This window comes from Dendrobates tinctorius, unplaced genomic scaffold (genome assembly GCF_039654945.1).
Source record: "Dendrobates tinctorius isolate UK_male_01 unplaced genomic scaffold, ASM3965494v1 ptg000104l, whole genome shotgun sequence".
In the NCBI taxonomy this organism is placed as follows: Eukaryota; Metazoa; Chordata; class Amphibia; order Anura; family Dendrobatidae; genus Dendrobates; species Dendrobates tinctorius.
This window is the reverse complement of record NW_027361772.1, coordinates 5,487,450-5,559,538: the sequence shown is the minus strand read 5'-3', so window position 1 is coordinate 5,559,538 and position 72,089 is coordinate 5,487,450. Positions and strand designations below refer to the sequence as shown.

The 72,089-nt window shown below is 46.7% G+C and overlaps 1 protein-coding gene across 1 annotated transcript; it reads right to left on the bottom strand.

Moving 5' to 3' along the window:
- Positions 1–11,787: 11,787 nt before the first annotated feature.
- On the bottom strand, positions 11,788–48,234 carry YKT6 (YKT6 v-SNARE homolog). Its single transcript, XM_073588634.1, has 8 exons — positions 48,060–48,234; positions 47,870–47,984; positions 42,130–42,212; positions 41,226–41,326; positions 22,419–22,523; positions 16,061–16,126; positions 14,914–15,015; positions 11,788–12,870 (listed from the first exon to the last, which is right to left on the bottom strand). Exons 2-8 carry the CDS (start codon positions 47,971–47,973, stop codon positions 12,835–12,837), a joined length of 597 nt encoding a protein of 198 aa, XP_073444735.1. The 5' UTR covers positions 47,974–47,984; positions 48,060–48,234; the 3' UTR covers positions 11,788–12,834.
- Positions 48,235–72,089: the final 23,855 nt, after the last annotated feature.

Sequence of the window (72,089 nt, the reverse complement as noted above, 5' to 3'; positions counted from 1 at the left end):
CCCAAGGTACTGCACGTCCTCTACACTTTCCTAGCTGTTTCCCCACTGTAATAACTGACACCTGTCTAAACTGTGCAAACCTTCCTTTCTCTATTCTGACAAGTCCGTCCGTCCGTCAGGTCACCTTCCCTACACCTACATCGTGTTGCTGTCAGATTACATAGCAAAAACCTGCTGACAGATTCCCTTTAAGAGATGTGCCTGGTGTGCACAATGCCAGTCTTGGCTAATCTGTTCTCTGATCTCACACTAGAGACAGTCACTTGAATTATCAGTAGGATTTTCTGAATATGGGAGGAAATCAGAGGACTCAGCAGATCCCTAATCAGTAGAACATACAAACGTCCGGCCAATCTTAGGGTACCGTTACACCTAGCGATGCACCAGCGATCCCGACCAGTGATATGACGCGGTCAGGATCGCTGGTGCATCGCTAGGTGGTCGCTAGTGAGCTGCCACACAGGCAGATCTCACAAGCGACATCGCTGGGGACGGGGGTCGCTACTTACCTGTCAGACGAGGCGATCCTGCGTCCTCCCGCCCGCGTCCACGCGTCGCTCGTCGGTGCCGCAGGGAGTGACCGACGAGGAACGGTCCCAGGAGCTTCTCGCGCGGTCAGCAATAACAAGCGGGGGAGCCGGTCGGAGGTAAGTATCACATGCAGCGATATCGCTAGTAATATCGCTGCAACGTCACAAAATCGGTGACTTTACAGCGATATTGCTAGCGACATCGCAGTGTGTAACGGGGGCTTTAGATTTGAACCCAAAAACATATTTTTTCACGTCACCTTACAACAGGGGTGGGGAACCTTTTTTCTGCCGAGGGCCATTTGGAATTTTATAATAGCGTTCGGGGGCCGCACAAATTTATTAATAATGATGAGCGAGTATACTTGTTGCTCGGGTTTTCCCAAGCATGCTCGGGTGTCCTCTGAGTATTTTGGGGTGCTCGGAGATTTAGTTTCTGTCGACGCATTTGCATGATTTACAGCTGCTGGCCAGCCTGAAAACATGTGGGGATTCCTTAACAAACAGGCATTCCTCACATGTATTCAGGCTGTCCAGCAGCCATAAATCATGAAGCTGAGGCGACGAAAACTAAATCTCTGAGGTCCCCAATAGGCAGGTAAATGTTCCCAATAGGCAGGCAAATGTCACTATTAGGCAGCACAGGACCCATTATGCAGCACAGGTCCCCAATTGGCAGCATAGGTCCTCAATAGGCAGCACAGGTCCCCCAATAGGCAGGAAAATGTCCCCAATAGGCAGGTAAATGTCCCCATTAGGCAGCACAGGTCCCCAATAGGCAGGCAAATGTCACCATTAGTCAGCACAGGTCCCCATTAGGCAGCACAGGTCCCCAATAGCCAGTATAGTTCCCCAATAGGCAGCACAGGTCCCCAATAGGCAGGTAACTGTCCCCAATAGGCAGGAAAATGTCCCCATTAGGCAGCACAGGTCCCCAATAAGCAGGAAAATCTCCGCAATAGGCAGGTAAATGTCCCCATTAGGCAGCACAGGTCCCCAATAGGCAGTATAGGTCCCCAATAGGCAGCACAGGTTCACAGGTCCCCAATAGGCAGGTAACTGTCCCCAATAGGCAGGAAAATGTCCCCATTAAAGTAGGTAGCACAGGTCCCCATTAGGCAGCACAGGCTCCCAATAGGCAGGAATATGTCCCCAATAGGCAGGTAAATGACCCCATTAGGCAGCACAGGTCCCCATTAGGCAGCACAGGTCCCCAATAGGCAGGAAAATGTCCCCAATAGGCAGCACAGGTCCCCATTAGGCAGCATAGGTCCCCAATAGGCAGGCAAATGTCACCATTAGGCAGCACAGGTCCCCATTAGACAGCACACGTCCCCAATAGGCAGCACAGGTCCCCAATAGGCAGCACAGGTCCCCAATAGGCAGGTAACTGTCCCCAATAGTCAGGTAAATCTCCATTAGGCAGCACAGGTCCCCATTAGGCAGCATAGGTCCCCAATAGGCAGGCAAATGTCCCCATTAGGCAGGCAAATGTCCCCATTAGGCAGCACATGTTCCCATTAGGCAGCACAGGTCCCCATTAGGCAGCACAGGTCCCCAATAGGCAGGCAAATGTCCCCATTAGGCAGCACAGGTCCCCATTAGGCAGCACATCTCCCCAATAGGCAGCACAGGTCCCCATTAGGCAGCACATACTGACCTGGTGTTGAACACAGTGACTCCTGGATGGCCCCAAGGCCCCGCACCGCACACACAGCAGCACACGGTCACCACCGCACTGGTGACCGGGGTGATGAAGATGGCAGGCTGGGGTGGTGAAGAAGTCAGACCGGGGAGGCAGACCGCAGACCATTCCAGCACAGCTCATACTCTGGCGCGCGGTTACTCATCCTCTTCATTAGTATCAGTGTGCGGGGCCGCTGGGGTCCAGCGGGGTGTGCTCAGTCCCTGTCAGTGCGTGCATGTATCAGTGCGCGGTATCCAGCGGGCGGGGCTAGGAAGCAGAGCAAGAGTCCTCCTCTGGGTCCTGCAACAAGGTACCCGATCGCGGCTCTGGAGCGGCTGCGGGCCTGATCAAATGATATGGCGAGCCGGATGTTTCCCAACCCTGCCTTACAATGTATCAAATGGCAGTTTTCTTTTTTTTTTTTTTTTTTTAAATGTTGTGTATAATACAACCGTATGCTGTGGAATGCTGCCCGTCACACATCACACACAACTGATGTCTGTTGATGTGATTATGAATTAAGAAATCACAAATCTTCATATGCAAACTTGTTTATGGACACATACAAGCTCCATTCTATTGAACGCCCTCTAGTGGAGACACAAAAGATCTACACTACAGTTTAGGTGATTAAAGTGCACTATGTATATATATATATATATATATATATACACACATACACACACACACAGCACAGACCAAAACTTTGGACACACCTCATTCAAAGAGTTTTTTTTATTTTCATTACTATGATAATTGTAGATTCTGAAGGCATCAAAACTATGAATTACCACATGTGGAATTATATAATTAACAAAAAAGTGTGAAACAACTGAAAATATGTCTTATATTCTAGGTTCTTCAAAGTAGCCACCTTTTGCTTTGATTACTGCTTTGCACACTCTTGGCATTCTCTTGATGAGCTTCAAGAGGTAGTCACCGGAAATGGTTTTCACTTCACAGGTGTGCCTTCAGAGTGAATCTACAATTTTCATAGTCATGAAAATAAAGAAAACTCTTTGAATGAGAAGGTGTGTCCAAACTTTGGTCTGTATTGCATATATATATTATACAGTGGGTACGGAAAGTATTTAGACCCCTTTACATTTTTAAGTCTTTGTATCATTGCAGCCATTTTGGTAAATTCAAAAAAGTTGGGCCAAGTGCTATGCAATATTCTCACATACCACTCAGCCGTATTGTACGGTAGTGTGACTTCAACCTAATGCAGAAGAAATCTCCAATATAATTGCACAATCTCATTTATCATGTGAATTTTTGAAAGTCCCACCAATGAAGACACGAGGTCGACATTTGGAGGGAGAATCACGTCATCTATCCAATATTGACCTGCAATCACAGACCTCCCCAGAGATAATAATTCCATGGAAAAATCAGTTAACTTTGGTGCTTGCAAAAAATGATTTCCTATTTCTGGACTCCTTTTACTTACAAATTAAAGGTACAGCCATGGGCTCAAATGTGCCCCCCCATATGCGAATTATTACATGGCCACTTTTGAAGAATTGATGGTCTACCCCAATACTTTGTATTATTACGGAAACGCTATATAGATTACCTCTTTTGCGTATAGGGTGTGGCCTTGCATCTCTCAACACCTTTTTGGAGGTTCTGAATGCCTCTTGTAATGGTCTGAAATTCACTATGTCTTATGACATACATCAAATTCATTTTCTGGACACTATGGTTCTCAAGGACACCTCAGGATATTTAATGACAGATTTATACATCAAACCTACAGACCAGAAAGGTCTTTTGCACTACCAAAGTCTCCATCCTTCAGCAATGATTGAGGCAATCCCCAAATCACAATTCAAACGGGTGAGACACATTGTGAGTAATCCAGAGGTCCGTTAAAGATTACAAAATATTCTGAATTCACTCCATCCAGCCACGTATTTTCTTTCAATACATATGGGGATCTTATAGTATATTTCCTAGTGAGTCCACCTGTTCTTACATATGTTACATGGGGAATATATTCATGATTGATTGTCTCATTTTAACATGCTTTAAAATATATTTCCCCAGCGTCAGATTATGTCTACTTTATTAACTAATATGAGGTCTCTCCTCATTTTTCAGAGCCAGATATAAAACATCCTATTCCTGTTCTGGTTTTGCCACAATCTTACTGGTGTCTTCTTCAACACTAAAAGACTCCAATATAGTTGCTTTTGTTATAAACTTCTATCAGACACTCGTTCCAGCACTTATTTTCATCTAATTCCACATGACATCAAGTGAAAAGCACGCTTCCTGCGGCTGACACGCACGCCACTTTCGTGACCACCTATTCATCACGCCCCTTTCCCAACCTGCACTACTACAGAATAGGAACTTCTTCCATCACAAGCTGCGCCACACCCGGATATACCATGGACTACAGATTGGTCAGTCAGCCATAATTCATCCCGCTCCTTCCCTTTTTATACCCGGGATTGTCAGAGACTTGGTGCACCATAGAACCAGCGGTGGATACCATGTTCACGTCGTCGCCATTAATCTCAACACATTGGAAACTTTGGTATATTTTATTTTCTCTCTTTGGCTACCAGAGGTATTATACCGCTTTAAGTTTCACTCACTTGTCATTTATCTTGGTGTTGACAGATGACACACGCTGCTGGATACTGTGTCCTTTTCTCCATGCTCTTAAAGGGGATCCGTCATCTATTTTTACGTATATAAGATGCGGTCACCGCCATCAGGGGCTTATCTACAGCATTCTGTAATGCTGTAGATAAGCCCCCGATGTAACCTGAAAGAGAAGAAAAACGAGTTATATTATACTCACCCAGGGGCGGTCCGGCGCCTCCCATCTTCTAGCGATGACGTCCTCTTCTTTGCTTCCTGTCACGACTCCGGCGCAGGTGTAGTGCTCTGCCCTGTTGAGGGCAGGGCCCAGTACTGCAGTGCGCAGGACCTCTTTGATCTCTCCCGGCGCCTGCGCACTGCAGTACTCTACCCTGCCCTCAACAGGGCAGAACAGTACGCCAGCGCTGGGGCCGCAACGGGAAGCAAAGAGGATGTCATCACTAGAAGATGGGAGGCGCTGGACCGGACCGTGACACCCATCGCACCCAGACCGCCCCTGGGTGAGTATAATATAACTCGCTTTTCTTCTGTTTCAGGTTACATCAGGGGCTTATCTACAGCATTACAGAATGCTGTAGATAAGCCCCTGAAGGCGGTGGCTGCATCTTATTTACGAAAAAATAGGTGACAGATTGCCTTTAAGCAGTGTGGTAAGTTTTTTTCTTTTATATTTACATATAGATCATTAACCCCTTAGTGACTGAGCCAATTTGGACATTAATGACCGGGCCAATTTTTACAATTCTGACCACTGTCACTTTATGAGGTTATAACTCTGGAACGCTTCAACGGATCCCGCTAATTCTGAGACTCTTTTTTTCACGACATATTGTACTTCATGATAGTGGTAAAATTTCTTCGATAGGACTTGTGTTTATTTATGAAAAAAAAACAAACAGAAATATGGCAAAAAAATTTTCAATGTTCAACCTTTTAATTTTTATGTCCTTAAATCATAGAGATATGTCACAAAAAAGCGTAGTTACTTACCGATAACGGTATTTCTCTGAGCCCATGACGGCACCACGGAGAGGGGATCCTCCCCACGGGGACAGGAAACCTACAGATAAAAAGGCGGTACCTCTCTCCCGCATCAGTTGTTTTACAGAGCATCAAAAGGAACTTCTGCCTAGTACTAACACAATAACTTAAAGAAACAAAATAATTTCTATCATCATTAAACTGCGTAGAGGAGACACCACGTGACTATTTTCTTAGACTCTATTTACAATAAGTGCGCTCCCCACGCTTTTAGGGAGGGAATATACGGGTGCCGTCATGGGCTCAGAGAAATACCGTTAACAGTAAGTAACTACGCTTTTCTCTTTCCCCCATGACGGCACCACAGAGAGAATTGCAGGGAATATCTGTTAGGGGGGGGACCACTGCCTCTAGCACCCTTCTACCAAAGGTTAGATCTGAGGAGGTGGCTAGGTCCAGCTGATAGTGGATAAAGAAAGTCGAAGGAGAGGACCAAGTAGCGGCTCTACATATCTGCTCAATGGAGATGCCTGCTCTCTCTGCCCAGGAAGTTAATACCGCTCTTGTAGAATGGGCTGTTACTCTGTCTGGGATGTCCACGCCCTGCGACGAGATTGACAAGGTGATGGCGTCTCTTATCCATCTTGCCAGCGTGCTCTTTGTTGCCTTCCGCCCCTTTCTTGGCCTCTGGAAGCACACAAAGAAAGACCTATCCTTCCTACACTCCCTCGTGGTCGCTAGGTATTCCATTAGGCATCTCCTGACATCTAATGTGTGTAGAGCTTCTTCTCCCTTGTTTTTGGGATTGGGGCAAAAGGAGGGGAGGGAGATTTCCTGGGTTCTGTGGAATCGGGATGCCACCTTCGGTAGGTAGGCCGGGTCTGTTCTAAGTATCACCCTGTCATCCAGAATCTGTGTAAACGGAGGGAAGGCTGACAGGGCCTGGATGTCACTAATTCTATGGGCCGATGTGAGGGCTATCAAGAGGGAGGTCTTGAGAGATTAATTTTAGCGGTGCTTCTTGCAAAGGCTCAAAGGGAGGTTTGGTCAGGGCTGAGTGCACCAAGTTTAGATCCCAGGGAGGAGTGTTTAGAGAGGGCATGAGCCTGGATCTACCTGCTGCCTTAATGAACCTGGACACCCAACGGTTCCCTGACAAGTCATAATTGTATAGGGCCCCTAGGGCTGCCACCTGAACTTTCAATGTGCTGGTAGCCAGTCCTTGTTCTAGCCCTTTTTGCAGGAACTCGAGAATCTTAGATAGGGGTACATTCCCACCCGAACCTGCCCCTGATACCGAAAGGAACTTCTTCCAGATCCTACTGTACAATCTGGTGGTTACTGGTTTTCTGCTCCGTAGGAGAGTAGATACTAAATTTTGGGAGAAGCCCCTGTTGTTTAACAGAGCCCTTTCAAATTCCAGACCGTCATATGTAGGTTCTCCACCTGCGGGTGAAGTACTGGCCCTTGTGAGAGTAAGTCCGGGACATCCGGGAGGACCCAAGGGTCGGAGATGGACATTCTCTTCAGCCAAGAGAACCAAGTCCTTCTTGGCCAGAAGGGAGCTATTAAGATCACCCTTGCTTTGTCCTCCCGAATCTTCCTCAGAACTGATGGAATTAAGGCTAAATAAAAGTCGACTCTTATTCCCCATTGACTTGCATTGGGGGCGGATTTCGGACGAAACTCCGACTTTTTTTGCCCTAGTCGGACCAGTTTCATATGAAACAAATTTTGTTTCATGAAACCCGATCCGACCAAAGTCGCTCAACTCTAGTGGGAACGCATATGCAAGGGGAAAGTGCCAGGGGATCATAAGGGTGTCCAGGGCTATTGGGTTCCCGGATGGGTCTATGGAGCAGGTTTTCACCTTCCGATTCATCTTGTTGGCAAATAAGTCTATGTTGGGTTTCCCCCACAGGTTCGCGATCTGATTGAAAATTCCCTGGTTCAACTGCCACTCGCCCTGTCTCAGTTGTGTGCGACTTAGGAAGTTCGCCTTCACATTGTCTGACCCTTTTATGTGTAATGATGTCAGTGAGCCTAGGTTCCCCTCTGCAACCTGGAAAATTGACTTTGTCACCTCCATAAGGGTACGGGATGTTGTGCCCCCCTGATGATTCAAGTAGGCGACTACTGTGCTGTTGTCCGAGAACACTCTCACGTGGTGGGACCTGAGGGAGTTTAGAAAATACAGGAGGGTGCGCTTCACTGCTAACAGCTCCTTCATATTCGAGGAGGCTGCCTTTTCATCCTCTGTCCAGACTCCTTGTGCTACCTGGTTGTCCAAGTGAGCCCCCCATCCCCTGGGGCTTGCATCTGTAGTAAGGATCTGAGACCGGTATCACCCAAGGGATCCCCCTGGATAGGTTGGATGGTTCCGTCAACCACTGTAGTGAAAGCGGTTATGGGTGAAATGTCTAACCGCCCTTCTAAATTTTCGTGAAGAGAAATTTCTGCCGCTAGTATCTCCCACTGGAGATCTCTTGTATGAGCTTGGGCCGACTGGTAGGCAGGCTGTCGCTGAGCCAAGCAGGGACATGGCCTTCCTGAGTGTCAATACTGTGTGTGTCATTGCTCCTGCTGCTAGCTGCTGTATGTGTAGCATTTTCCCCTCCGGCAGATCACACTCTTGTCTGAGGGAATCTATAGTTATACCCAAATATTCTTGTATTTGGCTCGGAATCAACCGAGATTTCGGCAGGTTTAGTAACCAACCTAGGTTGGACAATGATTCCATAGTCTGGTTCAACTGGTCTCTGCAATGAGAGGGGGAGTTGCCTATCACTAGGAAGTCGTCCAAGTATGGAACTATCAGGACGTCCCGCTCTCTCAAGTGTGCCATGACCTCTGCTATGATCTTTGTAAATACTCTCAGGGCGACGGCCAGCCCAAATGGGAGAGCTTTGAATTGATAATGCTTTATTTCTCCCCCTATGGTGACTGCTATTCTGAGGAAATGGCGGTAGTCCGTGTGTATGGGGACGTGATAGTACGCGTCTTTTAAGACGAGTACCGTCATGTAACAAGATGGAAACAGCATCTTTACTGCGGATTTTATGGTTTCCATTTTGAATGGAGGAATCACTAGGCATTTGTTCAATCTTTTCAGGTTCACTATTGTCCTGAATGTCCCATCTGGTTTCTTCCGCAGGAAGATAGGGGAATAGAAGCCTTCTCCAGTACCGATTTCTCCACCAGGGTCTGAATCTCCTGTTGTGCTGCCGCTTGCTCTTCTATCGATTGCCTCTGTGGGGTCACTATGAAAGGTTTGGGTGAGGTGTGAAATTTTAATTTGAGGCCTGTTTTTACGATGCTTAGAATCCAGGAACTGCTTGATATCTTTTACAAGGTTGGAAAGAAGAGGCCCAATCTTCGCCCTAGCTGGGAGACACCTTCATTGGGGTTGCTTTTTGTCTGCTGCTTCCCGAACATGATCCCCTTCCCTTTGCCTCTTCTGTCTTCCCACTTATCCTGGGAGTTTTTAGGCAGCTTCCTCTGTATAAATTTCTTGCTCCGAAAGCATTTGAAGGGGTAATTGGATGGGTTAGGGAAAGACTTCTTTTTGTCCCCTGCTTTTTCAAGTATATCGTCCAGTGTGGGCCCGAAAAGGAATTCCCCTTCACAGGGAATGGAGCACAGTTTTGTTTTCATTTGCTGGTCTCCCGTCCAGCACTTGAGCCACAGTGCCCTTCTGGCTGCGTTTGAGAAGGAGGCTGTCCTGGCTGTCAACCTGATCGAATCCGCGGATGTGTCTGCCAGAAACGCCGCCGCCCCTCTCATTAACGAGACGGAGTCTAGGATTGCGCCCCTTGGGGTTTTGTTCTTTAGTTGGTCGTCCCACTGATCCAGCCACACCATCAGGGCTCTAGCTGTGCAGATGGCGGCTATAGCGGATTTTAGTCCTCCTCCTCGCTCTCCCTATCACTATGGTCTGACCCAGGCTCCTTTCTTTTAGGTTTCTTATGCTTTTTGTTTTTTCCCTGAAGGTTTTTGAAGGCGTTAACTACTTGGTGGACAATTAGGGCTCTAAGGTCAGAAGCGAACCCTGGGGATTCCTTGCATATTGTATGTTCAATGCAGGATTGGCAGAGCCTTTTCCCCCACGCTGTGGTGAGCTCCTCCTTGCAAAGTGGGCAAATCTTGTGGTTGGCCTTCTGTGTGCACTTCCTCCACTATAAGAGGACAGGCCCTAATTACAGTATACATTCATGTAGTCCACTTACCCAACAGACCGAAGGATACCGAATCAGAAGTGGGCCCCGACTCTGCTTGTGGTTTGTATTTTGGGACCCCTGTCCCACCGGACTCTTTGCTGCGTCTGGACTCGGAGCGGCTGCTGCTGTGTCGCTGTGCCTGGTCCTTGGCATCCTTCTTGCGGTGCTGCTGCGGTGATTTCCGCGTTTGCTGCTGGTGTCCTGTGTCAGAGGCCACGGCTAGCAGCTGTTGCTCTTCTGGAGGCTCGGCGCTCATGGTGTCAGAAACAGACAGCGCTGTTCCCCCCTGCGCGCTTTTAATCAAGCGGGAGGCCTTTTTTTTCCCCCGGGGTGAGCGACACCTGTGTATCTCCAATGGGCCTCCGAGATGCTTTGCATCGCCCACGTCATCCGGTGGCGCCCGCGTCCCCGAACGCGCGCACTGGCCCGACCTACCCAGAGATGCCGTGTGACGTCGTTCAGGCCAAGCTTCGCCCCACGCACTGTCGCCGCCCCCGGCTCCCAGTGATGCATTGCGCTGAGGCCGGCGGCGTCTCAAGCTGCCGGCACGCATGGGGGAAACCGCGCCCGCTGACGCTCTCCCACCCCGGTACCTGCTCCAGCCGCACATGGAGGACGCTATCCTAGGAGAGGTGGTCTTCTGGAAGCGCTTCTGCCGCCTCTCCCCCCGCACACCCTGGAGGCCCGCTGACCTCAGCGGTGGCGCCTCGGGTAGCCACCCCAGCCGATGGTAAGTCTTTAGGTTCCCTATGGGGACAGGAAACCAACTGATGCGGGAGAGAGGTACCGCCTTTTTATCTGTAGGTTTCCTGTCCCCGTGGAGCGGATCCCCTCTCTCCGTGGTGCCATCATAGGGGAAGAGAAAATACTTAATAAATAACATTTCCCACGTCTGCTTTACATCAGCACAATTTCGGAACCATTTTTTTTTTTGTTAGGAAGTTATAAGGGTATGCAAGTGCTGCCATCTTCTGGGCTCACCCCTTTAAATACCCGGTGGCCCTGCCTCTCGTCTCAGTTTTCGAATCCAGCGCGCTGTATGCAGGGAATTCCCAGGCCCTGTGCACTTGCAGCCCAGATGGCCGCTAACATCACCTAGGTAAGCGTACCACTTCTGTAGGCTTCCACGAGGAGAGGAAACCAAACTGATGCAGAGGAGAGGTACCACCTTTTTATTCAGTAGGTTTCCTGTCCTGCTGGGTGGATACCGACTCTCAGGTGGTGCTGTCATGGGAGAAGGGGAAAAATACCTCTTCATTAGAGTTGAGCGACTTTGGTCGGATCGGGTTTCATGAAACAAAATTTGTTTCAGATGAAACTCGTCCGACTAGGGCAAAAAAAGTCGGAGTTTCGTCCGCTCAGTGCAGACTTTGAGCGGACGAGATGAGCATACGTGCTTGCATAAGGTGTTATCGAGCATGCTCGTTTGCTAACAGTGTCTTCGACAAGCTCTGAAAATATGTTCGAGTCCCCGCGGCTGCATGTCTTGCAGCTTTTAGACAGATGCAACACTTGCAGGGCTTGCCAGTTTGTTAGGCAATCCCTGCATGTGTTGCAGCTGTCGAACAGCAGACATGCAGTCGTGAGGACTTGAACATATTTTTAGAGCCTGCAGAAGATAATTGGTTAGCACCAGAGCATGCTTTGACAACCTAATTTAAGTTGTCTGAAAGTGTATGGACCATTTAAGCTAAACTTGCCTGTATTGCTAAACCAGTACTTCATCCCGGTTGGAATAAAACATGAACAGAGCTGCTTTCAAACATCTACAAATATGTTTTATCATCTTCAATATTTGGTACAGAAAGGTTTGCCAATCTTTATTAAAATACAAGTTTATCGGAAATAAATTTGAAAAAAAAAAAAAAATTCAAATAGCTGGAGATCAGAAAAAAAAAAAAACAACCCAAAATGAAACACTGAAACACGTTAATAACTTATCTATACAGCATGAGAATATAACCATCAACACGATGAGGGTCCTCAGGGAAACTAGATCCATCGGTTGAAGACGTTCTTTTTGGATAAGACAAGGTGGTGAGAGCAGTAAGATCTTCGGCATCGAGGACATGATGAGAGGTCATTTGTGGAGTGCAGGTTTTCGGATGGATGTGCAGAATTAGTCTCCGCACTTCATGATTCTAACTTCGAAATGAGTTCTCCAGGAAAAAAAAAAAAAAAAAAGAGGGGAAAAAAAAAAAAAAAGCAACAAAATCCAACTGGCAAATACTACAAGGTTAACCACAGTTAAGACATGTCCAGGATAATGGAGGAACAGGGGTTAAAATAACCTTACATTAAACAAGTGCTCGAGGTGTTATGGGAAGAAGCGGACTGACAGTTAACCCATTTCCTCCCAGGGAAATAACATCAGTTAGTATAGCATTAGTACATTACAGGTTACCAGGTCACTCACATCACTCTGCAGCTTGGTGACGGGTTATGACACAGAACGCGGCGGTGGCGATACTTGGTATCACGCTAGAGATCACAGGAATGTTTGCAATAGAACAGATAATGGTCAGCACAATCCCCTGGGGGGACTGTCACTTCATACTAGGGGCCACAGAAAACACATGTCTGCGGTAAAAAGTGAATGCAGATTAATGTTAAGAGGAAAAAAAGACCCTGTACCCCCAATAAATGAGGGCAAAGGAAAAATTGACCTGAGGACAGTAACCACCTATACTGCCCCCTGCTGGGGATGGGAAGGGCTGAGTGGTAGCCAATTTGGTGCATCAGCCCTGATATTTAGTGTTTGTTCATTGTCTTTCATCCAGTCTCCATCACTGTCCGCCAATCACATGATTCCGCAGCATGAATTCTGCTTCCGTGCCTTAAAGGGAAAATGCAGGTTAAAAATGGTCATTAAAAAGAGTCAATCACCACATCAATCAAATGCAGGAAAATAATATCCATTCTACATTAACCCCTCAATCAGACGCTTGTGATTCTGTGGTTTAGGGTGCGCCGACATCTGCATATAAAATTGGCAAGTGCAATGAGAGTGCACAAAATGGCCGAGACGCAATGGAAGTCAATGGGTGCAAGGAAAAAAAAAAATTATATATATTATACGGCACAAGGACCCGTGTGTGCTGTGCAACAACCATGGCCCCTTCCCAACCCGTTACTATCAACAGGGTTCTATAGGACTAGACTGCTATCCCGTCTGTCCTGAATGGGACATTAGGATTGATATATCCCTGGACCTGACATATCTTCTAATGGGTGAGTTCGCTCCATTGATTTTCCTTCTTCCAATGTTATTTGGTGTGGGGTTGTCTCGCCCTTATAGTGTTTATCTGCACCTATCTACGATAATTTACTATTGCCCATAATATTGGGCCATGTCCTTGAATAGAATGTTTTCTGTGACCACTATCATTGTCTTTTCTAAAAAGCTGTGAGATATTAGAATTGTAATTCTTTATATGGCAGTTTGGTGCGGTTGATCCAGTCATTAAACAAATGCAGAATGGGATTGTCTTTATGCTTTATGTGATGTTGATGCTTTGATAGCCAAGTTGTGCGGTCACGACAGTGTCCATTATATATTATATACAGTATTATTTGGTTACCACTACAGTCTGAACCCCTATTATCGTATGCCTGACTTTTATATGAACTAGGCTTTGTCTGTAGATTAAGCCTTTTTTCATTTTAAAGGCAGGACTTGTTTCATTGTTAGTATTAAAAATTATGTTTTATACCTCACTCTCTTTGCTGTACATTATATAATTATTAATATCAGCCCGCACCTGTCTGCTTAACCTTTGCAAGTTATTAAAAATAGGGGGGGGACCCAAGTCTTTTTTTTTTTGGGGGGGGGGTCCCCTCCTGTTAATAACCTGTAAAGGCTAAGTAGACAGCTATGAGCTGATATTAATAGTCTGGGCAGCTCCATGTTTATGACCCCCTTCCCGACCATGCTTTTTCTCAGCTGGTTAAAAAGAATAAAGGGGGACCCCACCCCGAGGCATTTTTATCTTTTATTAACTAAATACATGTACAGTATGCTATACACACACTGTACTGATTATACATCTCAATGACATCTATGTATCAATCTATCAATCGCATGTCATATGGATGGTAGGTGAGGAAAAAAATGCCTGACACTCACCTGACACGCTCCAACTTTTCTGGCTGAGAATCTCAGCTACTTTACATACCGTACTCAGATGTGAGCAAACCCTTAACCCTGGCCTTTTAATTTAATTTTGTGCCAGGGTTTTAGGTTTTTACAATTTTTAATAAAACAGAAAAAAAAATTTGGGGCTGTTTTATTAGTATGTACAAGAAAAAAAAAAAGTACACTGGCACAACATATTTCCTCATGATTTTGGTACATATTTAGGCTCCCAAAAGGTCATAAAGACTTCTGGGTTGACAATGACAACTGCTATGCTATTATTTAACTGGCTCAGAGTTAATCTGTTTCTGCTGGGTAAGATTCCCCCGATCACACAGTGATGGTATATCCAAGCGATGAGTCGTTTAACAAGATGTAAATTGACTCCTAATTTTTTTTTATTTACAGTATTTTCCTTGCTAATATTGCGCCATCACTGTATTGTATATACTGCCATCATCGGGGCTCACAATCTAGAATTGTTATCAGTATGTCTTTGGAGTATGGGAGGAACCCATGCAAACATGTAGAGAACATACAAAGTCCTTGCAGACCCAGCGCTGTAAAGCCACAGTGCTAACCACTGAGCCACTGTGCTGCCTAATGGAGGGGGAATAACACTGCCAGGTTTCCGTCCAGGTTTCAGCTCATTGCATTTTATGATCTGATCGGAAAGGGGCCCTTCTAATGAGGAGGAATTGTACTAAGTGGATGAATGTGTGCCTTCTGGTGTGCGACACTCACCGTTTTATAGAAAGCCTTGGACTGTGTTCCTAGCACTTCTGATTTACTGACCAAGTCATCCAGTTTCTCTCCGCGCTGCAGTAAGGACTCCATGGTATTATGCTGATAATTTACAAGACAAATAGATCATATACAAGCAAAGCAAAAACTGATATTGTATCATGGTAATTCCCTGTGATGTGCTGCATTCTCCTGGCTGCCCTTGCTCCATGTAGCAGAGTAATAGGGGGTATCAGGCTCATCTACAGGCAGCCTAAAATGTGTGCGTGAAAGTGCTTACAGTAAGGTGTTACATTAGTAGCCATTAATAGGGTCTCATTTTAGTTAGCATTTTATCCCAATGGTCTTTTCCCATGTGCCCTGGTTGGCTCTATAACAAACGCTAAAGATGAACTCTGCAGTGTTCTCCACTCATTGCATGTGTTCTGCCCTATGCAGCTGAATGAGATGGCGGCACAGCGTAGTGGGAGGAAATCTCCCTTGGTGGTTCTCCCTGCACACTATCCAGGGATCACAGCTGTACTAAAACTCAGACAAGTCACATCCAGAAATTGGCGCATTAGAGCATGCTGGGATAGTTTCCACAGGAATGAGAAAAAAAAAAAAAAAAAAAAAAAAAAAAATCAGTGTTTACTAACTAGTACTCACACATTACTAAGTCAGTTTGCTGCCTGTCGAGCAAACGGACAGGATGCAGAGAAAATACGCACTCACTTTAACGAGACCTTAAAAGGGAACCTGTCATGTTGAATGTGAGATCGGATATGCAGACATCATACTATAGAGCAAAAGCTGATCAGATTCATATATATTTTTGTGGAAATAGTTTCAGTAAAACTTTTATTTCATCCATTGAAATAGCTGCGTTTGTATGAGTCCAGTGGGCGGGTCTACTAGTGACTGACAGCCTCCCCTGTATGACTGCATGCAGAGCTATCTGTCAATCGCTAGTAGACCCGCCCACAGGACTCTTCTACAAACACCAGGGATTTCAATGAATAAAATACAAGTCATCCTGCATCTTTTCCCATAAACCTATATATCATCCGCTCAGCTTATCCTCTATACCATGATGTCCGCAGACTGACCTGCAGGTATAACGTGACAGGTTCTTTTGAAAGTGAATAATAGATTATCATTTACTCACCAGGATGATTTTGGTTTCGTCCAGCTCAGCTTGTACTTTACTCATTGGATCAGCATCTCGAGGGTTCTGTGAATATAAATACAGATAAAACTTTCCAACCACATCCTCTGTCTATTGCTACGGTCCATCCAGTCATTGTCAGATTTGGGAATTTTGTGGATTGCAGCTGAACGAAGATGGCTCGGTACCTAAAAATGCCTTACGGGGAGGGAGTCATCCTTTACATAACACGGGAGACAAGAGCAGCACAGACTGCAATGATGATCAGGGGGGTGCAGAACTGGTAACAAGACTGGCTGCGGGCGTACGTGAGCCAACAATGGGGTACCACAAACAATCTTGGCACCTTAATAAAACGTGATGTGATTTGCTACTGACAGAACATTAAAAAAAAAAAAGTAATATTTTCCGGCACATGTGGAGACTGCTCAGCTGATCGTCGTCCTAATTTAATAAACGCTTTGAACTATGTCCCTATAAGACGAAAACAACACACCCAGCAGAACCAGAAGCGGCTATTGCCGGGCCTCCTCTCACTTAGAAACCGATGTATTTCTGCAGGGTTCACACTATAAGCTGAGGGCTGGCATCATTGCACATTATAGAGGTGAAATATTATGCTTCTATAAAACCATTATCAGTGGATTTATACTTGAATTGGTTTCCCCCACCCAAAAAAAAAAAAAAAAAAGGAATAGACAGAAAAAAATAAAAAAAAATCTATAAATCTGGAGCTTGACTATACCCACCCTTAGCTGCTCCAGAGCCGTCTCCAGCCTTTGACCGCTGCAGCCACTGACTTCTAAGATCAGTGACTGGCTACCAAGGGTATGGAGTCGGTAAGCCAAACCTCCGGTTCCACTGCACGGCCTCACTACTGAGCATGTACATAAAGTGCAGCACAAATTCATCTCAAATAAAAATACAGATCCTTTGCTCAGAAAGAGAACTGATATTTATAGGACATTTCATAACTTTCCCAAATGCTTATGAAAACATTTACAGCACATCCCGCTTTGTACTACTGCACCCAATCTATTACATAATTTGGGTTGGAACAGTTACAGAAAGCAGAACTGAGACCAGGGAAGAACAAAGGCATTGTATTCGATTGCCAGAGGATAGCGATACATTTACAGATACGAGGAACGTTGTGGTACAACTAGGACACAATCAGGTCAACATCGGGCCCCACCTTTGACATAATTAGCTGAACACATATGTTGAGAGACCATTTGCCCGAAGAAAGGCCCTAGCAACTTAGCAAGTCAGGGGCCCAGTTTGTCCACGTCGGGAATGTGTACTGAGGAGATTGGCAGGAAATGTTGTTCGGCCCAAGACAGAATCCGAGTGACTTCTGCCAAGATGGTGTTCCATGTTCTGCCCTAATGGTTGATGTATACCACAGCCATGGCACTGTCAGATTGAATGAGTACTGGGCGACCACCGCTAGCAGGTCCTGCCAGTGAAGGAGAGAGAGATTGCTCTGAGCTCTAGAATGTTGATGGGGAGAGAGATCTCCCAGGAATCTAGGGATCTGAACTGTGTTGGAGGAATACAGCCCCCATCAAAGGAGGCTGGCATCCGTCGTGATAATCTGTCACTGCAGAGGAAGGCATAATCTCCAGTGCCGAATAGGAGGGACTCCACTCGGCCACGGACGGTGTCACTCGAAGAGGGAGCAAGATGGAACAGTCCAGGGAGCAGACCCTCTTGTGCCAAGTTGACAAGAGGGCCAGCAAGAGGGGGCAAGTGTGGAACTGTGCATTGTGGCAACCATCTTGCCTAGTACACTCATGCAGCATCAAAGGGAGCAAGGCAAAGGACGAATGAGTGAGCAAATCCCAAGGAGGAATTCCGAGATTTTTTGGGGGAAGATAGACCCTGGAGCGTGTGCTGTCGAATAGCATGACCATGAAGTCTAGAAGCTCGACATGCATCACAGACGACTTCCATCTGTTGATGAACCAGCCTATGAGAGAGTGATCTGAAGGCTCTTGCAACAATCCGAGGAGGATGGGGCCTTTATCAGGAAGTCATCCAGATAAGGAATAACTACGATCCCTCTGGGGAGTAGAACAGACGCCACAGTCACCACGATCTTCATGAATATGCTGAGCATTGAGGCTAGGCTGCAGGGAAGAGCTGTGAACTAATCGCGAGAATTCTGGACTGCAAAGCGGAGAAACCACTGATGAGCGGCATATATTGGAATGTGGAGGTAGGTATCTTGAATGTCCACCATGCAGAGGAATTCCTTAGGTTACATAGAATCAGTCACCAGAGGGACCCCATTCAGAAGTGACGGAGACGAACCCGCTGGTTTAAGAGCTTGAGGTCCAGGATTGGGTAGACAGTTGTCCACCTTTGGAACCACAAAAAGGTTTGAAGAGAAACCTGAGAAGCACTCCTGAGAAGGGAGGGGTACAATGTCGTCTGCCGGGAGAAAAGATGGCCTGAAAGAACCCGGGAACCTGGGATGGAGACCTTGGGGGGTGGGATCTGAAGAAATGCTGACAGGCAGAAGAGGAAAATTCTATTTTGTAACCAATGAATACGATCTCCGTGACCCAAGTATTGCCCGACTACGAAGAGCTACATGTCCCGAAAGAGAAGACTACTACAACCCACCCAGAGAGGCTGGCATGGGTACACCTTTCTCCCTGCACCGTCGTGGTCCTAGACCACGCAGAAGACGGCAATAGCTCTAGGTGGAGTCATTGGAAAAACATCAGTCTTCACCCAGCACTGTCTCTCTATGGAGGACTAGCAGACTGGGGATGGTAAGGATTAAAACACAACAAGGGAAACTAAGGTAGAAATGGGTCTAAGTGCAGACTCGTGTCAGCCTCCTACTGACACTAAACTAGAAGAGATTAGATTTGTGTCAGTTGGTGGGTGTACTCTGCTGAGTAGGAACCAATTTTTTTTTTTTTTTTTAGTAGTGTCAGCATCCTAATGACAGTTCCATGTACCCATGGTCTCCTGTGTCCCCCAATGACGAGAGAAAGATGAACGTATATAAAGTAAATCCAAAATACACAGAGATGAAACAAATGGTGGGTAAGCCATAGAGACACGGAAGTATGTCTCTCTCGTATGCAAACAAAAATTATATCAATACAGGGCAGAGAAACAAAAAAGGAAATGCAGACACATAATACAATATTAGAGCACAATGAAAGAGTAAAAAGCACAAGTCACTGTGGACGAAAAAAAAAAAAAAAGTGCCAAAAATATTACTACAGCATTGGCTCACCCCAATCCACCTGACACGCATTTCACAACTGCTTCGTCTGGGGTAGTCTGTATACATATTTATCTTTTTAATGGTATCCAATAAATTTCATATATTTTATTGTGATTTTCTATATCCTGTACATTTTACTTCGCTTGTCTTATTTTATTTTTGTGCGTTGGGATTCATTTATTTCAGGCTTTTGAACATTGCTTTTTGGTTTTCAGTTACGTGCAGTAGTGATACAGCCATGTTCACAAAAACGAGCAACAACGGTGTAAAGACAGAGCTGGACCTGGGGAGGATGAGTATAGCGGTATTTGTTATTTTGGACATCTGGAAGTCTATGGTAAAAAAAAAAAACACACCTATTTTTGCAAAACGGTAGAGAGAAACCAGCTCACCTAGAGCAGTATTCGGCGTGTTGAAGGACGGAACTCATGTGGCCACAAGTGTGAGTAATCCAAGGCTAAGAGGGGAAGTGGTTCCAGCTTCATAAAGTCTGTTTTTATTTTAACAAGGTAAAATCAATCCGGTTATAAAGTCGCATCACAATCCATAGCAGCAACGCATTTCAAACGCCAAGAAGAGTCCTTCGTCAAGCTTGCTACTATGGATTGTGATGTGACTTTATAACCGGATTGATTTTACTTTGTTAAAATAAAACCAGATTTTATGAAGCTGGAGCCATTTCCCCTCTTTATTTTTGCAAAACCGTTTTTATAAAGAAACCTGGCATTGGTATAGTTTACTGAAACACACAAATACCCCAATTATATTTAATTAATATACGATATGGGGCACACTCGCCTTCCAAAATGTTCTCTTCCGTAACACAGGTTGGCAAGTAAATACAAGCACGGCAGAAAACCTAGCATACATCCATATGGCTTTTCACATAAATAATATTTATTTTTATTATTTTAGGTTTTGCAATATAATGTTTCCACTTGTAGTGGGTTAAAAAGAACCTGTTAGCAGGATCATAATCTGTGCTTCGGGGTGGGACTGTGGGTAGGGTCTTCGGCTCAGAGGGCTCAGCCACGGGACCTCTGCTGCCTCAGTTGTATTCATCATCTTCGTCGGCGCGGTCACAGATTCAGCTGGTGGCAGCCTACATGAAAATGGGGCAGGCGGATGTGTAGATCGAGCCCCCGTGTTCTTCAGGAAAATGGCGCCAGAGGTTTTGCATGCGCAGAATGAGATCTCAACTCACGAGGCTGATCGGCGCATGCGCCATTTTCATGAAGACCGCCACCAGCTGAATCTGCGAGAGCGTCTACCACAGCTAGGACCGCGACAGCCTAAAACTTAATATGATGAAGAAGATGAATACAGCAGAGGGGCCGTGGCTGAGCCCTCTGCGCCAAACACCTGACCAACAGTCGCGCCCCGAAGAGATGAAGAAACCAAAATTCATCATGATTATTTAACGAAAACTAGATTTTTTAACTGAAGGCATGTATTAAATCAGTATAACAGCGCCATTCTGCCGATACCTTTAGTTTAACATGGAAATTCCTGCTGACTGGTTTTCTTTAAGGACTAAAATGTCAGTCATTAAAGAGTTACACATCAGAAATGTGAAGATAACCACTGCAATGGTACCCCTTGTTAAGGGAGGAGAACCGACTACACTAAACCTTACTCAGCAAGGCCGATTTCACGCATCCAAGTTAGGATTGACTGAACGCCGGGTCTCCAGACCCAGCAGTCAGGTCTTCCGATCTGAGAAAGGGCCAATAAACCCGCCTTAGTGTGAAGATGACATTACATTGTGGAGAACCTATATGCCACAAACAAAATTTGCAAAAAAAACTGATAAGTTCTCTATATGGGCATGTAGGTCATGGAAAGCTGGATATAATGATACCTTGATATCTGAGATCTGATGTTATTCCTAAGATTTCCAAGTCTTTCTTAATATGTAAATGAGCTGTTAAGATCTATAGGCGAGACATAGATCTCCCCGAGAATCTGCCTCCAATGATTATTGTAAATGAAAGGGAGGAGGGTTACCAGTGTGAAACATGTAATGACTGACAGTCTGCTCTCCTGATCTACATGTCTCACAATGGTAATGCCCTTTCATTTATATGAAGCTCTGGAGGCAGATTCTCAGGAAGTTCTATGTCCGGCCTACAGATCTTAACAGCTCATTTATATAATACGAAAAACATGGATTACTCTGTAAAAAGACATCGGATCACAGATATCAAGGTATCATTTTATTCAGATTCCTATGAACTACATTCTCATATAGACGGATAAGAAGGGTTGATCCTATTAACAGATTTACCTCTATTTGAGTGGACCTGTGCGGAGGTCATAGCGCAGAGAGGGGAGTCGGTGAGCTGTGATATCACCTACTCTTAATGATCCAGCGTCATCTACTGTATATTGAGGTGTTACCTGTCGTTGTAATCCTGTCCGTGATAATGGCCCCGATCCATCAAAGTGTTTACACAAGACATAAGACATAACACACTTTGAAAAGTTGCAAAAGTTTTGAGCAACTCCAAGTTTCACAAAAATACTGCGACTTTTGGCGTTTAGAAGCCAGCCTGAGGCACTCCCATGGGAATCCATTCTTTCCCCATGACGTCTGCCATCTAGGGACAGTCGGTGTCATAATACAAGACAATGCAGGTTGGCAGCAGAGTTTAGCCAACTATTACAGTCAGATGGAGAACGTCTACCAGGTTTTATATTTTTCTTCTGTGTCAAGCTGCAACATTCTGAGATTTGGAGGCGTTTTCCCATATAAAGTGTTAATGGTTTGAAATCATATAGGAGGATATCTTGTGCTACTATTTCACCCAGGATATAAAACTGGTGCTGACCCATATGGTCCCAATCCCATACATTAGCTAGTTGTCATTTCACATATTATGTACATTCTATGTATTATAGTTTGCCTCTAATTTCATTTTTTTTGCCATCAACCCCCTTTATGCCTATTGTGAGGACATGCAGCTCAATCACATAAAAAGGTACGTCATGGCTTTCTGCAAGATCAGAACACTCATGTCCTGCTGCCGCCAACGTCGCAATGCCACAACGACAAAAGCACATAATGAAAGGAACCTCGCAGTACATTAGAAGGCCGATCTTACTTACTTGGTACTTGGCAAGGTGAGACTCCAAAGCGTTGTACTGAATAGTGGCGGGGGAGCCAGACGGCCAGTCTATTCTATCCACCTGGGTGGCGAACTCCTCAAGAACCTGAAGGAAAACACACGTGAGAATTGTAAGGGACGAATCAAAAAGGCTCCCACGAGGAAACACAGAAGCAGTGAGCCAAACATGGCTGTCGTGCCGCTACTCTGGACTGGCAGATTACATGTCTATGTACTGTATCAATCGGCTATTTCACATCTATTGTTCTGGGCTTAGAGCAGCCAGAATGGACAAGCGGCATGTAAGGCCTCCAAAAAAAGGGTTAATGATAAAATCACATTTAGAGACCGCATTCAACCACTCCATGACCCGGGATTTTTTTTTTTGTGCTGTCGTTTCACCTCCACTTCTTCCAAAACCCATAACTTTTTCTTTTTGCACCTATATAGCCATATGACTGCTTGATTTTTGGGGACGAGTTGTGCTTTTAAATTAAACCATTTGTTTTCTCACAAAAATTACTGAAAAAGGGAGGTGGGGAGGGCAGAAAAAAAATCTGAGTGCAGTGCGAGGATGAAAGAAATGCAATGTCACCATTGTGTTTTCGATTTTGCTTTTACAGCATTTGTGACAATAACTTGGTGACGGGTTTCTTTAGATCAGTACGATTATGCGGATACCAAACACGCATAGTTTTTCACATTTCAGTAGTTACTAAAATTCAAAGCTTCATATGGAAAAATTGAGACTTTTCTATTGGAGGAGATGTACTATAGGGCTTGTTTTTTGTGGTGAGCTGCTGGTTTTATTAATACCTTACTAGGGTACATATAACATTTTGATCCTTTTTATTGCATTTTTTTAATTAGTTTTTGTTTGAATTGGGAAACGTAAGGTGATTCATATGTTTAGATTTTTTTTTTTTTTTAACTTCTTAAATATTTCTAAAAGCACTTTTTTTTTTTCTTCATTTTACCGTATTTTTAGCCCTGTCTAGGGATCTTGAATCTGAAAACATTTGATCTAAAAACTGCACTACAACAGTATTGTGTTATGTAGAAGAAATATTTTATGGCTTGAATTTATGAGAATAGATGGCGGCAGAGGGAGACTGCGGAATACTGCAATGGCAACCCATCACCCCACGATGAGGAAAAGGAGCGACAGGCACCAGACAATCGTGTTACACTATCGTGTTACCTAATTATTGATGTCAGATGTTGACAGTGACATTTAAGTGGTTAAAAGCAGTGATTGGGGGATAGCTCCGGTTGCTGCTGTCAGTGGCAGCTGCTGGCTGTATAACACAGCCGGCATCCCCATGTTTGAAACAGGCTCAGCTCGTTTTGAAGGGGATAAACACAATGGGTACTAATGTGTAAAATCATTACATAAGCTCAAATCCCCTCAAAAAAAATCAAAATAAAAAAAAGATCTGTCGGCTTTTGGGACTTGTCTGTATAAGCTAAACAGATTTCACAGACTTGACATAAAAGTCTGTAGTCACTAAGTGACTGCAAAAATCTGAATCAAGACAGCATGTGCTGTGCACACTGTCAGGATTCCCTGGCATTTCCAATGTGGATGAGTGATTACTTGACTGCATGTATGTCATGTGCCGATTAGACCTGGTCGGCCCCTCTCAATAGAAGTTCACTGACAGAAGCTGGATACGTCTAGTCTTCAAGAGACCACAGGTATACAAACTGAATTCATGTGCTTATTTGATCACCCAGCAATACAGGGGAATCCTGACAGCGTGCACCATATATGCTGTTACGATTCAGAAGTTTGCATTATCAGAGGTGAAAATAACTCACTCAGTCATACTGATGAAGGCCATGTAGGCCGAAACGTTTGCAGACTGCCTAAATAAAATTTACTTCTATTCTGGATGCTATAAGTTGAGTGCCAAGTTATTTTCACCTTTGTGCTTTGGTTTGGGTAACCTACTTGTGCACCCTACAATAGTGCCACGCTATACTATGCATTATCAGAGGGACTGCAGACTTTTGGGTCAAGCCTAGAAAACCCCTTTAACCCCTTCACGACCTATGACGCCTACGTAGGCGTCATGAAAAGCAGTGCCCAAACGACCTATGACGCCTACGTAAGCGTCATGCTATAAATAGCCCCCCTGCGGGTCGGGTGACCGGGGTCACTGTAAGGTCACCCGACCCGCACACAAAGGACCCTTCAGAGTTAACACCTGGGGGTGTGGCTTAGCCCCCACGTGCCTACGATCGCTCTGATTGGCTGTTAAAGGTGAAACTGCCAAGCAGAGCGATTGTAATATTTCACCAATGAAAAATGGTGAAATATTACAATCCAGCCATGGCCGATGCTGAAATAGCATCGGACATGGCTGGACACCGAGACCCGACCCCCCCACACCGACTGATGGCACTGATCGGCTGCCGCCACCGTCTGACGGCACCGATCGGCAGCCGCCGTCATAATCTGCCCCCCCCCCGCCTTCCCTCCACCCCCCCACCCCTCCAATCACCCCTCCAATCACCCCTCCAATCACCCACTCTCACCCTCCTTTTTGCCTCCGACCTCCCGCTATCCGTCCCGGTGTCCAGCCGTCCAGCGTCATGGGCGCCGCCATCTTGCAAGATGGCGGGCGCATGCGCAGTGCGCCGAATCGAATCTGCAACGCTGCAGATTCATTCATTTATTTTGATCACTATGATAAACTTTCATAGTGATCAAAATAAAAAAAAAGTAAATCACCGCCCCCCTTATCACCCCCAAAGGTAGGGACAAATAATAAAATAATTTTTTTGGGCTGGACTTAGGGTTAGGGCTGGACTTAGGGTTAGGGCTGGACTTAGGGTTAGGGCTGGACTTAGGGTTAGGGCTGGACTTAGGGTTAGGGCTGGACTTAGGGTTAGGGCTGGACTTAGGGTTAGGGCTGGACTTAGGGTTAGGGCTGGACTTAGGGTTAGGGCTGGACTTAGGGTTAGGGCTGGACTTAGGGTTAGGGCTGGACTTAGGGTTAGGGCTGGACTTAGGGTTAGGGCTGGACTTAGGGTTAGGGCTGGACTTAGGGTTAGGGCTGGACTTAGGGTTAGGGCTGGACTTAGGGTTAGGGCTGGACTTAGGGTTAGGGCTGGACTTAGGGTTAGGGCTGGACTTAGGGTTAGGGCTGGACTTAGGGTTAGGGCTGGACTTAGGGTTAGGGCTGGACTTAGGGTTAGGGCTGGACTTAGGGTTAGGGCTGGACTTAGGGTTAGGGCTGGACTTAGGGTTAGGGCTGGACTTAGGGTTAGGGCTGGACTTGGGATTTCATTAGGGGTGTGTTGGGATTAGGGTTGTGGTTAGGGTTATGATTAGGGTTGGGATTAGGGTTAGGGGTGTGTTGGGGTTAGGGTTGGAGATAGAATTGAGGGGTTTCCACTGTTTAGGCATGTCAGGGGGTCTCCAAACGCGACATGGAGCCACCATTTATTCCAGCCAATTTTGCATTCAAAAAGTCAAACGGTGCTCCCTCCATTTCGAGCCCCGACATGTGCCCAAACAGTGGTGTACCCCCACTTATGGGGTATCAGCGTACTCAGGAAAAATTGCACAACAACTTTGGGGGTCTAATTTATCCTGTTACCCTTGGGAAAATAAAAAAATGGGGGCTAAAATAATTATTTTTGGGAAAAAAAAAGATTTTTTATTTTTACGGTTCTGCGTTATAAACTTCTGTGAAGCACTTGGGGGTTCAATGTGCTCACCACACATCTAGATAAGTTCCTTGGGGGGTCTAGTTTCCAAAATGGGGTCACTTGTGGGGGGTTTCCACTGTTTAGGCACATCAGGGGCTCTGCAAATGTAACATGACGCCCACAGACCATTCCATCAAGTCTTCATTTCAAAGCGTCACTACTTCCCTTCCGAGCCCCAACGTGTGCCCAAACAGTGGTCCCCCCCATTTATAGGGTACCAGCGTACTCAGGACACACTGGACAACAACTTTTGTGGTCCAATTTATCCTGTTACCTTTGTGAAAATAAGAAATAGCAGGCTAAAAATTTATTTTTTGAGGGAAAAAAAATATTTTTATTTTAACGGCTCTGCGTTATAAACTTCTGTGTAGCACTTGGGGGTTCAAAGTGCTCACCACACATCTAGATAAGTTCCTTAGGGGGTCTAGTTTCCAAAATGGGGTCATTTGTGGGGGAGCTCCAAAGTTTACGCACACAGGGGCTCTGCAAACACGACATGGTGTCCGCTAACAATTGGAGATAATTTTCCATTCAAAAAGTCAAATGACGCTCCTTCCCTTCTGAGCCATGCCATGCGCTCAGACAGTGGTTTCCCCCCAAATATGGGGTACCAGTGTACTCAGGACAAACTGGACAACAACTTTTGGGGTCCAATTTATCCTGTTACCCTTGGGAAAATAAAAAATAGCGGGCTAATAATCATTTTTGAGGAAAAAAAAATATTTTTTTATTTTCATGGCTCTGCATTTATAAACTTCTGTGAAGCACTTGGGGATTCAGAGTGCTCACTACACATCTAGATAAGCTCCTTGGGGGTTCTAGTTTCCAAAATGGGGTCACTTGTGGGGGTTTCTACTGTTTAGACACACAGGGGAGCTGCAAACGCAACATGACGCCCGCAGAACATTCCATCAAAGTCTGCATTCCAAAATGGCGCTCCTTGCCTTCTGAGCTCTCCTGTGCTCCTAAACAGTGGTTCCCCCCACATATGGGGTATCAGTGTACTCAGGACAAATTGCACAACAACTTTTGTGGTTCAATTTCTCCTGTTAGCCTTGTGAAAATAAAAAATAGCGGGCTAAAAAAATCATTTTTGAGCAAAAAAAAAATTATTTTTTATTTTCACTTCTCTGCGTTATAAACTTCTGTGAAGCACTTGGGGGTTCAAAGTGCTCACCACACATCTAGATAAGTTCCTTCGGGGGTCTAGTTTCCAAAATGGGGTCACTTTGTGGGGGAGCTCCAATGTTTAGGCACACAGGGGCTCTCCAAACGCGACATGGTGTCCGATAACGATTGGAGCTAATTTTCCATTCAAAAAGTCAAATAGCGCTCCTTCACTTACGGACCCTGTCGTGCGCCCAAACAGTGGTTTATGACGACATATGAGGTATCGATGTATTCAGGAGAAATTGCCCAACAAATTTTAGGATCCATTTTATCCTGTTGCCCATGTGAAAATGAAAAAACTGAGGCTAAATAAAATTTTTGTGAAAAAAAAAGTACTTTTTTTTTTTCACAGATCAATTTGAGAAGCACCTGGGGGTTCAAAGTGCATACTATGCATCTAGATAAGTTCCTTGGGGAGTCTAGTTTCCAAAATGGGGTCACTTGTGGGGGAGCTCCAATGTTTATGCACACAGCGACTCTCCAAACGCGACATGGCAACCGCTAAATATTCCAGCATGTTTTACATTCAAAAAGTAAAATGGCGCTCCTTGCCTTCTGAGCCCTGCCGTGCGCCCAAACAGTGGTTTATGACCACATATGAGGTATCGATGTATTCAGGAGAAATTGCCCAACAAATTTTAGGATCCATTTTATCCTGTTGCCCATGTGAAAATGAAAAAAACTGAGGCTAAATAAAATTTTTGTGAAAAAAAAAGTGCTTTTTTTTTTTTTACAGATCAATTTGATAAGCACCTGGGGGTTCAAAGTGCATACTATGCATCTAGATAAGTTCCTTGGGGAGTCTAGTTTCCAAAATGGGGTCACTTGTGGGGGAGCTCCAATGTTTATGCACACAGCGACTCTCCAAACGCGACATGGCAACAGCTAAATAACAGGATTTTTTGTTGCTTATCGTAAAATCTGTTTCTCTGAGCCTTCATTGGGGGACACAGAAACCATGGGTGTATGCTGCTGCCACTAGGAGGCTGACACTATGCAAATAAAAAAGTTAGCTCCTCCTCCGCAGTGTACACCCCACCGACAGGAAGTAGGATGCTCAGTTAGTGAGAAAGCAGTAGGAGAAGCAATCTGTAACGAGATAAAAACAGAAAACACAAATCCATACTGTAACAATATTATACAGTAAACAGTGCTGTTCAACTTGGGAGGGTGCTGTGTCCCCCAATGAAGGCTCAGAGAAACAGATTTTAAGGTAAGCAACAAAAAATCCTGTTTTCTCTATCGCCTTATTGGGGGACACAGAAACCATGGGACGTCCCAAAGCAGTCCTCAAGGGGAGGGAACAGCAAATAACCCCATCAGGACGAGGGAGTCACCTGCAAGGTCACCTGCGAGGTCTTCTTTACCCCGACCGGCACTTGCCGAAGCAAGGCATGGGTTGTGAGAAACCTTATGGACCTGTGGAGGACCAATGACCGTACTGCAGAGGAGCCAGACGAAGACCAAAAAGTACCGCCAGGAGGACACGCACTGCCCGGGCAGTGTGCGTCGTACTGAAAAGAACGCAGTCCCTCCTGGGCCGGCAACCCTACTAATGTCGACCAGAATCCGCGAGCAGACGCTGACCTGAAGGCCAGAGGACCTCTATACCTCAAGCCCGAGCTTGATAAGTACCGTTGCTGTGGCCAGGTAGCATGATGAGAGCACGCCACGAAGGGAAAATTCGAGGTGGATGAAAGAGAGAGAATTTAGAGAGATGTAGAGTGGACCCTTGACCTACAGGAAGTGTACCACAGCTGCTATAGAGTCTGAGGCGCCCTAGGAGTGGTGGAGAGCCTGAAAGGGAAGGCTACCAACTGAAAAGGAAAATGAACCCGTACGTTGCAAAAGCAGATATCTCCAAAGCCCTGAAGAAATCAGGACCTGGATAAGAGCTTCATGGAAAAATCATGCGATTCGCAGGAGGCAAATGCTGAACGAAGAAAAATTTCCACCTGAGAAAAAGGATGGTCTCCATCCTAGATCCCGGAAAGGCACGCTGAGGAAAAAGCGCTGAAGTACGACGAGGTTCAGCCTGAGGAAGGAAAGCGCTTGTCCTTCCGGTGACCTCCCCAATAATTAAGCGATTGGAGCTACCCGGAAGAAACGGGACTGGTGAGGGACTTGTTTGGAGATAATTTCGCTCGTGAGATCGAAAGCCAAATGAACCCCTAGAAGGGAACGATGAGGCGAAAACCCATGTTTCCATGCAAGTGGAATTTTTTGGACAGTGAGGATGATCAAATCTTCTGACTGGTCCCCAGCAAGAATGCTCTGATGAGCAAGCTAGGCCACGTGTCTATAGAACTTTGCAACACGAGTGGAGACTAAGACAGGACACTATAAAGCGGCGGATGGTTTCAAGGTTGACCTTGCCAACTACTGTGTGAATTAGCCGTGGAATCTCTGAGGGATGCACTTCTGGGACAGGAAGGACCTTAGTAGTGGGAGACTTGGAACCGTAGGGTTCGTAGTCGCAGAAGTAGAGATATACTAAGGCGCCCTCTTGCTTGGAAACGGCTGAAGGCCGTTCTGTGAGAAAATGACGAGGCCTGAGAACAGGCCACTGAGAACCTGCGAAAGAGCCAAACACTGAAAACGTACTGAATAGAACCAGGGGATAATCTGGATCTCATCGCCGCGATGTAGGCTCAGGATGGCTATAAAGAGACAACTGATTGCTCCACTAAGGAGGTAGAACGGAGACTACTGGATGACTGAGATGCAAAGGGAGATAAATCCAGCACCCCGGGATGAGTGTGGATATGGACAAAAATAGTGTAGTTGGACTTAGAAAAGTGATTAGTCGAGTAAGGAAAGTTCAAGCAAAACATGGAGTATGGTAACTGTAAGAAAAGTTGGCTCTAGGTAGATCAAATAGACACCAGAAGACAACTAGGCTGACGAAAGGCAGGTCAATTTGTATGACGATGTAAACGACCGAAACCATCCCGGACCCTCTGGCGCAGGGAGGGGATTACGGTGTGTAGACCTGCTAGCCTAAGTCTAAGACAAAACGCGCCTGAGGATAACAGTGAAAAGATACAATACTAGCCGAAGGAAGAAACGCGTTATCACCAGACTCATTCTTGGATCCAGGACTGGAACAGCTTTTTACCCCGGTCGATGCTTGCGCAGAGTTAGATCCCACTCCTGTGAGGTGGGATACTTTTTCCCGGTCACGGTCAGAAGACCCATGTCTGAGCTGCTGAAGGCTTTACTCGGCGTCTGTAAGAAAGAATAGGTAAGTTTCGACAGATAAGGAGCGTATGGTAGTTTTGTTGCTCGAAGTCCCCTAAAGCAGGCTAGAACTTATAAACTACTATTTGCCAAACATTAAAGATAGGCGGACTACACCGGCAGTAAAGATAGCTTCTGGCAAAAAACTCCTGTGGTGCAACTCACACTTAGGGTACAGAACATGCCGCAGTAAAACCGCGACCATCAGTACCTGACCCGAGAGAGTCTGACCCACCTGAAGGTGGAGTATCCAGATATGTTGCTACCAAGATCCGCACTGTGGGACAGAGATCCGTTCTGTTTGGACATGGTAGTGGTTACGTTCAACTGTTAAACCACAGATGTTATTGACAATGAACTATGTAGCCGAGAGGTGTCTTTGACTCACCTGAAAGCGACTTATGACCGCGGCTGTAGCCTGCTATGAGCAATAAATGCCGGCACCTCACCTCAAGTGGCTTTTAGACGGGAGCTTAGGTAAAGGCTGCAAAAGACCGTGAGGAACGTGAGAGAGGACGCTTCTGACTCACCAGAAAACGGGACAGTATAGCCGGATCGGTATAGTTGATGGCTTCGGGTACGTTTGAGTTACCAGAGAGACGGCGTGTATTGACTAAACATGTCTGATAGAGGACTATTCACGTGCTCAATAAGGGATAGAGTACTGCTGCAATAGAACACGAAGAACCTGAAGGCGAGAGTGTCTGACTCACCTGAATACGGTACAGAACACCAGTACCACTGAAGCAGTCAACCCCAGACGCGTCTCCACAGTAATACAACCGTTTGAACTACTGTACCTGGTAGGTGATGCCGCCGCGGGATCTCGGCTCCTGCTTACTCACGCCCGCCGCGTCTGAAGCCTGGATAGCGGATATAGCCTAGCTGCCGGGGCAGTCTAGGCCTAGATACCTGACGACATTAGGCAGAATAACGGCTTATGTGTTGCGGTCTAGGCCGGAATACCTGATGGCATTAGGCCGAATAACTGCTTCTGGCTGCGGTCTAGGTCTGAAAACCTGGCGGCATTAGGCAGAATAACGGCTTCTGTGATGCGGTCTAGGTCTGGGTACCTGACGGCATTAGGCAGAATAACGGCTTCTGTGATGCGGTCTAGGTCTGGGTACCTGACGGCATTAGGCAGAATAACGGCTTCTGTGATGCGGTCTAGGTCTGGGTACCTGACGGCATTAGGCAGAATAACGGCTTCTGTGATTCAGTCTAGGTCTGGGTACCTGACGGCATTAGGCAGAATAATGGCTTCTGTATTGCGGTATAGGACTGGGTACCTGACGACATTAGGCAGAATAACGGCTTCTGTGTTGCGGTCTAGGTCTGGATACCTGACGACATTAGGCAGAATAATGGCTTCACGCGTAGTAAGCCGTGCCACGAAGTCTGTAGTAAAGTAGATTCTGACCAGTCAATTCTTATGACTGTAGAACAGTAGGCCTGGGATCAGAAAGAGACTAAACACTACTCTCTGTTGTGCGCCACGGTTCCAACTTCTGGAACAGCGAGTTGTGGTCAGCTTCTCTATCCACTGAGCCACAGCAGACAATTGCTGGATAACACGGACTTCTATTCAGCTAGAAGTCCGGCCCAAACACTGGAGACGTGAAGAGAAAGAAGCAGCACCCTGTTCTGCTTATAGCAGTATGAATCCAGCGTCCGGAGGGGGCTGCAGAAAATTGAAGGGAGAGTGCCTGTGAGCCGTAGATATGGAGTTGCTATGACAGGACCCCAACGTCTTTATGTGAAGCAATGGCTGAGACTTGCTCTGCTGAAAATCAGGGCACCAATCCGTAATGACCGAAAAACACAACAACCGTGTGACAAAATCAGATCTCCGACATACTGATGCACTAGAAACTGCGCGGCAGAAGATTACAATTATGCCAGTATTTGAGTACTATTACGTCAGTGACTGTACAGCTCTAGAGTACAGTTACTTCAGAGACCGTACGGCTCCAGAAAAACCTTCAAGTTAGTGACTGTACGGCTCCAGAGACTGTACGACCGGGTCAACTGGGGGCTCCTGGACGGTGGGAGAGGACCACAGTGGAGGAATAGGAGGAGAACGAAGTGGCCTAGAGTTAGACATGAGAACAATCCCACTAAGCGCTGCCAGAAGGTTAGGGGACAGGAGAGCAGAGGGGGGGGGGGGGGGGGGGAAATCAGTCTGCAGTGCAGCTACTTACAGCAGATGTCCTGTATGAGACTTCATGGCTGTAGAGAGAGACAGGCAGGTCCCATAGCTGGATGCGGCTCCACTGTACCACAGCCGGAAAATAGCGTCTGCTAGAATACGCAGGGCAGAACGTGCGCGCTGTGAGGGCGGCCAGAGACCGGGAAGCCCACTCAGCTAAACGCGGGGCCCGGAGGAGCAATATGGCGGCGGCTCCCGTCCACAGTCTGAGGATAGCGGGCGGAGCCTGACGCCACACAGGAAGAGGCGAGAGGAGAAACGGGCGGGAAAAGGCCCGCCCGAAGCCGAGAGGAAGGGGGGGGCGGAGTCAGCGCTTCCACTAGGCCCAAATGAAGCCGGGACCTAGATTACAGCCGGCGGCCGCCGGAGCGGGAGACCGCGGAGGATATACAATAGTGCCAAACGGGTCCCCACAGTGGCGCCAGGATGCTAAAAGTGGCGCAAACAAAGTGCCATGACGCCGCTTAGACAGGCTGTACGGGGCACAAAGAACAGGAAGCCTCTGTGTGCCTAAACCCCCTCTCTTCCCCAAAGGATCTGCAAGGCAGTGCTGAGGCCCCTGAAACCAGTCGGAAGGGTATGAACTACGCCAGCCGCCCAAACTACTATCTCTTTGAATAAAGGGTTGGTTTTTTATTTTCCTTCTTTCTCCTTCTTATCCCGTTTTCTTCACCTCTTCAGTGACTGGGGAGAAAAGAGGGAAAGTACCTCCTCAATCACGAAAATCGGACGTCCAGAATCCATGTTGCGGGACGTCCGTGTCTCCTCGACCGACAGGCTCTGGTGGGCGAGTGGGTGGGAGACGTAGGCAGGACCAGGTATTCTTTCTCTTGTGGGATCACCTAAACACGCGCCTGTGTTAGGGATTTTGGGGTCCTGCCGTCCAGACATATGAGGATACGGGGTGGCAGTACACGCCGTACTCATAGTCTCTGTGTGGGAGTACAGTAGTGACTGTTCACACTGTATCCCTCCGGGAACCTGAAAGAAAACGACGCACATTGAGGTAGATAAGGGTCTAGTAAAAGACCCGTGTCCACCTCCTACTGACACCAAGCTAAACTGAGCATCCTACTTCCTGTCGGTGGGGTGTACACTGCGGAGGAGGAGCTAACTTTTTTATTTGCATAGTGTCAGCCTCCTAGTGGCAGCAGCATACACCCATGGTTTCTGTGTCCCCCAATAAGGCGATAGAGAAATTCCAGCATGTTTTACATTCAAAAAGTAAAATGGCGCTCCTTGCCTTCTGAGCCCTGCCGTGCTCCCAAACAGTGGTTTATGACCACATATGAGGTATCAGTGTACTCAGGAGAAATTGCCCAACACATTTTAGGATACATTTTATCCTGTTGCCCATGTGAAAATGAAAAAACTGATGCTAAAATAAAATTTTGGTTGGAAAAATTAAAATGTCCATTTTTTCATTCCATGTTGCTTTAGTTCCTGTGAAGCACCTGAAGGGTTAATAATCTTCTTGAATGTAGTTTTGAATAGCTTGAGGGGTGCAGTTTTTAGAATGGTGACACTTTTGGGTATTTTCTGCCATATAGACCCCTCAAAGTGACTTCAAATGTGAGGTGGTCCCTAAAAAAAATGGTTTTGTAAATTTTGTTGTAAAAATGAGAAATTGCTGGTCAACTTTTAACCCTTATAACTTCCTAACGAAAAAAAATGTTGTTTCCAAAATTGTGCTGATGTAAAAGTAGACATGTGGGAAATGTTATTTATTAACTATTTTGTGTCACATAACTCTCTGGTTTAACAGAATAAAAATTCAAAACTTGAAAATTGCAAAATCTTCAAAATTTTCGCCAAATTTCCATTTTTTTCACAAATAAACGCAAAAATTATTGACCTAAATTTACCACTATCATGAAGCCCAATATGTCATGAAAAAACAATCTCAGAATCGCTAGGATTCGTTGAAGTGTTCCTGAGTTATTACCTCATAAAGGGACATTGGTCAGAATTGCAAAAAATGGCCAGGTCAAAATAGGCTGGGTCATGAAGGGGTTAATGCTCGGAGAAATAATTCTACATAATATTTTCTAAAAAGGAGATTTGTGTGTACTCACCGTAATATCTCTTTCTCTTAGCCTTTAATTGGGGGACACAGAACCGTGGGTGTTATGCTGCTGTCCACTAGGAGGCGACACTATGCATAATCTGAAAAAGATTAACTTTGGCTCCTCCTCTGCAGTATACACCCCTGGACGGCGTCAGCCTTCTCCAGTTTTGTGCAAAAGCATTAGGAGGAATATACCAGAAACATAACCATGTCTGTAAGAAGGCTACCATAAATGAGCTCAAACAATATGAGAACCCAGCTCAAACAATATGAGAACCCAAACGTAACAACGGCCCGCAAGGGCAACAGGGTGGGAGCTGTGTCCCCCAATTAAAGGCTAAGAGAAAGAGATTTTACGGTGAGTACACAAAAATCTCCTTTACTCTGTCGCCTTATTGGGGGACACAGAACCGTGGGACGTCCCAAAGCAGTCCCTGGGTGGGAAGCAGTGGACGAATATTGTACTGACAGTTCCCTAAATTTGGGGTACTGCCGCCTGCAGGACCCGTCTACCCAGGCTCACATACCCTGAGGACTGGGTATGCACTCTGTAGTGTTTTGTAAATGTGTGCAGGCTAGTCCAAGTGGCTGTCTTACACACTTGATGTGCCGAGGCTTGATGCCGAATGGCCCAAGAGGCCCCTACCGCCCGCGTAGAGTGAGCCGTGATACCGGCCGGAAGAGCAGAATTGTTAAGGCGGTAAGCTTCTTGAATGGTGGACTTGATCCACCTAGCAAGGGTGGCGTTGAAAGCCGGTAGGCCCTTGCGAACGCCTTCTGGAAGAAGGAAAAGTGAATTTGCTCCCTTCCGGAAGTCTGTCCTAGACACGTAAATACGCAATGCCCTGACAAAGTCTAGCGTATGCAGAGCCTTCTCCACTCTATGAACGGGAACCGGGCAAAGCGATGGTAATGAGATTTTCTCATTGAGGTGGAAGGTGGACACAACCTTCGGAAGGAAGGATGGCACTGTATGGAGAACCACCTTGTCCTGATGAAAAACCAGGAAGGGTTGTCTGCAGGAAAGAGCTGAAAGTTCGGACACCCTGCGTAGCGAGGCGATTGCCACCAGGAAAAACCACTTCCTGTGATAGAAAGCGGAGGGAGACCTCCTTTAGGGGTTCAAAAGGAGGTGACTGTAGTGCTGTCAAGACCAGGTTGAGGTCCCACGTCTCCGACGGATGTTTGTAGGGGGGAACCAATCGAGAAACCCCTTGGAGAAAAGTCTTCACTTGCGGATTGTTAGCAAAATGCCTCTGAAAGAGCACTGAAAGCGCTGACACCCGGCTCTTAAGCGAGCCCAGGGATAGCCCGGCGTCCAGGCCTGACTGAAGGAAACCGAGGACCTTTGGAAGAGAATAGGGGAGTGGGATGTGCCCACGAAATCCGCACCATGTGAAGAAAGCCTTCCAGGTACGATAGTAAGTTTTGGCTGAAGTTGGCTTTCGAGCCCTGATCATGGTTTTAACAACGTCCGATGAAAAAACCTGCTTGGGTCAAAAACCAGGTCTCAATGGCCACGCCGTCAGATTGAGAGCCCCTGATTTCTGGTGGAAGAACAGGCCTTGTGACAGAAGTTTGGGACGTGTGGGGAGACGCCAGGGAGCGTCTGCTGTGAGTTGCACTACGTCGGCGTACCATGTACGCCTGGGCCAGTCTGGAGTGAATAGGATGGTGGGGAACACCCTCTTGTTTGATCTTCCTCAGGACTCTGGAAATCAGGGGAAGGGGTGGAAAAATGTACAGAAGCTGGAACTGGGTCCAGTCCTGAACCAGGGCATCTGCTCCGAGCGACTGCGGATCGCGCGTCCTGGCCATGAAATTGGGAACTTTGGCATTGAGATGGGATGCCATCAGAACCACGTCCGGGGTCCCCCAACAATGGCAGATCTGATGGAAAACTTCGGGATGGAGAGACCACTTCTCCGAGTCCATTCCTTGACGGCTGAGATAGTCGGCTTCCCAGTTGTCCACACCCGGAATGTGGACCGCAGAGAGTACCGACCTCGCATCCTCCGCCCAGTGTAGGATACGTGTTACTTCGTTCATCGCCTGGATGCTGCGGGTGCCGCCTTGATGGTTCACGTATGCCACCGCCGTGGCATTGTCCGACTGCACTCTGATATGAGAGTCTGCTAGCAAGTGATGGAAGGCTTTCAATGCCAGGAAGATGGACCGAATTTCCAAGATGTTGATGGGCATGGTCACTTCCATTGGTGACCACTTGCCTTGCGCTCTGTGATGTAGGTGTACCGCGCTCCAACCTGTAAGGCTTGCGCCGGTGGTTAAAACCTTTCAGTGACCGGAGAGAAAAGGATTTTCCCATTGCAAGCGAGGTTGGCTGGAGCCACCAGTGCAGGAACCTCCTGGTTTTCGCTGATAACCGGAACTCTCTCTTGAGGGAGAACAGATTCCTGTCCCAGGACTTGAGGATGGGGTCTGAGGTGAATCTGGGCAAATGGTACCGCCTCCATTGCCGCTGCCATCCTGCCCAGTCCACTCATGGCATACCGGAGAGATCGGGGGAAACCGCGAAGGAGAGTGTGAACTCCCAAACGGAGGGCCAGTGCCTTGTCCCTGGGGAGGATCACCAGACCCCTGGAGATGTCAAATAGCATCCCCAGGAAGGTCAGAGACTGACTTGGGGTAGTCGAGGACTTCTGTAAATTGACTAACCATCCCAGGCGACTCAGAGTGTCGATCGTGATTGAGACTTTGACCTCGCAGTCCTTGAAGGTGGGGGCCTTGATGAGGAGGTCGTCCAGGTATGGAACGACTACTATGCCTCTGGAGTGCAGAACGTCCATGGTAGCTGCCATGTCCTTTGTAAATGTTCTGGGAGCCGTGGCGAGACCAAACGGGAGGGCCACAAACTGGTAATGGTCTTGGTTGATTGCGAGTTTGAGAAATCTCTGATGGGCGAAGCAATCGGTATATGCAGGTATGCGTCCTGTATGTCTATGGAGGCGAGATATTCTCCTTCCTCCATGGACGCAACGATTGACCGGAGGGATTCCATGCGAAGGTGACGAACTCGAACATACTTATTCAGTTGCTTGAGGTCTAGTATGGGTCAGACGCTGCCTCCCTTTTTGGGCACCACGAACAGGTTGGAGTAGAACCCTCGTAAGCGCTCGTCTGCTGGAACCGGTATTATGACTCCTGCTTGCAGGAGGGATGAAACCGCTTGATGGAAGGCTCGAGCTTTGAGTGGAGGTTTTGGAGGAACAGAGAAAAAACCTGTGCGGTGGGCTGGTAGTAAACTCGATTTTGTATCCTGAAGACACTATTTCCTTGACCCACCTGTCTTCTGTAATAGGCAGCCAGACCTGCTGAAAGAGTAGCAGTCGTCCACCTACAAGTGAGGTGTTTTCCGGAGGGGATGAGTAATGATGAATGAAAAGTCTGAGCTTTCCCTCCCTTGGATTTTGCCTGGCTTTCCTTTGACTGCCAGTTTCTGTCCGGCCTCTGTGCCGCCCGTGTGTTGTCCCTGAGAGGGGAACTGTTATGACTAGCCTGAAGAATTCCGAAAGGAACGGAAACGAGATTGATTACGTCTTTTAAACGTGCGTTTTGGTTTCAGCTGAGGGAGGGAAGTACTTTTACCCCCGGTAGCATTGGATATCATTGTATCCAGCTTTCCACCGAAAGGACGGCCCCTGAAGTACGGGAGATTTGTTAGGGACTTTAAGGCCGCATCCGCCTTCCATTGTCTTAGCCAGAGAATATGCCGGATTGTGATGGCATTTGATGCTATTTCCGCTACCCCTCTTGCAGAATCCAATGCTGCATGGACCATGTAATCTGTCACTACTGCAATTTGCACCGCCTGGGTCCGCCAGCTGAGGATTTGAAGCTTGGAGGCCCTGTTGTAATAGATCAGCCCAGGCCATAATGGCCTTGGCTGCCCAAACTGAAGCAAATGCAGGAGCTAAAGAGGCACCTGCCGCCTCGAAGATTGAACGAGCCATGCGTTCTACCTGTCTGTCTGCTGCGTCCTTGAGGGTTGAGCTGTCAGGCAGCGAGAGAAGCGTTTGTGCTGTCAGCCTAGAGACTGGAGGATCCACTTTAGGCGGATCTGTCCAATCCTTAGTGTCCTTCTGTGGGAAGGGGTACTTTGCTTTCAAGTATTTGCGATTGGCGTTTTCTCAGGCTGCGAAAAATGCTTAGAAAGTATTTTTTTTTTTTTTTGAAATTCCGGGTGATCAAGAAAGACCTCAGATGGTTTCTGAACACTTTCAAAGGAAATCTTGTGTTCTGGTACTTCAGGGGTTGGATCAGAAAAGTCTAGCACCCGAAGGATGGAAGAGATTATATCCTCAACTAGCGCAGCATTGTTAGGGGGACAAGGGAGCAGAGCGTTCCTTGTTTCGTTATCTGAGTTGGAGTCACATATGCCCTCTGAGTCTTGTGTGGTCTGGGATCGTTGTGGAGATCCACATTGTCTCTCTGTATCAGGGGACGGTCTCGGTGACCTGTAGCCACTGTCTCTCCCTGGAGGGGGACGACCTAGTGCTATGTGAGGACGCAGATGAACGCGACCTGTGGGTCCGCTTACGTCTCGAACTGTCGTAAGTGGCCTGTTCCTGATACCGGACGTCCCTTTGCTGGGTAACGTTCATAGTCGAGACATGACCCTGCAGAGCCTGCAGTAGTGAGGAGGTCAGGTTATCTATAGACTTTGTTATAGACTGCGACATCTGAGTCGCCCATTCTGGCGCAGTAGCGGCCGCAGAAGCGTTGCTGTTCTTTGGGTACAGTCCCAGCAGTGCGGGTACGTGCTGCCGCTGGGGAGAGTGGCCTTGCAGGCTGTGCAGACTGCGCAAAAGCAGTCTTGCCTGGTCCTTTTTTGAGCCCGACATAGTAACTATTCGCAGAGGCCCTACAGGTGTATCTACGCAGAGGAAAGGAGGGGTAGGGGAGCGTTATAGGTTACAGGAACTCACAGCTGAGTACAAAGGACCCAGCTGTGATCTTACCCCACCGGTGCTCCCCCTAGGTCCAGCGCTGGTAAATCCTCTTGTGCCCCCCAGAGACTGCTGTGCTGCCTTCAGTTTCTTCAGGTGCAGCAAGATGGCCACCGGATTCTGAGGTGGAGGGGGAAGGGGGCGGAAAGCTGAAAAGGGCGCGCGGAGCTATGTAAAAGCGCGCCCTTCCTGTCTCGATCCGCCCCTTCTATGACACTGTAGTGTCATTTTTCGTCATCCGGGGGGGCGGGCCGGGGGGCGGGAATAAGGCGGCGACTTCGGCTAGGCCGAAGCCGCGGCCTAAATTTGATAGCTCATGCCCAGAAGGGCTCCAGGACGGCGCGGTTGTCCGGGGGAGGGTCGGATTCCAACCAGACCCCCCCGGATTGAACGGTAGGCTAGCGGTGGGGACATGAGCGCCACCTGGGCCCTGTGGGGGGTCCCTTTGAGGCGCTATGCAGCTGGTGCTGCCGCAGAGACAGGGGTGCCGGGAGCCCTGTCTCTGATAAGTGCCATGCCTGCCTGCACCTCCCCCGGTCCAAACAGGAGCCCGCAGCTGGGCTGGGGTCCCTGGACATGTAAGTGGCCGAATGGTGCCTGGTACAGGCCCTACCTGCGGTGTCTCGACCTAATGCCCCCAGAGGGGGATTAGGGAGGGTGCTGCTGTCACCGTCAGGGGGCTTCGTCCTACCCTCGACCTCAACCCAGAGCCCAAGGAAACTGGGGAAGGAGGGGGGGTTCTCGACTTCGAACCAGTACCCGAGGGACTGGGGAAGGAGCGACATGGGGAAGAGCCATCTCGACCTCAACCGGGTACCCCTTAATAGGGGACCGAGGAGGGAGCCATGCCGTGGGTCTCACTGGAGACCCGCTTTTCTTCATCTGTAATCCGTTGAAAAAAAATTAAGGAAAAAAACGGAAGAGAGAAAAAAATCTTAGGTGTGCCTCCTTGCGACACTAAGCAAAAACTGGAGAAGGCTGACGCCGTCCAGGGGTGTATACTGCAGAGGAGGAGCCAAAGTTAATCTTTTTCAGATTATGCATAGTGTCGCCTCCTAGTGGACAGCAGCATAACACCCACGGTTCTGTGTCCCCCAATAAGGCGACAGAGTAAAGTAAGTTTAATGCCGCTCCTGAAAATGTATGAATACACTGACAACCGATGTTACTATTTCCTTGGTCATTTGCACATGTCCCTGCAAACAGACACCATTTAATCAGTGCCATGCCAACAATGACACTGCGTGGGGACAAACCTTACTGAAAGTAGGGCATGGTCGTCATCCAATTTTACAGGAGAAATAACAGAGTAACAACCAACACAGTCTTTTAGGAGAAGGTGCCCCAGCACGATTATTTAAGGAGAGAAGAAAAAAACATCCTCAAAAGAAAAATGGGGTAACAAAAAAAAAAAAAAAAATATGAATCTCTTACCTTTTCCAGAAGAGTAAAGCAGACTCTCTGAGGGTATTCTGCATCAGCGATCACTACCCCCGCCAGGGAGTCATTTCGTACATACACATGACAGAGGTACTCTGTATGAAGACACGGGTTACAGGAGATATTAAAGCCATTGCTATTCATAGGATTGCAAAGTATCTTCTATCACACGGAGTCTACCTTGAAAGGGAAGCACAGAATGACCGTTCAAACCAAGCACAAGTGCTTAGTGCACCACGGAGCGGGGCCAAACATTTAAATGCACCTTCCCACCTGCTTGTTTTGCCTCCATCTCCACTCTTCCCTGGCTTTATAAAGCCAGACTCAATCAAAAAGGAGAGGATGGAGATTGAGAAAAAACAAGCAGGTGACAAGGTGCACTTAAAGGTTTGCCCCACCATGATGCTCCAAGCGCCTGTGCTTAGTTTGAACAGTCATTCTGTGCTGACAGAGGGCCTTTAACATGTAAAATGTTATGTAAATTACTGCTGTTAACTGCAGTTGGAGCTTGGATTTTCACATGACCACTAGTGATGAGCAAACATGCAGGTGATAAGGTGTTACATGAGCATGTTCGGGTGCTAACAATGTCTTCGGCGTGCTCGAATAATAAGTTTGAGTGCCCGCAACTGCCCGACAGACAGCACACATGCAGGAATTGGCTAACAAACAGGCAACACGCAGGAGAAGGGACTCGATTATTCAAACACACCAAAGACACTCAGTTAGCACCCGAGCATGGATAACACCTTAGGCCAGCACATTCACTCATCACTTGTGACCACTACTGGGACACTAGCTACAAAGCAGTGACAAATCACAGACAGTATTGCGGTGTGTCACAGTACCACCACGTGAAGACCTCCCCAGCCCTGCAGAATACTTCTCAGACTCTCACCTTGCTCCTTCACTGATGAGCGGCTCCCCTTGTCTGATCGCTCCACAATCAGCTGGCTGGTGAATGTCATAAATTCTTGTACACTGCAAACATTGAGGTGGAGAAATTATTATCACAACGTACCATGGCCCCTGGCAAACAATACAACACACTTATCTTCAGAGGAATGGAAAAACAAGCACACGTGCCACAGGAGGGTGTACAAGGAGATTATTAATTAATGACCTCTGTCTAGTGTACAATAAAAAGGTAAAAATATGCAAGGACTGCCTGACCCTACAGGCAGTGAGATAGTCATACAATATTTCTGGTCTGTGTTCCTTTAGCCGAAACGTCACCTTAAAAACCTTATGTAGAGCCAAAGCACCAAATACACCCAAATATGCATCCTACAGTCCTGCATCGTGGCAATTACATCTGTATAGTGAAGTATATGGAGAAAAAGAAAAATTCCAGCTCCTGGCAAAAAAATCTTTAGACTTTATTCCATATGAAGTTTAAAAACTAAATCCATGGGTGATATGTACAAAGCGACGCGTTTCTAATGTATACAAACGTTTTGTGAAAGCTTTAACAAAGGTTTGGGTTTGTTGTAAACGTGTCGCTTTGTACATATCACCCATGGATTTAGTTTTTAATCATCATATGGAATAAAGCCGAAAGGATTTAACAGGGGCAGGAATTTTTCTTCATGTTTTCTCCACTTGTGACACGAAAGGTGGGATCCTGTTTTCCGCACACACTGGACCATTATTATTGGTGAGCTGGCAATCCTTTTTCATTTTGTCTATAGTGAAAGGTTTGCCAATTTGAAGCTGCAGTAGTGCAGCCTCAGACTACTGGCCTTTAATGTCAAGCAATTATATGTCATTATAAAGTGACAAATCATGGTCTTTCCAGAGGCTGCAGTTACAGACGCCTATAAAAGCTGTGAAAGGAAATCTGTAAAACTTCTAGGCCTCAAAACAATTTATACGTCTGGGTAATTCTTTACAAAAAAAAAAAACAAACAAGTGAATCCCTTTATGAGACCAAAACGATGTTCCAGAGCTCCTCAGCCTCACGATGTACAGTGGGTAGAGAAAGTATTCAGACTAAATTTTTCACTGTTTCATTGCAGCCATTTGGTAAATGCTTTTCTCATTAATGTACAATCTGCACCCCATCTTGACTGAAAAAAAATAAAAATGTAGAAATTTTTGCAAACTTATTAAAAAAGAAAAATTGAAATATCACATGGTCATAAGTGTTCAGACCCTTTGCTCAGTCACTCATATTTAAGTCACATGCTGCCCATTTCCTTGTGATGCTCCTTAATTTGGTTCTACTCCTTCACTGGAGTCCAGTTGTGTCTGACAGGACTTGATTTGTAAAAGCGCACACCTGTCTATATAAGAGCTCACAGTGCATGTCAGACCAAATGAGAATCATGAGGTCAAAGGAACTGGCCAAGGAGCTCAGAGACAATTGAGGCAAGACACAGATCTAGCCAAGGTTACAAAAGAATTTCTGCAGTACTCAAGGTTCCTAAGAGCAGTGGCCTCCATAATCCTTATATGGAAGAAGTTTGGAACCACCAGAAGTCTTCCTAGACCTGGCCGTCCAGCCAAACTGAGCAATGGTGGGAGAAGAGCCTTAGTGAGAGAAGTAAAGAAGAACCCCAAGATCACTGTGGCTGAGCTCCACAGATGCAGTAGGAAGCAGGGCTGTGGAGTCGGAGTCGGAGTCGTGGAGTCGGTGCTCATTTTGGTGGAGTCGGAGTCGGAGTTGGAGTCGGTATAAAATGGACCGACTCCGAAAATATATAATAAATTGGGTACAGTAATTCAATGCAGGATGTGCTGAATATTTTTTCATAGGAGTTTGGGAAAGTTATGAAATGTCCTATAAATGGCTGTTCTATTCCTGATCTAAGGCTACATTCACACACAGCGTTTTTCCTGTGTTTTTTGAGTATACGTTTTTCAGCTGCAAAAGTTGATCATCTTTTTAAAAAACTGCATCACCTGAAAGGTTTTTGAGCTCATAGATAATGTTACTCAATAGCAAAAGCAGATTAGAAATCTGCTCTATCAATATCTGTCTATCCATATCGTATCTGTACCAAAAAGAATGAAAACCGGGTAGTACACCAATATATATTCTGTTCTATCTAAATATCTTGATTATTGGATCATAAAAATGATTAAATGTCTGAGGTTCACATTGTACTACAATAAATTTTTCACTTAAATATAAGCAATATGTGTGGGAGTCGGAGTCGTGGAGTCGGAGTTGGAGTCGGTGTAAGGGAAATTGAGGAGTCGGAGTCGCAGGTTTGGTTTACCGACTCCACAGCCCTGGTAGGAAGATGGGAGAAAGTTTCACAAAGTCAACTATCACTGTAGTCCTGTACCAGTTGGGCCTTTATAGCAGAATGGCCCGACTGAAGCCTCTCCTCAGTGCTATACATATGAAAACAGCATCGAGTTTGCTAAAAAAACACATGAAGGACTCCCAGACTATGAGAAATAAGATTCTTCTGTCTGTTGAGACGAAGATAGAACTTTTTGGTGATAAGTCTAAGCGGTATGTGTGGAGAAAACCAGGCACTGCTCATCACTTGCCCAATACAATCCCAACAGTGAAACATGGTGGTGGCAGCATCATGCTATGGGATGTTTTTCAGCTGCAGGGACAGGACGACTGGTTGCAATTGAAGGAAACATGAATGCGGCCAAGTACAGCGATATCCTGGATGAAAACCTCTTCCAGAGTGCTCTGGGCCTCACACTTGGCCGAAGGTTCACCTTCCAACAAGACAATGACCCTAAGCACACAGCTAAAACAACAAAAGGAGTGGCTTCAGAACAGCTCTGTGACCATTTTTGACTGGCCCAGCCAGAGTCCTGACCTAAACCCAGTTGAGCATCTCTGGAGAGACATGAAAATGGCGGTCCACCAACATTCACCATCCAACCTGACAGAACTGAAGAGGATCTGCAAGGAAGAATGGCAGAGGATCCCCAAATCCAGGTGTGAAAAACTTGTTTTCCAAAAAGACTCATGACTGTACTAGCTCAAAAGGGTGCTTCTACTCAATACAGAGCAAAGGGTCTGAATACTTATGACCATGTGATATTTCAGGTTTTCCTTTTTAAATAAATTTGCCAAAATATCTACATTTCTGTTTTTTTTCAGTCAAGATAGGGTGCAGAGTGTACATTGAGAAAAAAAATGAATTTTTTTTTTAATTTACCAAATGACTGCAATGAAACAAAAAGTGAAAAATGTAAAGGGGTCTGAATACTTTCCGTACCCACTGTATACATAGTGCCTTGGGGCATGATAATGCACTTACATCTCCTCAGACTCACACTGAATATATAGTGCCTTGGGGCGTGACGATGCACTTACAGCTTCTCAGCCTTGAGCTGTATACAACAGCACATGGATGTTATCTGTGTTACTTCCAAGTCCTGTCCGTTTCTTAATGTTTAGTGTATAGGAGAAACTTGGAAAAATTTTTTTTTTTTGTTTGGATATGAGAAAAACAGATGTAGTTATGGCAGAACCAAACACTGACCAAAAAAAAAAAAAAAAAAAAGAAAAAGATGAAAATCGAATAAATCCGCTCATCAAAAATCAATTATATTTTTCGATTGCAAAATTGTCTCAATGAGATAAAAGAAACTACCTGAAATGTTGCAGAAATTTTACAACTGATGTTTTTACACCGGTCCTGGCCAACTCTGCTAATGTTTTGAAAAGAGGGTAAAGCTTAGCTGGGAGGTGGTGCGGCAGAGCGTGCCCAACAAAGAGCTGTACGCCACTTAATGAATTTGGCGTTTCTCACTGCAGCTCTCTCTTCATTAAAACTGTCATACAAATCGCCAATCTTCCTGAATCAGGGGCCCAAGTCTCTGTCTATTAGACAGGATTAATAAACATAGGCCATAAGGGTTTTTTTGCTGTTGTCTGCAAAAAGATATTAAATGTCAAGCAATTTTTGGGTGGCTTTTTCCTATTCATGGGGATATTTTTCCCCCTATATATTTTCCAGTCCTACAAAGAAGCCTATGAAAACCAATGCAACAAATGTCAATCCGTGTGTGAAACCACCCTAAATGAATTGTCTAGGTGGGACTGCAGACAATCTTCTAGAAGTTGCTAGATTGCCTGTGGGTCTGGCTGCTGGAAATAGAAATACAGTGGCCGATTATTCAACCATAATTTCCAGAAAGATGGGTCACACAGCTGTCCTTAAATGAAATTGTCATTATTCTAGATGTTAACTTTGCAATTTACTTTCTTGAGAACGGAGATGATTTTTAATTTTAATGTTTATGTCTGTCACGCTGCAGCCTGGTCTCTTAGGCAAAGAGAGTGTGTGCCACTTGCAGGTTCGTTTCTGCAGAGCTTGAGCTCTCCCCAATAGTGTTACAATCAGACGGCCGTATAAATCGGACCGCAGTGCACAGACTGGCCGGGGGTCTCCTGAACGAGCATAAACGGGACCGAAGTGCACAGACTGGCCGGGGGTCTCCTGAACGAGCATAAACGGGACCGAAGTGCACAGACTGGCCGGGGGTCTCCTGATCGAGCATAAACGGGACCGAAGTGCACAGACTGGCCGGGGGTCTCCTGACAGAGCATAATCGGGACCGCAGTGCACAGACTGGCCGGGGGTCTCCTGACAGAGCATAATCGGGACCGCAGTGCACAAACTGGCCGGGGGTCTCCTGACCGAGCATAATTGGGACCGCAGTGCACAGACTGGCCGGGGGTCTCCTGACAGAGCATAATCGGGACCGCAGTGCACAGACTGGCCGGGGGTCTCCTGACCGAGCATAATCGGGACCGCAGTGCACAGACTGGCCGGGGGTCTCCTGACAGAGCATAATCGGGACCGCAGTGCACAAACTGGCCGGGGGTCTCCTGACCGAGCATAATTGGGACCGCAGTGCACAGACTGGCCGGGGGTCTCCTGACAGAGCATAAACGGGACCGCAGTGCACAGACTGGCCGGGGGTCTCCTGACCGAGCATAATTGGGACCGCAGTGCACAGACTGGCCGGGGGTCTCCTGACCGAGCATAAACGGGACCGCAGTGCACAGACTGGCCGGGGGTCCCCTGACCAAGCGTGACATCTTCATATATTTCTATGCAGCTGTCACACTCGGGCCCGGAGAGCCGCTGTCAGTCCGTGCACTGCACTCTCATCTTGGTCCGATTTATAAGGCCGGCTGACTGCGCCCTGACATACAGACTGACACCAGATGTCGTGTGCAGCAGAAAAGGCCGTCCCCCGGATGTCAGTGGGGTTCGGGGCCAATTTCTCTGCTCTGTGCACAGCAATGCATTATGGGAATTGTAGCTCTGAAAGCATAACTTAGGCTATGTGCACACGCTGCAGTTTTGGCCTCAGCGGATCTGCAGCCGTTCTGCAGACAGTGTACAGTAGCATGTTATCCTATGGGATTTACATTCTGCTGTGCACATGCTGCGGATTTTTAACTGCGGAAAAGCTGCAGTTTTGAATCCGCAGAAAGAAATGACATGTCACTTCTTTTCTTCGGATTCTGCTGCGGTTTACCATCTCCTCCATTGTAGAGGTGATAAACCGCATAACATTTTACCTGCGGTTCCGCAGATAAAAATCCGCAGTGTGTGCACACAGCCTTAGAGTCTGCACAGCACACAGAATCCTGAGGGGCCGCCATGCGCTGAGGGTCTGCTCCCTGGTGTCAGGCTCATTACCTGGACCTCTGGAAGAAGCTGAAGGATGACACATCGTAGGCACTTTTCAGCAGGTGGACCTTGTAGTCTCCCTTATACAGGACACTCAGGCTGTAAAGCTTCATGTTTCCTGCTCCTGTAGGGGGCACAATAACGCGTTACACACAGGCCACTCCAGACAAGTCCCCGGGGCGCTCCGCAGCCTCCTCACCTGGGCTCCGCTCTCCTCCCCGCTCCCTCCGGCTCTCCTGGCCGCCCTCTCTACTACGGTCCTACTTGCAGTTTCACTCTCGGCCACGGAAGCGGCCCTACCCGTTACACGTCACAAAGCGGAAGTGCGTCCGCTGCTAAATTGTTTCCACCCGGAAAGGACGCACTCTAGTAAGCGCCGCTGGAGGCGGGTTCCTAGGTAAGAAGAGACTTCTCTCAGTGGAGGACACAGAAGCACCCGACCACCCTCAGCTGCACCGTCCCCCTAGAACAGGGTTCCCCAACAGATCATGTTTTCAGGATTTCCTTAGTATTGCTCAGGTGATAATGGCATCACCTGTACAATACAAGGGGAATCCTGAAAACATGACCTGTTGCTGGGCCTTAAGGACTGGAGTTGGGGAACCCTGCCCTAGAATGAACCCTCCAAACCTGCATGGCCGTCCTCTCCAGTACCTATACCCACCCACCATTGTGCACTCCGCACAAGGCTGCCAGTTCCAAAAACGTATTTTCATTTATTTTAATTGACCCCACAGCCCTCCACACACAGTATGATGACCCCCAGAGCCCTCCACACACAGTATGATGACCCCCAGAGCCCTCCACACACAGTATGATGGCCCCCAGAGTCCTCCACACACAGTATGATGGCCCCCAGAGCCCTCCACACACAGTATGATGACCCCCAGAGCCCTCCACACACAGTATGATGGCCCCCAGAGTCCTCCACACACAGTATGATGGCCCCCAGAGTCCTCCACACACAGTATGATGGCCCCCAGAGTCCTCCACACACAGTATGATGGCCCCCAGAGTCCTCCACACACAGTATGATGGCCCCCAGAGTCCTCCACACACAGTATGATGGCCCCCAGAGCCCTCCACACACAGTATGATGGCCCCCAGAGCCCTCCACACACAGTATGATGGCCCCCAGAGCCCTCCACACACAGTATGATGGCCCCCAAAGCCCTCCACACACAGTATGATGGCCCCCAGAGCCCTCCACACACAGTATGATGGCCCCCAGAGCCCTCCACACACAGTATGATGGCCCCCAGAGCCCTCCACACACAGTATGATGGCCCCCAGAGCCCTCCACACACAGTATGATGGCCCCCAGAGCCCTCCACACACAGTGTGATGGCCCCCAGAGCCCTCCACACACAGTATGATGGCCCCAGAGCCCTCTACACACAGTATGATGACCCCTCCACACACAGTATGATGGCCCCCAGAGCCCCCCACACAGTATGATGGTCCCCAGAGCCCTCCACACACAGTATGATGACCCCTCCACACGCAGTATGATGGCCCCCAGAACCCTCCACACACAGTATGATTGCCCCCAGAGCCCTCCACACACAGTATGATGGCCCCCAGAGCCCTCCACACACAGTATGATGGCCCCCAGAGCCCTCCACACACAGTATGATGGCCCCCAGAGCCCTCCACACACAGTATGATGGCACCCAGAGCCCTACACACACAGTATGATGGCCCCCAGAGCCCTCCACACACAGTATGATGGCCCCCAGAGTCCTCCACACACAGTAGGATAGCCCCTAGAGCCCCCCAAAACACAGTATGATGGTCCCCAGAGCCCCCCACACAGTATGATGGCCCCCAGAGCCCTCCACACACAGTATGATGGCTCCCAAAACCCTACATGCACAGTATGATGACCCCTCCACTGACAGTATGATGGCCCCCAGAACCCTACATGCACAGTATGATGGCCCCAGAGCCCTCCACACACAGTATGATGACCCCTCCACACACAGTATGATGGCCCAGAGCCCTCCACACACAGAATGATGACCCCTCCACACACAGTATGATGGCCCCCAGAGCCCTCCACACACAGTATGATGACCTCAGAGCCCTCCACACACAGTATGATGGCCCCCAGAGCCCTCCACACACAGTATGATGACCTCAGAGCCCTCCACACACAGTATGATGACCTCAGAGCCCTCCACACATAGTATGATGACCTCCAGGGCCCTTCATACAGTATGATTCCCCCAGAGCTATCTACACACAGTAGATTAATTAAAGCTGCCAAGAAGGAAACAGAGAAGCACAATGCTAAGGAGAGTAAAACTAATCCCAATCTGTTCTTCAACTATATCAATAGTAAAAGAATCAATAGTGAAAATGTAGGCTCCTTAAAAAATTGTGAGGAAAGAATGGTTGTAGATGGCGAGGAAAAAGCTAACATATTAAACACTTTCTTCTCCACGGTATTCACGGTGGAAAATGAAATGCCGAGAGACAAAGAAAACCCTATATTAAGGGTCATCAATCTAACCCAAGAGGAGGTGCGAAACCAGCTAAATAAGATTAAAATAGATAAATCTCCGGGTCCGGATGGCATACACCCACGAGTACTAAGAGAACTAAGTAATGGAATAGACAAACCATTATTTCTTATATTTAGGGACTCTATGGTGACGGGGTCTGTTCCACAGGACTGGCTCATAGCAAATGTGGTTCCAGTATTCAAAAAGGGCTCTAAAAGTGAACCTGGAAATTATAGGCCAGTAAAGTCTAACCTCTATTGTTGGTAAAATATGTGAAGGGTTTCTGAGGGATGTTATTCTGAATTATCTCAATGAGAATAAATGTTTAACTCCAAATCAGCATGGGTTTATGAGGAATCGCTCCTGTCAAACCAATCTAATCAGTTTTTAGGAAGAGGTAAGCTATAGACTGGACCAAGGTGAGTCATTGGATGTAGTAGATCTTGATTTTTCAAAAGCGTTTGATACCGTGCCACACAAGAGGTTGGTACACAAAATGAGAATGCTGGGTCTGGGGGAAAATCTGTGTAAATGGGTAAGTAACTGGCTTAGTGATAGAAAGCAGAGGGTGGTCATAATAATAATCTTTATTTTTATATAGCACTAACATATTCCGCAGCGCTTTACAGTTTGCACACATTATCATCACTGTCCCCAATGGGGCTCACAATCTAAATTCCCTATCAGTATGTGTCTTTGGAATAAATGGTATATTCTCTAACTGGGTCGCTGTGACCAGTGGGGTACCGCAGGGGTCGGTGTTGGGACCTATCTCTTCAACATATTTACTAATGATCTGGTAGAAGGTTTGCACAGTAAAATATAGATATTTGCAGATGATACAAAACTATGTAAAGCAGTCAGTACAAGAGAAGATAGTATTCTGCTACAGATGGATCTGGATAGGTTGGAAACCTAGGCTGAAAGGTGGCAGATGCAGTTTAACAATGATAAATGTAAGGTTATACAAATGGGAGGAAGGAATCAATATCACCATTACACACTGAACGGTAAACCACTGGGTAAATCTGACCTGGAGAAGGACTTGGGGATCCTAGTTAATGATAAACTTACCTGGAGCAGCCAGTGCCAGGCAGCGGCTGCCAAGGCAAACAAGATCATAGGGTGCATTAAAAGAGGTCTGGATACACATGATGAGAGCATAATACTGCCTCTGTACAAATCCCTGGTTAGACCGCACATGGAGTACTGTGTACAGTTTTGGGCACCAGTGCTCAGAACGGATATAATGGAACTAGAGTGAGTACAAAAGAGGGCAACAAAATTAATAAAGGGGATGGGGGAACTACAATACCCAGAGAGATTATGAACCTAAAACAATTGACCCATGTAGCCACTAGCCAGGTATAATTTGATATCCTACAACCTCACTCTTAGGTTATAGGTCTTGCTTCAGAGCATCATTAGATATCACTAGGACTACTTCCCTGACTATTAATTGGGATTAGCTACTATTTGTCCATTTTTTCTCCCTAGTATTTTCTGGGGTCCCTGTTTTACCTTAGAGTTGGCCTATTTTGCATATTAGGCTCATGGTCTTTTTCATTATCTCCCTGGTTATGTGCAGACTTTAGCCATGAGACACTTTCATTCTGTCTGGCACTATATTTACCATCTCTTCATTATGCCATTATTTTTTAGCTGCTATATTCTATCTACCTCACTGTAAATACCTTATATAAGCTTTGTCTATAATATATGTATGTGCAATAAAATTTGTTCTTGTTTATAAATCCTCTCTCTAGTGTGGTATATGTCTATCTTATTTATATGGTATTCAATATGAAATTCACTGCTGACTTATTTAAAGTCATTAGTAGTTCTATATTTATTTGAGATTCAGTTTTTTGGTTTCAATACCCAGAGAGATTAGCAAAATTAGGATTATTTAGTCTAGAAAAAAGACAACTGAGGGGCGATCTAATAATCATTGTGGTGTAGTGACCACTGTGTCTGCTAGGGGGCGCTGTGTGGATGTCCCAGGAGAGAGGATGAGTGGCAGAATACTGAATGACCGTTATGTATCTCAAGGTGGGTGGCCTTGGGATGGAGACTTGTGTGTGTGTGTTGATCAGCAGTGATACTGCTGAGGTGCTGTTTCAATGTGTTTGGGAGTCTCCAGGTAGCTGGTGAGACGGGCAGGGCCAGTTACCTACAAAACCACCCAGGGGTGTGTTTAAGAACGCTATTGTAAAGTGTGTATGAGTGGTTGAAGGACCTGTGATGAGGTCATAGCCATGTGACGGTGGGCGTGGCTTCGGACCATATAAGGTGGCCAGGGTAGGTCACATGGAGTGAATGCAGGGACCCGGTTGGTCCGTTTTGGAAGGTCCCGTCAGAGAAATGGGGCTGTCTTCCTGACAGCAAGAGAACGCTGTGTTTAATGGCTGCACGTGCCTGATAGTTCCCTGGAGGGAATTAATGTCTGCAGTATGGAGAAGCAGCCGTGAGGTAAACCCTGAGAGGGGATATAACTGTGAGGGTAAGAGAGCCTGCGTATGGCATAACCTGTGTGACCACAGGGATAACAGAGTGAAGCTCTGTCATGGACACTATGCTTTAATATGAACTTTATGTTGCTGGTCATGGTTTATGATGCCTAAATAAACCGCATGGACTGTGATTGTTTTATGGAAAACCCGTGCCGGATCTAATTATTTGGCTGCCAAGCGAGTATCCCCTACCCGAATGACAGCGCTGCCTTACACCATGTATAAGTATATAAGGGGACAATACAAATATCTCTCCAAGGATCTGTTTATACCAAGGAATGTGACAGTCACAAGAGGGAATTCTCTGCATCTGGAGGAGAGAAGGTTTTTAAACCAACATAGAAGAGGAATCTTTACTGTTAGGGCAGTGAGAATCTGGGATTCCTTGCCTGAGGAGGTGGTGATGGCAAACTCAGTCGAGGGGTTCAAGGGAGGCATGGATGTCTTCCTAGACCGTAATAATATTGTATCTTATAGTTATTAGGTTCTTTAGAAGGACGTAGATCTGGGGATTTATTCTGACAGAATATAGGCTTAACTGGATGGACAAATGTCTTTTTTCGGCCTTGCTAACTATGTTACTAGTATGATGACCCCCAGAGACCTCCACACACACAGTATAATGACCCCTAGAAGGAGATGCTGGGTTAAAGTAGTAACCTGGTACAGACTAACACAGAGTCATACAGTGGATGAAGAAATAAATAAGGAGCCAGGACAGGTAATGCCCACAGAACGTTCAAGCCGGGACAGGTAATTCCCAGAGAACATTCGAGCCAAGACAGGTAATGCCCAGAGAACATTCGAGCCAGGACATGTAATGCCCAGAGAACATTCAAGCCAGGACAGGTAATGCCCAGAGAACATTCGAGCTAGGACAGGTAATGCCCAGAGAACATTCGAGCTAGGACGGGTAATGCCCAGAGAACATTCGAGCCAGGACAGGTTATTACTATAGAACGTTCGTGTCAGGACAGGTAATTCCCAGAGAATATTCGAGCCAGGACAGGTAATGCCCAGAGAACGTTCGTGCCAGGACAGGTAATTCCCAGAGAACGTTCGTGCCAGGACAGGTAATTCCCAGAGAATATTCAAGCCAGGACAGGTAATGCCCAGAGAACGTTCGTGCCAGGACAGGTAATGCCCAGAGAACATTCGAGCTAGGATGGGTAATGTCCAGAGAACATTCGAGCTAGGATGGGTAATGCCCAGAGAACGTTCGAGCCAAGACAGGTAATGCCTAAAGACTGTACTGTGCTATGGGCTGTTTTTCAGGGTCAGCTTCTTAATTCCAGTGAAGGAAAACTTTAATCCATCAGCATAAAAGACATTTTGGACAATTGTAGCTAAGTTTGTGGGAACAGTTTGGGAAAGACCCTTTCTGATCCAGCATGAAGGTTGCACAAAGCAAGGTCCTTAAAGATATGGTTCAGGACATTTGGTGTGAAAGAACATGACCGGCCACACAGATCCCGGTCCTCAACCCCATCGAGCTCCTTTAGGATGAACTAGAACGGAGATGGCAAAGGAGGGACAACGCCATATTAATGCCTATGGGGTTAGAAAGGGAGGTCATAAGGTACAGGTGCCCCAACACTTTTGTCCATATTGCTTTTATCCCATTTTGAAGATTCTAAAGGGTTCACAAAATTTCAGGACCACTGTTTTGGGCTGTTTTAGAATGAATTCTGCATATTGATATAAAACTGCAGTATTTTTCATTACTACATGAAGGATTATGTAACGAATGACAAACTGGCACGTTAGCACAATCATCAGCATTTTACATGTAAAGATAAGTATGTACACAACATCCCCGACCCTAACGTCAGAGCCTCGATCTGGATGTCGGGGGGAAGGGATGACTAAATGTGTCTGGCAGAGAGGAGGTTGCTATGTGATCCTGGTGATGAAGTGTTTGCCGGAGATGATGGCTCATTACCTGAGTGACGTGATTCTGCATGAGCTGCCAATTACCGGGCGACGGAAAAAGCGAATACAGCTGATACAATGGCTCCAATAGAGTAGTGAGTACGAGGGCAGTCCTGACATTTTGTGCCAGAGAAAAGAAGGGTCAGCCATGTTGGATTTCACATAAGCAGTGGTAGAGATGTCTAGAAGCTACTTGCCTCCTTTGAAAGAGTAACATCCTGAGTGGTCCGATCCTTCAATCAAGCCCCCTTTTTTTTTCTGTCCCCCACTTTATACTAACATCTATTTGGTATGTAGCAAGAGGTATGGGGCGAGGGAGACACATGAAAGAGAGCTCGCTAAATGGGCCTTTGTTACCATAGAAACATATAGGTCTGCATAGGAGCAGTAAAGATAAAGCAAAAGATCTTGTAATATAGAAATAATTTAAAAAAGGTTGTAAAATATATACAGCTCTGGCAAAAATTAAGAGACCACTGCAAAATTTTCAGTTTGTCTGATTCTTCTCTTAAGGGAATGTGCACACGTTGCGGATTTTGATGTGTTTCCGCGGTGTTTTTGGACGCGCGGCATTGCATCAAATTCGCAGTGCGTTGTGACACACAATGTTAATCAATGGGAAATCAAAAAACGCTGTGCACACGCTACGTAAAAAAAGCGCAGATTCGCAGCGTTTTATTTTCCGCAGCATGTCAATTCTTTGTGCGGATCTGCAGCGTTTCTGCACCCATTGACTTGCATTGAGTCGGGCACTTCCGCAGCAAAACCGCAGGTCTAAAAAAGATCTGCAGTTTTGCTGTGGATGAAACGCTGCAGATCGGGAGGAGGGAAGTTTGTGGGCGGTGACTGTGTGCGTGTCTGTGTGTGCGGGCGGGGTCTGCGTGTCTGTGTGGATCTGCGGGGCTGTGTGTGGGGCTGTGTGCGAGGTCGATGGGGGTCTGCGGGGCTGTGTGGGGGGCTGTATGCGGGGTCGGCGGGGGTCTGCGGGGCTGTGTGTGTATGTGTGTGTATGCAGGCATCGTCCAATGGGACTGCAAGTCCAATCCGGCTATGCCTGCTACAAAAATAGTGAGTGACACATTAGCCAATGATGGCACAGTAGTAGTCCCATCATCTGGCTAATGTTTTGAATGTAGGAAAAAAAAAACACGTAGTTCATACTCGCCATCTACACCTAATCCCCGAAGCCCTCGCTCACCTGCAAAAAAAATAAACTAATAAACCAACAATATACTCCCTCTATCCGCCATAATCCAATTAATACGATTGTCCCACGACGATCTCCCGTGGAGAGCTGTCACATCAGCTGATGCGACCGCTCTCCAGGGGTTCCGGTGATACAATGACGGAGATAATCCTCCACATTGTATCACTCCGCCGCCGACAGGTCATCTGAGTTCACCTGTCACTTTGTGGCACTACAGCGTGAGAATTTTCTCACTATGTAGTGCCATAATGCGATAGACTTATCTCTGATGACACACTGCAGGAGGGTTATCTCTGGCCAGTGTGTCCTCAGAGGCCTATAGAGCGGTCACATCTGCTGATGCGACAGCTCTATAGGGGAGATTGTCGTGGGACAATCATTATTAAAGAGGGACTGCGTCGGACAGGAAGTATTTTTGTTGTTTTGTTTTTTTAATTTTTTTTTACAGGAGACGATGGCTTCCCTTGGATTTAGGCGTTTAATAAAAATAATGAATAAATGTGTCGTGTTTTATTTCATTAAAATACTTTTTTCTGGCTGTCTTTTTTTAACCCTTTGGTACTAAAAGATTAATAATGGATAGGCGTCTTATTGATGCCTCTCCATTTTTAACCAGGCTTAAAGTCACCTTACAATAGCAAGGTGACATTAACCCCTTATTACCCCATATGCCACCTCTACACGGCAGTGGGATGAGAGAAGCTAAGTTCCAGAATTGGCGCAGGGTACAGATGCGCCATTTCTGGGGCAGCTGTGGGCTGGTATTTGTAGACGAGGGGGGGGGGCAATATCCATGGCCCCTTCCTAGGCTATGAATATCAGCCCACAGCTGTCTGCGTAGCCTTTCTGACCATAAAATATAGGGGGACCCCACGTCATTTTTTTGGGGGGTCCCCCTATTTTAATAGCCAGTAAAGGCTATGCAGACAGCTGCGGGCTGATATTCATAGCCTGGGAAGGGGCCATGGGTATCACACCCTTCCCAGGCTATAAATATTGACCCCCTGCCGTCGGCTTTCCCTCTCTGGCGCAGAAAATTGCGCGAGAGCTCACACCATTTTTTTCTCTTTTTTCAAAATTAAACATTGTTCTTTGATAAACATCGGCCTTGCTATTATCTATCTATATCTATCCATAGATATATAAAAAGATAGATGTATCTATGGAAATATCTATGGATGTACAGGTATCTATAGATAGATATGGATATATCTATAGATATATCCATAGATACACCTATATCTATCCCATATCTATTTATCTATCTATAGAACTATCTATCTGTGTGTGTAATGGAGTGTGGGTTGGACAAATGTAAAAGAGGAGGGTGGACCAGAAATGACATCACAAATCTTTTTTTTTTGTTAAATAACATATCTTTATTTAGCTTACAAAAACGCATACAATCCGCAGGAAAAAAACGCATCAAAATCCGCATCAAAACCGCGTGGATTTTTACCTGCGTTTTCTGCCAAGAGGTGCAGATTCTGTGCAGACAATTCTGCAGGCAAATCCACAATGTGTGCACATACCCTTATAGGTATATTTTTGAGTAAAATGTAAATTGCTCTTTTATTCTATAAACTACTGACAACAGGTCTTAGAATTTTCAGGCACTAAATTTTGTATTTATTTTGAGAAATGGTCAAAATAACAAAAAAAATGCAGTGCTTGTAGACCTCAAATAATGCTAAGAAAACAAGTTCATAATCATTTAGAAACAACAATACTAATGTTTTAACTCAGGAAGAGTTCAGAAATCAATATTTTGTGGAATAACCATGATTTTTAATCACAGCTTTCATGCATCTTGGCATGCTTTCCATCAGTCTTTCACACTGCTTTTGGGTGACCGTATGCCACTCCTGGTACAAACATTTAAGCAGTTCTTCTTTGTTTGATGGCTTGTGACTATCCATCTTCCTCTTGATTACATTCCAGAGGTTTTCAATGGGGTTCAGGTGTGGAGATGGGGTTGGCCATGACAGGGATTTGATATGGTGGTCCTTCATCCACACATTGATTGACCTAGCTGTGTGGCATGGCGCATTGTCCTGCTGGAAAAACCAGTCTTCAGAGTTGGGGATCATTGCCTGAGCAGAAGGAATCAACTGTTTTCCAGGATAACCTTGTATGCAGCTTGGTTCATACACCCTTTGCAAAGATTAACCTGCCCAATTCCTGCCTTGCTGAAGCATCCCCAGATCATCACTGATCCTCCACCAAATTTCACAGTGGGTGCAAGAAACTCTGACTTGCACACCTCTTCAGGTCTCCATCTAACCATTAGATGACCAAGTGTTGGGCAAAGCTGAAAATTAGACTCATCAGAAAAGATTGCCTTACTCCACTCCTCTGTGGTCCAATCCTTATGGACTTTGGCAAACTTCAGCCTGGCTCTCCCTTGCTTTTCATTGATGAAAGGCTTTTTTCTAGCTTTACATGACATGAGCCCTGCCTCTAGGAGCCTGTTACGAACTGTTCTTGCCGTGCACTTCACCCCAGCTGCAATTTGCCATTCCTTTTGTAGGTCACTTGATGTCATCCTGTGGTTGCTGAGTGACATTCGAATAAGATGACAGTAATCCTGGTCAGTGGAGAGTCGTTTCGCCCTCTGCCGGTCTGTAGCTTTGTTGTCTCCAATGTCTGCTGCTTGACCTAGTTGTAATGGACTGCCGTCTTAGAAATTTTAAGGAAGAAGGAAACATGACTGTAACGGGGTCTTCTGTGCTGTAATACCTCTTTACATTACCACCCTGTTTCTCAGGAGGTCCACTCTGGTTTTCCTCACTTCTGAATGAAGGACGCTGGTTCGAAAGGCTTTGTAACATGGGAACATATATAAGATCACTGCTACTCCATGTATTTCCAGTGTGACCACCTTTTACTCATCATCTCAGAATATATATACATACAGAGGGCAGGACAATCAATGTGGGTCGGGCCACTAGATAACAGGCTCCAATTAAGACGCCAGACATACATTACAATAGCCGTGGTATTTACAAAGGTGGGGGGAGGTCAGAAGTGGGATATCTTGTTTACCGCTGCCCAGGGGGTTGCAGCCGGTCAGTTGCTGCATTAAGGGCACACATCTCCTATTCGGTGTGCTGGGGGTTCTGTAATATGGCTCCCCCTTTTCAGCGATGCAATCGGCATACACAGTCTGATCCTTAACGGATCGGCTTGGGGATGACCAAAGTCTATGGGGTTGGTACAAGTTCCGTTTGTCAACTTAGTCCATCGGCATTACCATTTTGTTTGCCGGGTCTGTAGTGGATGGTGAAGTCTAGAGGTTGTAGGGCTAAACTCCAGCGCAGTAATCTGGCATTGTCTCCAGATACCCGATTAAGCCACACTAGGAGATTATGGTCCGTTAGGAGGGAAAACTGTCGTCCATACAAATATGGTTGTAACTTCTTGAGTGCCCATACTACTGCCAGGCACTCCTCGATGGCCGCATAGCTTACTTCGCGGGGCAATAGTTTCCGACTCAGGTAAGCTACCGGGTGGTCTTGACCGTCCGGCCCAACTTGGCTCAGCACTGCCCCCAATCCAAACATAGAAACGTCTGTGTGAACCAGGAAACGTTTAATTGGATCGGGTGCGGCCAATATCGGGGTATTTGTGAGGGCGTCCTTTAGCTGGCGGAAGGCTTCCTCACACTCGGGGGTCCAGGTTACCTGGCAGGGGAGGTTCTTACGGGTCAGATCAGTGAGGGGCTTGGCTACGCTGCTGAAATTGGGGACAAATTTCCTATAATACCCTGCTGTCCCTAGAAACGCCACGACCTGGCTTTTAGTGCGTGGGGTGGGCCATTTGGCTATGGCCTCAATCTTGGCTGGTTCTGGTCGCTGTTTCCCACTTCCCACCCAATGTCCTAAATACTGAAACTCTGATTTGCCCACGTGACACTTGTTGGGGTTCAAGGTGATTCCGGCCTTGTGGATCCTGTCCAATACTGTCTATAGGTGATTTAGATGCTCATCCCATGTTGCGCTGTAGATGGCGATGTCATCCAGGTAAGCACAAGCATAGTCCTGGAGACAATCCAGAAGCCTGTCAGCCAGCCTCTGGAAGGTCGCAGGGGCATTCTTCATGCCGAATGGCATAACTTGAAACTGGAATAAGCCGAACGGAGTGACAAATGCAGACTTGGGAATAGCGTCAGGACTTCGGGGGATCTGCCAATAGCCTTTGCATAGATCGATGTTGGTCAAATACTTTGCCCCAGCCAACCGGTCTAACAACTCATCCACACGCGGCATGGGATACACATCCGTCACCATTTTCTCATTTAGCTTGCGATAGTCTACACAAAACCGGGTAGTCCCATCCTTCTTGGGCACTAACACTACGGGGGATATCCAGGGACTATCTGACTCTTCAATGACCTCTAAACGCAATATCTCTTGTCGCACCCCTTCTCGTACAGACTCAGGGACGCGGAAGGGGGGTTGTCTCAGGGGGGTCTGATCCTCGGTCTCAACGTTGTTTTGTGCCAGGCGGGTGTACCCCAGTCTCTCTGAAAACATCCTCTGTCGCTGCCTCAACAGCGCCTCCGCCTGCTGTCTCTCCCGGGGCCATAGGCTTTCTCCCAAGTATACCTGGTCCCATGTTTTAGACTGAGTCCTCTCCCCTAAGACATCAGGCAATGGGAGTCCTGCTAAATCCTCTGCTTCAGGTGCACAGATGGCCACTACCTCTTCAGGGCGCTCCCGGTAGGGCTTCAGCATATTCACGTGGAACATGCGGATAACCCTGGGGTCGTCACAATCGGCGACATTGTAGGTGGTGTCGGCTATTTTCCCCACTACCTGGTAGGGCCCCTGCCATGCAGCTTTGAACTTGTTCTGCCTAGTTGGTTCTAACACCAGGACTTTCTGTCCTATCTCAAAGGTGCGTTCTCTGGCCCTCCGATCATACCATATGAACTGGCGCCGTTGGGCCGCCTGCATGTTCCCACGTACAGCCTGAGTCAGCTCTACAGGACCGTCGGTCCCGGAATTTCAGCACATAGGGCACAATAGGTATCCCTTCTATGGTTCCCTCCCCTTCCCAGTATTCTTGCACTAAGTCTAGGGGTCCCCTTACCCGCCTCCCGTATAATAGTTCGAACGGCGAGAACTCCGTGGATTCTTGGGGCACCTCCCGATAGGCAAACAGGAGGTGTGGCAAGAATTTCTCCCAGTCCATGTAGGTCCTGGTAAAAGTCCCAATGAGTTGTTTTAATGTTCCGTTAAAACGTTCACACAACCCATTGGTTTGCGGGTGGTACGGGGCGCTTCTAATGGACTTTACGCCGCACAGCTTCCACAGTTGGTTGGTCACCTCTGCTGTAAACTGGGTACCCTGGTCCGAGATAATCTCCCGGGGAAATCCAACCCGTGAGAAAACCTGGAGCAGGGCAGCCGCTACTGTCTCTGCCAGTATGTTAGGTAATGCAACCGACCCTGGATACCGTGTGGCATAATCTACCACTGTCAATATATACTTTTTCCCTGACGGACTGGGTTTGGCTAACAGCCCTATCAGATCGACCGCTACTCGGCTAAATGGCTCCTCCACAATGGGGAGGGAGTGTAGTTTGGCCTTGCAGTGATCTCCCCTCTTGCCAATGTGCTGGCAACTGTCACAGGTCTGGCAGTACTGACGAATATCATAGGTTACCCCTGGCCAAAAGAAGTTTTGTGTCAGACGATGTCTGGTGCGACTGACGCCGAGGTACCCGGCCAAGGGTATGTCATGAGAGATTCGCAGTAGCTCCTGCCTATACTTCTTGGGAACTACCAGCTGTCGTTTTATAGTAAGGGTTCATCCCTGTGTGACGCTGCTCTGTAACCCGGTAGAGTAGTCCCTTATGCCATACAAACTGTTCCCCTTCCAGTACTTCTCTCCCGTCCTGTGCCTTCCCACGATACCCCTGTAATGAGGGATCCTCAAGTACCTCCCTTTTAAACTCAGCTGGGGTGGCCCAAGAAATGTGTCTGGCTATGGGGATACGTGTAGGGCTGGGGTGTCTTACCTGGGCCTCCTCTGAGTGTGATTCCACCTCCACAGCTCGAGCTTGTCTCCGGGTGGTCACAGGATAGGTCTCAGCCAGAGGGGTGACCGAGAATGCAGACAACATGGGCCCCAAGTCATTTCCCAGCAAGACGTATGCAGGCAAATCCTCCATCAGGCCGACCTCAACAAGGCCATCCCCAACTCCCCAGTTCAGGTGAATCCTGGCAGTGGGCAGTTGATGTATGGCTCTCCCTGCTACACGGACGGCCACTGTCCGGTCCGTCTTCTCTTGGTCCCAGACGAGACCAGGCTTCACAAGGGTCAGAGTTGCTCCGGAATCTCTTAGTCCCTGCATACATTTCCCATTAACCCACACCGCCTGTCGATGCTGTTGTCGATTATCTGCCCGGGCTGCCTGCACGGGGTCTACTTCATGCAGCACTTCCTCCATCTCTTTCATCCCCGGATAAGTCATAGCCCCAATGCCGGGTCAGCTTCGCCCTGGTAGTAGTGTACAGCGGCCCGGTTGATGGTAGCCGTTCCCGTCTTTGGCCACTGGGTACATTGAGTCCGGTTGGGACATTGTCTTTGCAGGTAGCCCAGCTGATGGCAGGTGTGGCATCGCACCCCAGGGGGACTCTGGTAAGCCGGGGTTTCAGCTGGTCCCCCGACAATCTTCTGTGATTTAGGGGCTTCCAGACCCATGGGAGGGCCCCTAGTGACAGTCTTAGATCCTGACAACTGAGACCTCCTGGCATCATGATGTTCATCGGCCAGACGAGCGGCCTCATCAAGAGTCATTGGCCGTCTGTCCCGAAGCCATTCTTGTGTCTTGGGGTTTAGTCCAGTAAAGAATCGCTCTAACAAGAAGAGCTGGAGGATGTCCTCCTTAGTGGTTGCTTGGCTCCTTTGTACTTACTGTAGCAGTGACCGCCGTAGTTTACAGGCCCATTCAGCGTGGGTATCTGTTACCTGTTTTATAAGTCTGCGGAACTTTTGACGGTATACCTCTGGTGTGAGCCCTTCCCGGGCCAAGATCACTTCTTTGACCCGCTCATAGTCCATACAGTTCTCATCAGGTACCGTGCGATAGGCGTCCGCTGCCCAGCCTGTCAGCATGCTGGCCAGAACCTGAACCCAATCCTCCGGCTTCACTTGATGAAGGGCACACTGCCGCTCAAAGTCCTGCAGAAAGTCATCAATGTCTTCCTCTGCCTCCCCCAACTGTCGGAAGGCATTATACTGGATTTTTTTGTGGCTTACTGCTGACGGTACCTGGGCGGAGGCCAGAGCTCCCCCTGTTCGCTGACTCTCCTCTCTCTGCTCTGCCATCTCCATCTTGGCTAGCTCTATCTTGGCTAGCTCTACTTTGGTCCGCTCTGCCATCTCCATCTTGGCTAGCTCTATCCGGGTCCGCTCTGCCATCTTTTCCTTCAGATCAGTACGCACATCAGCCATCACCTCTCGTACAATCTCTACTGCAGGGTTTGGGCCATAGTATGCCAGTCTGCTCTTTACCTCCCTCTGGAATTCAGTCTCTTCCACGTTCACATTGGGGGGCGCTGCACTGTCGTGTTCCATGATGGCTGCTATCAAATCCGCTTTTGTTTTGTTGCTGGCGATTAATCCTCGAGCTTCCACCACCTCTTTACATTACCACCCCGTTTCTCAGGAGGTCCACTCTGGTTTTCCTCACTTCTGAATGAAGGACGCTGGTTCGAAAGGCTTTGTAACATGGGAACATATAAAAGATCACTGCTACTCCATGTATTTCCAGTGTGACCACCTTTTACTCATCATCTCAGAATATATATACATACAGAGGGCAGGACAATCAATGTGTGTCTGGCCAGTAGATAACAGGCTCCAATTAAGACGCCAGACATACATTACAATAGCTGTGGTATTTACAAAGGTGGGGGGGTCAGAAGTGGGATGTCTTGTTTACCTCTGCCCAGGGGGTCGCAGCCGGTCGGTTGCTGCATTAAGGGCACACATCTCCTATTCGGTGTGCTGGGGGTTCTGTAACAATGACACTCACAGTATCCCTCTGCTAGTAAAGCCAGAATTGAGCCCTTCTTTTCCTCACTCAAGACTTTTCTGTTCAACTCCTTTGGCATGATTAAAAGTTATTTTTTCATTTGTATTACTTTTGGGATATTACTAGCACTTGTTTTGCCATCCAGCCTGTCCTATTGAAAGAGGATTGTGAACACCACAGCAGGGTTTTTTATACTTTCCTTCGTTAAATAAGATTTAGTTCAGGTGATCACCTAGTCAGAAGCACATTAAGTAGAATGAGGTGTACTCTGGTTGGAATTCAACTGACACTGGAATAAAATGGCTGTCTGACATGTAGAGAAGCTGATTTTTATAAAGCTGTGCAGTGGTCTCTTAATTTTGCCACAGCAGTGTGTGTGTGTATATATATATATATATATATATATATATATATATAGTGAGGCATTGACCCCTGTTACAGCTAGGGAGCACGGCGTGTTCTCCCCAGGATACGCACTGAGGCGTATTAAGGCTATGGGAATGCATTGCGGTCACAGGCGTAGCTGGGATTGCAATAGTAAAGCAGTGACCGATGTCACAGGTAGGGGTCGCTGTGTAGTCTCTCCAGGATATGCATGGAGGTGTATGAAGGCCATAGGTGTGCATGGCAGTCACAGGCATAGCTGTGACTGCAATGCAGACTAATAATAAAAGTGTTAGTCTTGGACATGTTAGTGTCCAAGGCAGAGGTAGGGAAAACCTGCTCTGGATGTTGTGTTTGAAACAGACTGCAGTATGATAGTGTTGCAGTCTGTTCCATTCCCAGACCCAGGTTTTTCAGGTGGCTGAAAGCCACAGGTTGTTTTGTTAAAAACAACTAAAAATATAGGAGTACAAGTAACCTACGAAAAAAGTCAATAATATGGACAAAGAAGCATTATAAAACCAAGAAAAAGCCACATTTCCAATCAATAATACAATTGCAACATTGAAATCAATATAACTATTTTTATTTATATTGGGACACCATAGGACACATTAAAATCACAACACAGAAAAAAACATATAATAAAAAAGCAAGAAGAGGTGGAAATGAAACAGCACATGTATTCCATATAATAAATATCCATTTCAGTGAACTATATTGTATTTATATACATCAAGATAAAGTGCAGTGCATATATAAAGTGATTTATTGTCAATAAAGTGCATAACAGTGAATAATAAATCCCATAATAGATTAGGTATAAAGGAAAAGTTTCAATTACTAACCAGGATTCATTGTAAATGTGCCGTCACTGCCACCCCACACTCCAACGCGCGTTTCACACGTTGCTTCCTCAGGGAGTGATAGAGCAGAGGGGCAATGAGGGGTTTATATAGGGCAGTAAATACCTATGCACCAATGGCAACGCATCCATACATGTGTTTCTTAATTAAGGTGATTATCATCCGTGCATTAGTGGCGGCGTAACCATGCAGATGTCCCCTAATCAGTGTTACATAAAAGCGGTACATGCGGTAAGCATAGCCAGATAACAAGCGGCGCTTCATGCATTGTCCCAGTGTGCGCACCGCCTGTCACGAGACTCGCGGCAACTTCACTAAGGGGCGCGGTCGCACCCATTGTGACGTCACAGGCGAGACACGTGACCGGGCGGGCCACACAGGAGAACACACCAAGCGCACAATATCCAGCGGCCATATCAAATCTGGGCAAAAGTGTGGGCACTAATAAAGATGCCAAAAAAGCCGCATAATCCAGAATGCATTGATATAAGTATATGAATATGTATGGACACCACAAAATATGCCATGGAAGACCGCACAATCTAGAATACAATAGCGTAATATATGAATGTGATCCAGGGAAAAGGAGAAAAAAAAAAAAAAAGTTTCAAAGTTTATTGAGGATCAGCCACGGGTTGTTGCTAGAAAAAACAAAACTATTGGTGAAATGATAATACTTAGCCATTATGTACCCCCTCGGTCCAATTTTATTTTTAATTCCAAAGGTCCTGCTTGGGGATCGAGATCATGTGGTGACTGTAGTGCATGTAAATATCTGGTAAAAACTGATATTTTTACTAATTCAACAAATTTGCGTGTCTTTAAGATTGTTCATCCAATAAACTGCAAAACTACATCGATTTATCACTTAACATGTCCATGTGGATTAATCTACCTAGGTTTGACCTCAAGACAGTTACGTGTCCGTATTTTGGAACACGCAAGGGACATACGGGCTGCTAGATAGATTGATTCAAATAATAAGGGGGATATTGCCAAATTAAAAACCTTGCCCCTGCATTATCGGGATTTTCATCCATCTGGCCCTATCACTTTTGAAGTGAGGGGCATTGATGTGGTCCATTTGGGAATCCGTGGTGGACACCTTATGAATAAATTGGCACAAAAGGAATGCCGATGGATTACTATTCTTAGGACCATGAAACCATTTGGACTTAATGACCAATGGGGTTAATCTAGTTTCTTGTGAGCTATATTTCTTCTTGGCTGCTGTTTGTCCATTATTTATAGCTAATGATAAATAATATTTTTGATATTTAATTAACTTTTATAAATTTATATATATTACGTATATTATATTTGTATTATTTTTTGTTTTTAATATTTTTTGTTTTTATTTTTATTGGGGTTTGTAGAGTTGATATTGTGTATAGTTAGTTATGTGGGTAATCCTATTTCTGGATGATTGTAATACCTGGAGGATTAACTTAAATATTTTTGATTATTTGTATCTAGAAATGATATCTTTTTCTCCTTAACATTTAGCTGAAATGTGGGGATCCTATTGGTGGAGAAAAAGGAAAAAAAAAAAAACTGAGGGGAGAGAGAAATAGAGGAAAGAGAGAAATTAGAGAGTATAAAAGAAGTAAAGAATGGAATTAACGGAAAAGAAATATATATATATATTATTTTTCATATTTTTTTCTTTTTTATTATTAATATTTATTTGATTGAATTATTAATTTTCTTTATAATATGATTTTCAATTGTCTTATATTTTTTATATTTGTTCACATATTCATTATATATTAGCACTTTATACACTTCACACATTGGTAAATTAGTTCAATTTATATATTATTTATTTATATATAAAAAATATTTATCTTCTTTTTGTTTTTTATGTTCTATGCTTTGTTTTTAAAAAAAAACTTTTTTTTTTTTTCTTTTGTTTCTTTTCTCCTTCTCCCTGGATCACATTCATATATTACGCTATTGTATTCTAGATTGTGCGGTCTTCCATGGCATATTTTGTGGTGTCCATACATATTCATATACTTATATCAATGCATTCTGAATTATGCGGCTTTTTTGGCTCTTTTATTAGTGCCCACACTTTTGCCCAGATTTGATATGGCCGCTGGATATTGTGCGCTTGGTGTGTTCTCCTGTGTGGCCCGCCCGGTCACGTGTCTCGCCTGTGACGTCACAATGGGTGCGACCGCGCCCCTTAGTGAAGTTGCCGCGAGTCTCGTGACAGGCGGCGCGCACACTGGGACAATGCATGAAGCGCCGCTTGTTATCTGGCTATGCTTACCGCATGTACCGCTTTTATGTAACACTGATTAGGGGACACCTGCATGGTTACACCGCCACTAATGCACGGATGATAATCACCTTAATTAAGAAACACATGTATGGATGCGTTGCCATTGGTGCATAGGTATTTACTGCCCTATATAAACCCCTCATTGCCCCTCTGCTCTATCACTCCCTGAGGAAGCAACGTGTGAAACGCGCGTTGGAGTGTGGGGTGGCAGTGACGGCACATTTACAATGAATCCTGGTTAGTAATTGAAACTTTTCCTTTATAGCTAATCTATTATGGGATTTATTATTCACCGTTATGCACTTTATTGACAATAAATCACTTTATATATGCACTGCACTTTATCTTGATGTATATAAATACAATATAATTCACTGAAATGGATATTTATTATATGGAATACATGTGCTGTTTCATTTCCACCTCTTCTTGCTTTTTTATTATATGGTTTTTTGAGTTGTGATTTTAATGTGTCCTATGGTGTCCCAATATAAATAAAAATAGTTATATTGATTTCAATGTTGCAATTGTATTATTGATTGGAAATGTGGCTTTTTCTTTGTTTTGTTAAAAACCCTGCAGCAAAGGGCTAGTCAGAGCTGAGGAGTTCTGGGTGAGTCTCAGGTGTGTCAGGGCCAGAGTGAGTTGGTGCTTGTTGCTGTGCAGAGCACAGGACAGAGCCTATAGGCCTGGCACTGACAGCGTACACAGTGATGCAAGTTGTCCACGGTAACTGGTCTCGGATTTGGACAGTCCTGTGCCCGGAGGTGGATGTCCTGTGCCCGAAAGAGGACTGGCATGTAGCAATTGCAAAACAGGTGGATATGGTGCCCGCCCGGCTGCGATCCGGAGGATATCCTCGACTGTGAAAGGCTGGGAGTAGAGACTGTGATACAAGCGGTGCAGGACACCCACGGGAACTAGTCAGGGGAGGACTAGCGTGTGTAGTGACTGCAATCTAAAGGATGCTGTGCACTATGTAGTGCTATGAACTGGTGTGAATTGAACACTGATAATATGCACTGAAGTTATATGCATTTGTGTGGATTATTATTATTATACAGTGCCATTTATTCCATGGCGCTTTACAGGGAAAAGGGGAAATATAGACAAGTACAATAAACATGTGCAAGACAAGGGACACACGAGTACAGAAGGAGAGAGGACCCTGCCCGTGAGGGCTCACAGTCTACAGGGATGGGTGAGGATACACTAGGAGAGGGTAGAGCTGGTTGTGCGGTGGTTCAGTAGACCGAGGATCATTGCAGGCTGTAGGCTTGTCGGAACAGGTGGGTCTTCAGGTTCTTCTTGAAGGTTTCCGTTGTTGGTGAGAGTCTGATGTGTTGCGGCAGAGAGTTCCAGAGTATGGGGGAAGCACGGGAGAAGTCTTGTATGCGGTTGAGGGAAGAAGAGATGAGGGGGAAGTAGAGAAGGAGATCTTGAGAGGATCGAAGGTTTCGTGCGGGTAGGTACCGGGAGACCATGTCACAGATGTATGGGGGAGACAGGTTGTGGATGGCTTTGTATGTCATGGTTAGGGTTTTGAACTGGAGCCTCTTGACAATAGGAATCCAGTGAAGGTGTCATGATCTGAAGTGATCTGACAGTTTTAAAAGCACAGAGTGAACTTTTTTTCCTTTTGGCAAGTTGCCAAGGTGACTTGACTGTCCCCGGTGGTGGTTAGTGGTATTGCACCTTAGGTTTTCAGTTTAAAGTTCTCTGTAATTATGATTCAGGTGTGGGGCTTTATAAATGAGTCTCAGGGTGTGTAATCACTGCTGTTGATACTGATTGATTCATTCATGGATTCTGAGTTTGTGAGAGCCTGGTGGAAGGATGGAGCTGAGGAGGAGTCCTGCGCAGCTTAGCCAGGGGGGACGTGTGTCAGCTATGGTGTCTGGACGAAGGGCTGGCATGGCGTGGTGGGGTCGCAGTGATGGTGTCGGTAGGAAGTGTCTGCATGGACTGGTGGAGTGGCTACTATGGAGAGTGGCACTCACCATGTGGGACTTGGCTGCTGAGCTGGACTCAAGCATGCTTGACTTCGTGGCAGAAGCTGAACTCATCCTTGGGATTCTGTTACTAAGCAGCAGCAACTGGTGGTGGACTCTGCTCCAAGGCAGCACTTTGGTGAAGGATCCTGTTATGGTTATGGATCCGGGTGGAGGAGAATACGCACGTAGGTGGAGGGCTCTGTTGCAGTCGCATAAGCACAGAGCATAAAGCTAAGTGGTGTCCCCCTGTATTGTCTCTTTCCCTCATGTGTGTTGTTAGTGCAGTGGTGGGATTAGTTTCCGCACCGACCAATTCCCTAGTGAGGGTTTAGGGTCAGGGCGAGCAAGGGCGTTGAGGTACGCGTGTGGCGCCCGGTGCAGAACCGGCATAGGGAACGTTAGGAGTGCAGGGACTCTGGCTCAGGGGAGCTCAGGAGGTCTCCAATTCCCTTTTCCCTATCGCAGGGCCCACCATTGTTAATGTTTCCCAGGTTCCCCTTATTATTTAAATTCGCCGTACTGGAGGCGGGGTTTCCAGAAATTATATTAACGTGTAATACTTAAATTCGCCAGGTGGAGGCGGTGTATCCATCTGCACATTTTATTATTTAAATTCGCCCCACTGGAGGCGCTGTATCCAGGGTCACGTGTGTTTGGGTTCGCCTTGCGGTAACATCTGCGTCCAGACACACAGTGACCGTGACATTATCACCAGCCGTACTTTTTTTTCTGGTGAGCCTTGACCATGTGGAGACCTGTGAGTAATTGCTGCCGGGCCTCACTGAGGTGAGTGAGGAGCGGCATGGTGTGTTAGAGCCGCTGCAGCAGCAGTTATCAGGGTCTGCGGCCTCTGCTCAGATAACCAGGAAATCAAAATGGCGGCTGTGGTCTGGCAATGCCCCTAGAGTCGCTGCTGGGGAGCGGGACTTGTTCATACAGGCGGACGTAACCAGACAGGTGGGTGGAGTTAGTGATCCCCATGGTGCTGTCTGGGGCTTCCCCGATGGGGGTACGTCCCTGTAGTGAGCAGACTGGTGTTATAGTCCGCGGGGCTGACGCCAAATCTTCTATACCACCGAAGAGGCCGCCCCCTCCTGGTCGTTTGGAGGAAGGCGACCAGCGAGTGTATATTTCCTCCATATTCCTGTCCCCTTCTCCTTCAGGTGTGAGCGGCAGGTGTGCTGCAGGGGAGTAGGGACAAGTCTCACCCCTCGCCATTAGCCAACCCTGGGAGGGCAGACCTCTTGGTGAAAGGGTTGGAGGGTGGTGTCCCTTGGTGAATAGCGGGGGTGTGAGTGTGGTCACAGGGGGACGCCTCTATTGTCGAGTCCAGAATGAGTTCACCAAATTTATGACTAACGAATGTGTGCAATAAACGTTCAGGTCCGGACCTGTGTGTGAACGAGCGTGTATGGGTGCCACCAAAAAACATCTTGTGGAAGTGTGTTGTGGAGCCTGATCAGCTCATAACAAACAAACATACACATACATAAACTCGTTCCCCAGGTCGGCGCTGTGGAGATGAGTGGTGCCTCCAAAATGAACTTTATTGCCAATACCAGCGGTGTGTTGTCATAAACCTGAAGTGTCAGGTAGTGGTGGGTGAACTCAGGATCTGGGCATCCCCGCTGTAGGTGTTTCCCTAATGAGGGGTGGTCTTGAGGGTCCAGAGGCCCCTCATTAAGGAGGGGGTACTGTCATGATCTGAAGGGATCTGACAGTTTTAAAAGCACAGAGTGAACTTTTTTTCCTTTTGGCAAGTTGCCAAGGTGACTTGACTGTCCCCGGTGGTGGTTAGTGGTATTGCACCTTAGGTTTTCAGTTTAAAGTTCTCTGTAATTATGATTCAGGTGTGGGGCTCTATAAATGAGTCTCAGGGTGTGTAATCACTGCTGGTGATACTGATTGATTCCTTCATGGATTCTGAGTTTGTGAGAGCCTGGTGGAAGGATGGAGCTGAGGAGGAGTCCTGCGCAGCTTAGCCAGAGGGGACGTGTGTCAGCTATGGTGTCTGGACGAAGGGCTGGCATGGCGTGGTGGGGTCGCAGTGATGGTGTCGGCAGGAAGTGTCTGCATGGACTGGTGGAGTGGCTACTATGGAGAGTGGCACTCACCATGTGGGACTTGGCTGCTGAGCTGGACTCAAGCATGCTTGACTTCGTGGCAGAAGCTGAACTCATCCTTGGGACTCTGTTACTAAGCAGCAGCAACTGGTGGTGGACTCTGCTCCAAGGCAGCACTTTGGTGAAGGATCCTGTTATGGTTATGGATCCGGGTGGAGAAGACGCACGCAGGTGGAGGGCTCTGTTGCAGGAGCATAAGCACAGAGCATAAAGCTAAGTGGTGTCCCCCTGTATTGTCTCTTTTCCTCATGTGTGTTGTTAGTGCAGTGGTGGGATTAGTTTCCGCACCGACCAATTCCCTAGTGAGGGTTTAGGGTGAGGGCGAGCAAGGGCGTTGAGGTACGCGTGCGGCGCCCGGTGTGGAAC

Coding starts and splice junctions, on each gene's coding strand:
- YKT6 (XM_073588634.1), bottom strand. CDS start 47,973: ATGAAGCTTTACAGCCTGAGTGTCCTGTATAAGGGAGACTACAAGGTC. Junction 42,213..47,869: donor AGCTTCTTCCAGAGGTCCAG/GTAATGAGCCTG, acceptor CAATGTTTGCAG/TGTACAAGAATTTATGACAT. Junction 22,524..41,225: donor GCTTTACTCTTCTGGAAAAG/GTAAGAGATTCA, acceptor GTTTTCCTTCAG/GTTCTTGAGGAGTTCGCCAC.